This window comes from Mus musculus, chromosome 19, assembly GCF_000001635.26.
Source record: "Mus musculus strain C57BL/6J chromosome 19, GRCm38.p6 C57BL/6J".
Classification (NCBI taxonomy): domain Eukaryota; kingdom Metazoa; phylum Chordata; class Mammalia; order Rodentia; family Muridae; genus Mus; species Mus musculus.
In genome coordinates, this window is record NC_000085.6 from 3,054,016 (window position 1) to 3,126,104 (window position 72,089).

Below are 72,089 nucleotides of genomic sequence, written 5' to 3' on the forward strand. Positions count from 1 at the left end.
AAATAAAGATAGAACACTAAAAGCAGTAAGGGGAAAAGGTCAAGTAACATATAAAGGCAAGCCTATCAGAATTACACCAGATTTTTCACCAGAGACTATGAAAGCCAGAAGAGCCTGGACAGATGTGATACAGACACTAAGAGAACACAAATGCCAGCCCAGGCTACTATACCCGGCCAAACTCTCAATTACCATAGATGGAGAAACCAAAGTATTCCATGACAAAACCAAATTAACACATTATCTTTTCATGAATACAGCCCTTCAAAGAATAATAACAGGAAAAAAAATACAAGGCCGGAAACCACGCCCTAGAAAAAGCAAGAAAGTAATCACTCACCAAACCTAAAAGAAGACAGCCACAAGAACAGAATGCCAACTCTAACAACAAAAACAACAGGAAGCAACAATTACTTTTCCTTAATATCTCTTAATATCAATGGACTCAATTCCCCAATAAAAAGACATAGACTAACAGACTGGCTACACAAACAGGACCCAACATTTTGCTGCTTACAGGAAACTCATCTCAGAGAAAAAGATAGACACTACCTCAGAATGAAAGGCTAGAAAACAATTTTCCAACAAATGGTATGAAGAAACAAGCTGGAGGAGCCATTCTAATATCTAATAAAATCGACTTCCAACTTAAAGTCATCAAAAAAGACAAGGAGGGGCACTTCATACTCATCAAAGTTAAAATCCTCCAAGAGGAACTCTAAATTCTGAATATCTATGCTCCAAATACAAGGGCAGCCAGATTCATTAAAGAAACTTTAGTAAAGCTCAAAGCACAAATTGCACCTCACACAATAATAGTGGGAGACTTCAACACACCACTTTCACCAATGGACAGATCATGGAAAAAGAAACTAAACAGGGACACAGTGAAACTAACAGAAGTTATGAAACAAATGGATCTGACAGATATCTACAGAACATTTTATCCTAAAACAAAAGGATATACCTTCTTCTCAGCACCTCATGGTACCTTCTCCAAAATTGACCACATAATTGGTCACAAAACAAGCCTCAACAGATACAAAAATATTGAAATTGTCCCATGCATCCTATCAGATCACCATGGATTAAGGCTGATCTTTAATAACAAAATAAATAATAGAAAACCAACATTCAAGTGGAAAATGAACAACACACTTCTCAATGATACCTTGGTCAAGGAAGGAATAAAGAAAGAAATTAAGGACTTCTTGGAGTTTAATGAAAATGAAGCCACAACATACCCAAACTTACGGGACACAATGAAAGCATATATAGGAGGAAAACTCATAGCTCTGAGTGCCTCCAAAAAGAAACTAGAGAGAGCACACATTAGCAGCTTGACAACACACCTAAAAGCTCTACAACAAAAGGAAGCAAATTCACCCAAGTGGAGTAGACAGCAGGAAATAATGAAACTCAGGGGCAAAATTAACCCAGTGGAAACAAGAAGAACTACTCAAAGAATCAACCAAACGAGGAGCTGGTTCTTTGAGAAAATCAACAAGATAGATAAACCCTTAGCCAGACTCACTAGAGGGCACAGGGAAAGCATCCTATTTAACAAAATCAGAAATAAAAAGGGAGACATAACAGCAGATCCTGAAGAAATCCGAAACACCATCAGATCCTTCTACAAAAGGCCATACTCAACAAAACTGGAGAACCTGGATGAAATGGACAAGTTTCTAGACAGATACCAGGTACCAAAGTTAAATCAAGATCAGGTTAATGATCTAAACAGTCTGATATCCCCTAAAGAAATAGAAGCAGTCATTAAACCAAACAAAGCCCAGGACCAGATGGGTTTAGTGCAGAGTTCTATCAGACCTTCAAAGAAGATCTAATCCCAGTTATTCACAAACTATTCCACAAAATAGAAACAGAAGGTACTCTACTCAACTCATTCTATGAAGCCACTATTACTCTGATACCTAAACCACAAAAAGACCCAACAAAGATAAAGAACTTCAGAACAATTTCCATTATAAATATCAATGCAAAAATCCTCAATAAAGTTCTCTCTAACTGAATCCAAGAATACATCAAAACAATCATCCATCCTGACCAAGTATATTTCATCCCAGGGATGCAGGAATGGTTCAATATACAGCAATCCATCAAGGTAATCCAATATATAAACAAACTCAAAGACAAAAACCACATGATCATCTCGTTAGATGCTGAGAAAGCATTTGAAAAAATTCAACACCCATTCATAATAAAAGACTTGGAAAGATCAGGAATTCAAGGCCCATACCTAACCATGATAAAAGCAATCTACAGCAAACCAGTAGCCAACATCAAAGTAAATGGTGAGAAGCTGGAAGCAATCCCACTAAAATCAGGGACTAGACAAGGCTGTCCACTCTCTCCCTATCTATTCAACATTGTACTTGAAGTCCTAGCCAGAGCAATTAGACAACAAAAGGAGATAAAGAGGATACAAATTTGAAAGGAAGAAGTCAAAATATCACTTTTTGCAGATGATATGATAGTATATATAAGTGACCCTAAAAATTCCACCAGAGAACTCCTAAGCCTGATAAACAGCTTCAGTGAAGTAGCTGGATATAAAATTAACTCAAACAAGTCAATGGCCTTTCTCTACACAAAGGATAAACAGGCTGAGAAAGAAATTAGGGAAACAACACCCTTCTCAATAGTCACAAATAATATAAAATACCTTGGTATGACTCTAACTAAGGAAATGAAAGATCTGTATGATAAGAACTTCAAGTCTGTTAAGAAAGAAAGTAAAGAAAATCTCAGAAGATGGAAAGATCTCCCATGCTCATGGATTGGCAGGATCAATAGAGTAAAACTGGCCATCTTGCTAAAAGCAATCTAGAGATTCAATGCAATCCCCAACAAAATTCCAACTCAATTCTTCAACGAATTAGAAAGGGCAATCGGCAGATTCGTCTGGAATAACAAAAAACCTAGGATAGCAAAAACTCTTCTAAAGGATAAAAGAACCTCTGGTGGAATCACCATGCCTGACCTAAAGCTGTACTGCAGAGAAATTGTGATAAAAACTGCATGGTACTGGTATAGTGACAGACAAGTAGACCAATGGAACAGAATTGAAAACGCAGAGATGAACTCACACACCTATGGTCACTTGATCTTTGACAAGGGATCTGAAACAATTCAAAGGAAAAAAGACAGCATTTTCAACAAATGGTGCTGGCACAACTGGCAGTTTTCATGTAGAAGGATGCGAATTGATCCATTTCTATCTCCTTGTACTAAGGTCAAATCTAAGTGGATTAAGGAACTCCACATAAAACCAGAGACACTGAAACTTATAGAGGAGAAAGTAGGGAAAAGCCTCGAAGATATGAGTATAGGGGAAAAATTCCTGAATATAACAGCAATGGCTTGTGCTGTAAGATCAAGAATCGATAAATGGGACCTCATAAAATAGCAAAGCTTCTGCAAGGCAAAAGACACCGTCAATAAGACAAAAAGACCACCAACAGACTGGGAAAGGCTCTTTACCTATCCCAAATCGGATAGGGGGCTAATATCCAATATATATAAAGAACTCAAGAAGGTGGACTCCAGAAAATCAAATAACCCCATTAAAAAATGGGGCTCAGAGCTGAACAAATAATTCTCACCTGAGGAATACCGAATGGCAGAGAAGCACCTGAAAAAATGTTCAACATCCTTAATCATCAGGGAAATACAAATTAAAACAACCCTGAGATTCCACCTCACACCAGTCAGAATGGTTAAGATCAAAAATTCAGGTGACAGAAGATGCTGGCAAGGATGTGGAGAAAGAGGAACACTCCTCCATTGTTAGTGGGATTGCAAGCTTGTACAACAACTCTGGAAATCAGTCTGGCGGTTCCTCAGAAAATGGACATAGTACTACTGGAGGATCCCGCAATACCTCTCCTGGGCATATATCCAGAAGATGTCCCAACTGGTAAGAAGGACACATGCTCCACTATGTTCATAGCAGCCTTGTTTATAATAGATAAAAGCTGGAAAGAACCCAGATGCCCCTCAAAAGAGCAATGGATACAGAAAATTTTGTACATTTACACAATGTAGTACTACTCAGCTATTAAAAAGAATGAATTTATGTAATTCCTAGGCAAATGGATGGACCTGGAGGGCATCATCTTCAGTGAGGTAAACCAATCCCAAAGGAACTCACACAATATGTACTCACTGATAAGTGGACATTAGCCCAGAAACTTAGGATACCCAAGATATAAGATACAATTTGCTAAACACATGAAACTCAAGAAGAACGAAGACCAAGGTGTGGACACTTTGCCCCTTCTTAGAAATGGGAACAAAACACCCATGGAAGGAGTTACAGAGACAAAATTTGGAGCTGTGACGAAAGGATGGACCATCTAGTGATTGCCATATCCAGGGATCCATCCCATAATCAGCTTCCAAATGCTGACACCATTGCATACACTAGCAAGATTTTGCTGAAAGGACCCACATATAGCTGTCTCTTGTGAGACTATGCCAGGGCCTAGCAAACACAGAAGTGGATGATCACAGTCAGCTATTGGATGGATCACAGGCCCCCCAATGGAGGAGGTAGAGAAAGTACCCAAGGAGCTAAAGGGAACTGCAACCCTATAGGTGGAACAACATTATGAACTAACCAGTACAATGGAGCTCTTGTCTCTAGCTGCATATGTATTAAAAGATGGCCTAGTTGGCCATCACTGGAAAGAGAGGTCTATTGGACTTGCAAACTTTATATGCCCAAGTACAGGGGAATGCCAGGGCCAAAAAGGGGAGTGGATGGGTAGGGGAGTGGGGGTGGGTATGTGGGACTTTTTGGATAGCATTGGAAATGTAAACGAGGAAAATACCTAATTAAAAAAAAATTTTTTTAAAGCTGCACTGTCTTGCATTCATATATAAAGAACTGGCAGGCAAACTTCGTAAAGTGAAGGTGATGATTTTGGTATTGATTTTAAAGAGAATAGATTGTTTAAAATTGGGTTTTGCTTTACAAAATTATGGATATATTGTAATATTGTAAAAGAAAATTAAAAAATATGGTTAAAATTGTCACTGTTCCATTGACTGCTGTTTTCAGTTTGATGCAAGCTCAGGATTTTTAATTCACCCATATATGTAATTATGATGATTATAAGACTTTATCTTATGAGAAAACTAATGCAGCTCCCTGAAGCCATCCAGCCATACAAAGCAAAGACAGACTTATCTGGATATATTCATCTTTGTGTAGAAATTGGACTCTCATACAATCAGTTTCTCTAAGGTTGCTGCCTTGCAGTGGACTACAGTATAAGCAATGCTTCCATACTAAGCTTATAAGGAATGTTTCAAGTATAAATCTTCTTAAGAAAGACTGTCCAAAAATTAGAGGCATAGACAGACAGTCGAATTGTTACTCTGGAATCTGTTCTCACAGCAGAAGAGATAACCTTTGGGCCAGGACTCTGGCAGTATGCTCAGATTAAAACATATTTACATCTGAGTTAATGCAAAGCTCAGTGCTGCCTCAGCAAGGCTTGTGTGCAGTTTCTTTTGTTCTACAAACACTACCTAGGGAAGTTTTGGGACGTCACCTCTCCTTGCCTCCCTGGAACTATTTTAAAGCCAAAACAACATTATTACAGATCTATGTAGATGTTGATCAAAATAAAGTTTAAACTTAAGATATATAAAATGTCAATGACAACTCCCTGAGGGATCCGGGAACCAAGATGGTGAAACTCAAGAAGAATGAAGACCAAAGTGTTTACATTTTGCCCCTTCTTAGATTTGGGAACAAAACACCCATGGAAGGAGTTACAGAGACAAAGTTTGGAACTAAGAAAATAGGATGGACCATCTAGAGACTGCCATACCTGGGAATCCATCCCATAGTCAACTTCCAAACGGTGACACCATTGCATACACCAGAAAGATTTTGCTGAAATGATCCTGATATAGGTGTTTCTTGTGAGGCTATGCTGGCACCTGGCAAACACAGAAGTGGATGCTCACATTCAGCTATTGGATGGAACACAGGGTCCTCAATGGAGGAGCTAGACAAAGTACCCAAGGAGCTAAAGTGTTCTGCAACCTAATTGGTGGAACAACAATATGAACTAACCCGGAGCTTGTGTCTCTAGCTGCATATGTATCAGAAGATTGCCTCGTTGGCCATCATTGGGAAGAGAGGTACCTTGTTCTTGCAAACTTTATATGCCTCAGTAAGGGGGAAATCCAGAGCCAAGAAGTGGGAATGGGTGGGTATGGGAGTGTGGTGGGGGGGGGGCGGTTAGAGGGACATTTGGGATAGCATTTGAAATGTAAATTTAAAAAAACTAATTAAAAAAAAATAAAAAAACAAAGAAATGTCAATGAGGCTCTAGAACATCTAAAGGCATTACAATCTGGCCTGCCTACTCCATATAGAGTAGAAGACGCTTCTGTAATCAATTGTTTCGATTGTAATCAATGGTAATAAAACATTAGCTGCTTATTTTAGTTATTGTTACTCAATGTGCCCACAGCAATTCTTTGGCAAAAGAGAACATTAAAGTAGAATCATCTTTGTTCATCTCCAAGTAAAGTTTTAATATCCTATTATGAAGCAGTTGTGGTGTTAATCAAGAATTGTAAGATAAAATAATGAAGATATTTTAAAAAGTCTTTTCAAAACTTAATGAGCTGTCTATTTCTTGTCTCAAGCAGCAATTAAATTGGTTATTGCAGAAAATTGATATTTGGTCTATTGCATAGGTAAAGTTGATAATCATTATACAAAAGATAAGTGGTTAAAAATTCCTTCTATGCATGCTTTTGTATTTCCTGTAAACTTATGCATGCATCCCATAAAGACTACATCTACTGTATTTATAAATAGCCCTTCTATGGGTGAGAAATATATGTGATTGGATAACAGGTTTATTCTTTTGAGTTTTCTCCTGCTTCAGCACAGATAATTGAATTGTGTGCTGTAGCCAGTGTTTTGATATCTTGAAAAAATCATGCAGGTGGAGACATTCATAAAGGATATTATAAAATAGTAGTAAATTTGAAAGATTTTTTTCCTATTCCTTTGCATCCTCAGGATTGTGAAAGATTTGCTTTCAATGTTCTTTGTATTAATTTTAAAGAGCCGATTGAAAGGGATCAATGGAGAGTTCTTTCTTAAGGCATGGTTATCAGTCCTACCTTATGTCGACAATTTGTGGCACAAACCATTTAGCCTGATAGACAGCAAGAACCAATAATATACATTATACATGGCATGGATGATATCTTATTAGCAGGGAAAGATTCTCAGGACTTGCTTCTATGTTATAGAAATTTACAACAGGCATTATCTGATAAAGGATTACAGATAGCCTCAGAAAAAGTGCAAAATCAAGATCCTTAAAATTTATTGGGTTTTAGGCTTACAAATCAAACTGTTTTTCTCAGAATATAATTATTTATAGAGACAATTTTAAAACTTTAAATGATTTTCAAAAGCTGTTAGCTGATATTACTTTGCTTCGTTCTTATTTAAAGCTTACTACAGGAGAATTGAAACCCTGATTTTATATTCTTAGGGGGAGTGCTGATCCTACCTCTCCTTGAGCTTCAACTTCAGAAGGGTTGTTGGCCGTACAACAAATAGAAAAAGCTACTAAAAATCAATTAGTTACTTATATAGATTATTCTTTGCCTTTATATTTGTTGATTTTTAATACAATTCATATACCTACAGGATCTTTTGAGGTCAATTGCTTCAGTCTGTGGAACTTGTCACACAGATCCTACTGGAGGTGGTATGGCACAAACACCATTCTTGCTCGAAAAAATCCTATTTATATTGGTCATATAAGAGCTCATTCTGATCTTCCTGCAGGCAATGATTGTATTGACAAAGCATTGATAGGAGAAGCTTTAGTTTCAGATCCTATTGTTTTTGCTAAATGTGATCACTATAAAATTCATTTTTCTACTCTTAACTTACTGCTCCTACATAAGATCGCTAGGGACCAAGCTAGAATGATTTTAAAGCAATGTCCTGACTGTCTCACATTGTCTCAAGTGCCTCGCTTAAGAGCTAATTCACGAGGCCTCATGCTCAATCATATTTGGCAAATAGATGTAACTCAATATTCAGAATTTGGATAATAAAAAAAAGAAAAGAAAAAAAATCCAGTCAATTAATCTGTTGAATGTATTGGTGTAGCCTTTAATACGAAACAGGGGAGGAGGTAGAGGATGGCACATCTCTACAAATGCTTCCACTATCAGCCTTTGGATGAAGACATAGAACTCTCACCTCTGCCTGTGCCATACCTGCCTGGATACTGCCAGGATCCAGCCCCAATTAAATGTTGTTTTATTGTTTGTGTGTATTTTTCCTTTTTTTGTTGTTCCTTCCTTCCCTTCCTTCTCTTCCCTCTTTCCCTTTCCTTCCCTTCCCTTGCTTCCCATCCTTCCCCTCATTCACTTCCCTTTCTTCCTTTCCTTTCCTTTCCTTTCCTTACCTTTCCTTCTTTCCTCCTTCCCTTCCTTCCTTCTCTTCCCTACTTCCTTCCCTCTTTTCCTCCCTTCCCTTCCTTCCCTTCCCTCCTCCCTTCATTTCCTTCACTCCCTCTTTCTGTTCCTCCTTCCCTAAATCACTTCCATCCCTCCTCCCCTCTCTCCTTCCATTCCTCCTTCCTTCCCTCCCTCCTCCCCTCTATCCTTGCCTTTCTCCTTCCCTTCCTCCCCTCCCTTCCCCTCCCTCCTTCCATTCTTTCTTCCTTCCCTCCCTCCTTCCCTTCCCCTCTTTTGTCCCCTCCCTCCTTCCATTTTTCCTTCCCTTTCCTCCTCCCCACCTTCCTTCCCTCCATCCTTCCCTTCCCTCCTTCTCTTCCCCTCCTTCACCCCCCTTGTTCCCCCCTTTTCCTCTTTCCCTCCCTTCCCATCTTTCCTTTCCTCTTTCCTTCTTCCTTCCCTCCCTCCCTTCCCTCCCTACTTCCTTTCCCTTCCCTCCCTTCCCTTCCTTCCTTCCTTTCTTTCCTTCCTTTCTTTCCTTCTTTCTGGAGACAGAGTTTCTCTCTATAGCCCTGGCTGTCCTATAACTCATCCTCTAGACCAGGCTGGCCTCAAACTCAGAAATCTGCCTGCCTCTGCCTCCTGAGTGCTGGCATTAAAGGCGTGTGCAACCACTGAATGTGGGTTTTGTAAGTCTTCCCTTGGTCATGGTGTCTGTTCTCAGCTGTAAGACCCTAACTAAGACATATAATGAGTCCTAGGTCAGCCAGTGCTGCAGAGTGAGGCCTTATCTAAAACAAAACAAAACAAAACACAAATAGAAATAATAAAATAAATAAATTAAGCAACCAGATCATATCTTTTCTTTCTCTAGATGATACTCAGAGATTGCAGTAGTTCACCCATGAGACTTCAACTCTGGACACTGAGGCTGTTTCCCTACCAAGTGTTAGTTGTGAACCACAGGGGCTCTACAGCTGAGTTATGTCTCCTGCTTTTAAAAAAGTTGTTTTCAAAGGCTGCAGATTTTTAGCACTCTTGCTTGTTACAGTTGAGTCACAGCCCTGAACTTTCAGTGGTAGATAAAGGCACTGAGAAGTCCTTCTTATAGACATAAAAGCCCAAGTCTTCCCAATTAAAAAGTTAATCTGGACTCCCCCACCCCCTGCATCCCTAGATTTCCTAGAAAGGAAAGCAGGAACTGGGGCAGAAGGGTGCAAGGCTACTGGTGTTTGTAAGTGTTAATAGACTGCCTTCTCTGGTAACCTACCCCAAGCTACACTGTCACTTCTTTTTTCCTTGTTGTTGTTTGGTTGGTTTGTTTTCTCTACATAACCCATTTTCCTTCCTAGACTTGGCTGTCCTGAACCAGGCTGTCCTTGAACTCAGTGATTTGCCTGTCTTGCTGGGATTAAAGCTGTGAGCTACCATCCAGAGGGAAGCTCCCTGCTGAGGTCAGACTGGGGTCTCATCCAGTTTCCCCTATGAACATGCAAATGGTAGGCCTGGTCTTTCTTTTGTTTTTTTTTTTTTCTTTTTTTAAAGATTTATTTATTTATTATATGTAAGTACACTGTAGCTGTCTTCAGACACTCCAGAAGAGGGTGTCAGATTCTGGAGAATCTAAATCCCTCTTCTTGTCTGCATATGATGTATATAAACTCAGCCTCACATATACTCATAAAAAAAATTGAAAGATGGGGCTACAGAAAGGACTAAATAATTAAGAACATTGTATGCTCTTCCAGAGAACCTGGGCTCAATTACCAGCACATATATGGTGGCCCATCTCCAGTTCCAGGGGATCAAATACTCTGTTCTAGCTTCTGTGGGCACAATATACACATGCAAAACACCCTTACACTAAAAATAAGATAGATCATTGAGAGAGAGGAGAGAGAGGGGATGAGAGAGAGTGGAGGTAATCATACCTCCTGACAAGTTTGAAGACCGGAGCTTCATCACTCACACAAATAAATAAATGCAAAATATTTTTTAATTAGGTATTTTTCTCATTTACATTTTCAATGCTATCCCAAAAGTCCCCCATACACTCCCCCCCCCCCAGCCTCCCTATCCACCCACTCCCACTTTTTGGCACGGGCGTTCCCCTGACCTGGGGCATATAAAGTTTGCAAGTCCAATGGGCTTCTCTTTCCAGTGATGGCCGACTAGGCCATCTTTTGATACATATGCAGCTAGAGTCAAGAGCTCCAGGGTACTGGTTAGTTCATAATGTTGTTCCACCTCTAGGGTTGCAGATTCCTTTAGCTCCTTGAGTATTTTCTCTAGTTCCTCCATTGGGGGTCCTGTGATCCATCAAAATATTTTTTAAATAAACTCTGCCATTTACTTTTTAAAATACCAAGAAAAGTTCTATGAGCAACAGTTATATTTACTGTATCTAAAGGACAGTAATGGGCATATTCTTTAAATAGAAAAAGGTCTGTTAGTCTTAAAAATGGAAGAGACAAACTAAGTATTTCTTCATACAAAAGCATACATTGAACATTTAAAACTAGATGAGTCTATAATATGGCACGGTGGTGAAGATTGGTCCAACCTGTGTAAAATCAGACTTGAACCCCTGCATGTGTGGGTGGGGAGCAGGGAGGTGACAACCGGGTCCTTCCTATGCTGGTTCTTTTGTGCCTCTTCCTTCCACAATTGGGAATGTTTGCAATTACATAATGAGGCAGCTCAGCACAGCTGTTAGATTGGAAATAGGACTCAAGAATAGGATACACCTGAAGACCGACAGCTATTGCTGTGTGTTCTGGACACTTCAATGGAAGTGTCTGGTATTCTGTGTGCAGTGTGATAGGTCTCCTTCTGGAGGCATAGGCAAGAACCAGATTCCTGGCACTCTGACAGAAAAGGACCTAGGAGAAACCCCGAGGGTGGCTATGGATAGAACATTGGCCATGCCTGCTTTGGCGCAGATTGGTACCCCTGGCTTTGTTGGAACCCTGATCAGGATCACAAACTTAACCCTACTGTCCCACATTTTGAGCTCTAGCAGGAGTCCCTTAACTGACTTGTTTGCCCCCATGGCCACCCTAAGCCAGCTCCCAGACCCTGTGCTACCTGGGCTCAGACCTGAGAGGCTATGTCTGTTAACAACAAAGTCAGGGCACCAGAGTCACATGAGACATCTCTTACATTTAGATTAGGTTCGATTTTGGGGAAACAAAGGACAACAGAGACATCTGTTCAGGCAAACATACAGTTTAGTAAGCAAATACTGATCAGATGCACAAAGACCTGGTGCAGGTATGGACCTAGGTTGGACCATGCTCCTCCAGTGCCAGCCATGGCTGTGCCTGTCTGCATTGCATTTCTATGATATGTGAACAGAGCAAGTGGTAGCCAAGGTCTGGCTCTGGAGACGCTTACCCAGTGGTCAGGGGGCAGGGACTAGAGGTTCCACTTTCAGGTGGGAATAGGAGAAGGAGAATGAGCAGGCACTTCAGCTTTAATGTATGTATCTCAGGGTCTTGGGTGTCTGTCTGCTGTGTGGAGGTGAAACTTCTTGTTTTAGAAGCTGCCCTCAATCTGAAATGGCTTTATTTACTTTGCCAGTTCAATACCTTCAAGTCACAGTTAGTAAACTTCTAAGCTAGAGAACAGTTGCCCAGCCAGCTCAGTAGGTAGAGTATGAGACTTTTAATCTCAGGGTGGTGGGTTCGAGCCCCATGTTGGGGGAGATGTTATTTTAGTTGGGTCTCAACTGGAGACAATGCTTGCACTTCAAGTAGTGCCCCATTGTTGGGGTTCTGCATTCGGTATCTCTGACATTAGGTCAGAATTGGAGGCACTTGAGCAGTTTGTGGGTCTTTTGCTCTGCCTGAAGCAGCACTGGGTGTACTAGATTACAGTGGGTGGAAGTGTTACAGAGTCTATTCTATTTTTGACATTCTGGATAAAGTGGGACAGTGGGTAGTCTTGCATCACCCTTTTCAGGTAGATCTGAAATTCAATTCTTCCTGTGTTTATTGAATTCAACCACAGAACTCCACTATATCCCTCTTAGAAAGAATAGCTGTAGCTTCTCTTTAAGGCTTGTTGGTCTAGGGGTATGATTCTCACTTAAGGTCTGAGAAGTCCTGGGTTCAAAGCTTGGACGAGTCCTCTTCTTTTGCCGATCAAACTGTGAGAATTAGAAGTCAACCTTGGCTACTTAGAAGATAAGACTAAACAAATGAAAATGGAAATATGTAAGTACTCAAAGTGGCTTTTTTTGTTTTTTGTTTTTTGTTTTGTTTTTGTTTTTGTTTGTTTTTTGTCATTGGTTTATTTGGACCTTGTTTTCTGTTTGAGGCAGGGTCTAGCTCATTTAGCTCAGGCTGGTCCTGACAAAGTCAAGGATAGCTGCATTCCTGATCTTCATGCCTTCACTTCTTCTGTCCTGGAAATATATGCATGTGTATTAATCCAGTGTTCAGGTTGGAGCCCAGGGTTAGGCAAGCAATTAGCTGAGCTACAGCATCAGCTCATAACTCGAAATGTCCATCAAGAATGGCTGGCATTATTCAAACTAACCTGATGGATAAAAATAATGGAAAATATTGGAATTAAAAAAAAATCAATCCAGCTGCCCTGGCAAAGCAGGGAGCATTGAAGCAGGCATCTGAGATCCACCAGCTTCTAGTCAGCTTTTTAGTGTGTTTGAGATACGCTGAGCTACATGAGAAGAAACACAATTAGAGAAAACAGGGTTGTGAGACAATCTGCAAGACATCTGGCTTGCTAATAAATACCGGTTTGAAGATTGCCAGTAGCCCTTAAGTGCAAATCTGATTACAAATCACTGGCCTTTAATGATTACTAGTTTGCTTGGGTCCAACCCAACAGGAACAGAAAAGTAGTCAAGAGCCTGTGACCTCCTTGCTTTTGCTGGACTAGCATTTTTCAGGTCCCCTGGGGCACAGACCCAAGAAAGGGGAGCCGCGCCTTAAACTGGCTAGGATCTCTGGTTTATGAATCTGCATTGGAGCTTCCATTTTTTCCATGCTCTCCATAAAAATGCAAAGGATTTTTAAATTTAAAAAGTCCAGGCACTTCGGATAGGAAACATACTCCAAGAACCACAGTCAGCCCTCAGTCCCCTGTAGAGTCCTGACTGAGCCTGTGTCTCCCAGCTCAATGTATTGAAATCACAAGGTGGATTCCTGTGCAGAGAATGAATAGATAGAGGGAATGAATAGTAGGAGGAAGGAGTCCCTCTAGTGTTCCCTGAGCTGGAAGGCAGGGTGGGGACTTATCGGAAACAGCCCCAGATTCTGCCGAATTTTCACGACTGGGTAAATTGCCAGCTACCATGAACTAAGAGAGAGACTCCACTAAGGAGTTGCTTCAGACATCTCTCCAGGGTGGGAGGGTTGATTCGAGCCCTGATGCCTCTGGTGCTCTGGTGTCTACACTGGGAGGATCCAGGCTGAATCTTCAAGGTCCTGAACAGTGGCCAGTCTTCCAAGGTGGCATTCAGATCTGCGACTACATAAGTGGGAGGCAGAGAAGGCTCTGATTTCAGCTATTCAGCCTTACAAGATCAGCTGAAGTTGTTCCATTCCTTTTTCAGTATTGGTCTGCCCCAGCGTCTCTCTCCACAGCACTTTCATGTGGTTAGCTAAGAGCCAAAAGTAACTGTTAGCTAAGAAGAGGCAAAAGTAGGTGTTAGCTGAAAGAAGAGGTTATTAATAAGGGAAGAACTAAATACATTTATTTTTTTTCCACTGCCCCCACACCCGAGGCCCCCTAGCCTGTTCCCAGGCTGGCTTTGAAATCTCCTTAACCTAGCTTCCGGAGTACCACCCTTACAGGAGTGACATCCATGTCACTTCAGTTTGTTTTATTAACAACCTCACAAAGGCACATTTAGTCTACTCTGGTCTAATTGGCTTTCAAAACCTGGGAGAGGTTTTGTTTTTTTTTTTTTAATAGAACGAGCCCTGATGCAGCAGCTCCTATCTGTGTGAAAGATTCTTAATTCCCTCAACTAGAGAGGGAGGCAGAAAACAGACTACAAGGTGGACGAGCAGAAAGGCCAAAGGAAGAGAGGTTGCTCCTCTGAAAGTGACTGTGAACTGAAAGGATGGTTGGGGACCTGGGAGGGTCCAGGGAGAATGATAATTTTAATGACTTAACAAGGTAATGGGTAATCTTCTGTTTGAATTTCCATTTAAGAATAATAGCCAATTCTGTGACTTCTAACATTCTTTCAGGGTGGGAAAAAGACTGCTGTTGGTCTATGATTTGGGGTCCAGCAAACTGGTCTGTGATTTAGTGAGCACTCTAACAGCACAAAACCCAGATTCTCTGAGTCCAAGGACAGTGATTGGTGGGAGAAGCTTCCTGGAGTAGGCACACAGAAACCACTGAGAGTGAAAGAGAGATGTCACCAGTGGACCGAAGCCAGGACAGCTCCTGAAAGTCTTTGAAATTTCATTTTATACTTTAAAACCATAAGGTGGGGTGGGCAAGCTAGTGAGTAAGTGCTGGTGTCAGTCAGCAGGCTGGGAAGGGCAACTGGCCTCAGCCGGATTTTTAGGCCGCTCTGGTTCAGGTAGCAAGTAAAGCTGTGCTCTGCAAATGGAGTGCAAGCAATTCTTTTGTAAACCACTAAGGAAATCAATAAATTGACACCAAATAATTGTTTTTCTAAAGCTAGTTTTACTTTGCTATACTCTGGGAAAGGGACTGGTCACTCACTGCATCTTTGAAAAAGTATGTGTTGTTTGTGACTCTCTTTTCTTTCCTTTGTCCTTCCATCATTTTATATTTCCTTCCACCTTCTCTTTACTCCCCTGTCCTTCCTTCCCTTGCAATGAAGAGTGCATAGTGGCTATTGGTAAGGGTTGGGGAAATTACCCATAAGAGAACTTCTGCAGGTGTTTGTCCTCTGGCTACAGTATCAGCTGGCTTGAAACAACAAAGTCATCAACCTGGAGGAGGAAGGGAGAAGAGGTAAAAGGCAGCAATAGAATCTAAGCAGGAGCCAACAGCCTCTGTTCTATTTTCTTAATCTATTCTCTTTTAGTCAGCATCTTGGCACACAGCTCAAGATGGACTTAATAACTCTCCCCCTCTCCCTGTCTCCTCCCATTTTGCCAGGCAGGCTTCAAATCCAATACACAGCCAAGGATGACCTCAACCCTTCCCCCCTTTAAAAATGTGTTAATCATTTTGTTTGTTTATGTTTCAAGTGTTATCCCCCTTTCTGCTCTCCCCTCCCTGAGGCCCCCCTTTGCCCCCTCCCCACCCAGCCACTCCCACCTAATCCCTCTAGTATCCCCCTTCTCTGGGGCATAAAACCTCCACAGGACCAAGTGCCACCCCTCCCACTGACGCCAAATGAGGTAGTTCTCTGCTACATAAGTATTGGGAGCCATGATCACACCCATGAATACTGTTAATGTGCTAATGTAGGATCTCTTCAACTTCTTTCTTTCTATTTTTCTTTCTTTCTTCCTTTCTTTCTTTCTTTCTTTCGTTCGTTCTTTCTTTCCTTTTAAAACTTTATTATTTATGGAAGGACAATGTAGCTTTTTTCAGACACTCCAGAATCAGATTTCATTACAGATGTTTGTGAGGCACAATGTGGTTGCTGGGATTTGAACACAGGACACTTCCACATTGCTGTTCATCTGTGAAGGAAGTCAGGACTAGAACTCAAGCAGGTCAGAAAGTAGGAGCTGATGCAGAGGCCATAGAGAGATGTTCTTTACTGGCTTGCTTGCCCTGGCTTGCTCAGCCTGATCTTCATGACTACCAGCCCAGAGATGGTCCCACCCAGAGGGGGTCTTTCCCCCTTGATCACTTATTGAGAAAATGCCTTACAGCTTGATCTCATGGAGGCATCTCCCCAACTGAAAATCTTTTCTCTGTGATAACTCCAGTCTGTGTCAAGTTGACACCCAAAGCCAGCCAGAACGCATCCCAAGGATCTTCTAGCTTTCATAGTCTCTGGTGAAAAGTCTGATGTAATTCTGATAGGTCTGCCTTTATATGTTCCTTGACCTTTTTCACTTACTGCTTTCAATATTCTTTGTTTTATACATTTGGTGACAGGAGGAATTTCTTTTCTGGTCCAAACTATTTGGAGTTCTGTAGGCTTCTTATATGTTTATGGGCATCTCTTTCTTTAGGTTAGGGAAGTTTTCTTCTATAATTTGGTTGAAGATATTTTCTGGCACTTTACGTTAGGAATCTTCACTCTCTTCTATAACTATTATCCTTAGGTTTGGTCTTCTCATTGTGTCCAGTATTTCCTGGATGTTTTGGATTAGGTTTTTTTTTTTTGCATTTTTCATTTTCTCTCACTGTTGTGTCAATGTTTTCTATGGTATATTCTGGACCTGAGATTCTCTCTTCTATCTCTTGTATTCTGTTGGTGATGCTTGCATCTATGACTCTTGATCTCTTTCCTAGGTTTTCTATCTCCAGGGTTGTCACCTTTGTGATTTCTTTCTTGTTTCTATTTCCAATTTTTAAATCCTGGATGGTTTTGTTCAATTCCTTCACCTGTTTGATTGTTTTTTCTTTTTTTGTTTTTGTTTTTTTTTAAGTAAATCTTTAAGGGATTTTTGTGTTTCCTCTTTAAGGGCTTCTATCTGTGTGCTGGGGTATCCAGGGTTTTCTGTGGTGGCATAACTGGGTTCTGATGATTCCAAGTAGCCTTAGTCTCCTTTCCTTATGTTCTTGCCCCTGCCTCTTGGCATCTTGTTATCTCTGATGTTAGCTGGTCTTGCTGTCTCTGACTGTGGCTTCTTTCTCCTGTAAGCTATTTCCCAGTGGGATTTAAGTGTGGGGAGATGTGGCACAGGTTCATCTTCTGGTGGAGATGGGAGCCAGAAGGATCCTGTCCCAGACTGCTCCTCAGTTCCTGTGTATTGAGGGCTCTGGGTGGGTCCTTAGGGTCAGAAGTGGTGATCTTACCTGTGCTCCCAGGTGTAGAACTCCTGGGAGACCAGCTCTCCCCATTAGGATTTGAGTATAGAAAGCTGTGGCACTGGTTCAGCTCTGGGTGCAGAGGTAAACCAGAAGAATCCTGTTCCTGGCTGTTCCTTGGTTGCTGTGTCCTGATGGCTTTGGGCGGGTCCCTCTTGGGACAGGAAATTGAGTAGAAGTGGTGGTCTCACCTGTGCTCACAGGTATGTCAGCACTCTTAGAGGACCAGCTCTCTCTGATGGAATTTGGGTATAGAGAGCTGAAGTGCAGGTTCAACTCTAGGCACGGGTAGAATCCAGAAGAATCCTCTCAGGCTGCTCCTTGGTTCCTGTGTGCTTCTTACCTTTCATTTCTCTTTACTTTATTCCATGCTTGAATAATCGGATAGGCTTTCCCCTGCATCTAACCTCCCACCAGAATACCTTCCTGCACTCTAACCACAGACCAGTCCAAGGACTCTCAATCATTTGGGGACCACCCAGCTCCCCCTCTCTCCCTGCCCTCTCATCCCTTCAGCCCCAGAGCTGACCAAGCCACCCTCAAGGACCCCATTTTGTTCTCAGCTCTTCCATGGTGTCCAGTGGTGTCTGGGATGCCCAAGATTGAGAACCTGTTACCTAGGCCTGCCCCTTGTCCACTCACAGAAAGCTTGGATTCTGTGGCTTCCCACAAACAAATACCCACCTCGGGCCAAGTAAAAAGTGTGAGGCAGTCTCCCTCTTCTGCCCACCCAGAGCACCAGAATGCTGGGGGAACGTGGGTTTTCTCCCTTTCCCTTTATTCCCCCCATGCCCCGTGCCCAAAAGGTCACCATAGCAATGTGCTAAGATGGCCAAAAATAACTTCACATAAACAGTTTCTATTCAACATCATTCTGTACTTTCCTCTTGCCATATAACATAGATCTGTACAGCTCTAAAATTGTACCCTCCCAGGCTAACAGTGACAGCACATGTACATATTTTCTCTATCATGATGGTATGTTAACCAAGGTAAGGCATCCATCTTCCCCATTTTGGGCTCATGCAAAAACTTGAACCAAGCATTCTGGATGAGAGAGTAGGATACTGTGGCTATCCTGGGTTGTGTACCAAATGGATCCAAGGATCAAATTACAGTTTTTATCTTATGACTCTTCATCTCAATTGTGAATTTGATGAAATCTAGTATCATTTTGGAGATAAACATGCCTGAAAGAAATGATTTTTTTTTTCTATCAAAGACAGTTAACCCCAAAATTACCATAATTCCTGAATGTCCTTGTGGTGGTTTGAAGAAATTTGGCCCAGAGAGTAGCAACATTAGCAGGTATGCGGTCTTGTTGGAGTAGATGGACCCTTGTTTGAGGAAGTGTGTCAACATTGGTGGGATTTGAAACTCTCCTCCTAGCTACCGGTCTTCTTCTAGCAGCCTTCAGGTCAATAAGAATTCTCAGCTCCTCCAGCACTGTTGTGTCTGGCCAGTGGCTCACATGTCTGGGTTCTAGTCTGGAAAGGCATCTTGGAAACCTGGAAGAGAAGGGAGAGCTAGGCAGATGAGAGAAAGATGTAGCTAAGACAAAATTCTGATCAAAGCTCAATTTTACTATTTTCAACAATCAGTTATGAAACAGGGAAAGGGACCTGATTCCCACCAAATAATCCTGGGGTCCAGTTGCAGGGTGACCACGTGTATGGCTCCAGAACAGCAAGGCAGCAGGCTCCAGCAGTGGGCATGGCAGAATGATAGAGTGGCAGGCTCCACCCCGATGCAAACAGTGAAACCTGAGCAAACAGGTTTCAGGCTGAGGGTGTGGGGGAGGTTACATCTCCTCCCTGTTGTAAATAAAAAAATGAATGAATGAAAGGGCTGGCCTGAGGCATAATATTTATTTATGCCCTATAGTTCTTCCTAAATTTTAGGGCCTAACAAAGAAACCTGTCTCAGTGGGATTTCTTAACTTTTGTTATGGTAAACCATATCTGGATAAGAGTGTCCTTTCTGTCCTAGTAAACAACTAGCAGATTAGCCCTGAGCTGTAGGCTCTGACTTTATAATGCTAATTAATACTGAATAGGTAACTTCCTAGTTGAATTTTAAGTAGTCAGCTACAGGGTGTTGGAACCCTGGAGAAGGCTGACTGTACGAATTTGAAAGGCACTATATTATGAATAACACTGAAGGAGAGTAAGTGGATATTCCTCCTCATTCTTTGGTGACAGGAAGGGAACAGGGAGGAGAGGATGATGACCGGCTCCTTAGTACAAGGCCAATTGACTTTTTAGGGTGGGAGGCTGTGAAGGGCTTGCCCTTCTAACAGTACAGTCTCCAACCTCTCCCCCCCCTATTAATTAAGTTTAATAAGGCCACGCTTAACTGAGGTGATCAAATGATTTTTTTCATCCATAGATGAGTGGGCTTTAACCTTGGCTTGGGGGGAATTGACCTGATTCCTCCCATGGGTGCTGTCACGACCCACACTTGTGGCTCTTGGTATCATTTGGGGAGGGGAGGCAGAGCCTTAGAAAGATATTTTTGGTTGTAACTGTAACAAGATACGAACCTCCATCCAAACCTCGTATATCTCACAGGGAATCCAGAAATGGTCAAGCTGGACCTTCCCCTGCAGTAAATTTCTGCACCCAAGCAGTACCCATACTGTATTCGTATGATCACAAATCAGTATGCACAGTTCTGAGTTCACTAGAAGCAAACCCTTTATCATGCAAGAAAAAAAAAACGAACCTTTAAACCTATAATAACTTTACATGAAGTAGGAGAGTCAGATTGAAGTTCTACAGTCTGACTGACTCTTCAATAAACTTTGAATTAGAACTTTATTTAGAACAACATCTGGATAGATCTGCAAGACTGTTTGTTTAGCTAAAACAAAATTTCCCTGGAGGCAGGGAGAGGCAAGTTTCAAGAGCTTCCTCGGGAACTGTTGGTAAGACAAAAGAAAATCACACAAGTCCTGCTGAGGCTGCTCTGAGTTTGTATGGCTGTATGGCCACAGAGAGCTGTATTAGTGCTCTCATAAGATGATTACTCTTGTAATAATCTTAATTAACAATATATGGGTGAGTAGAAAATCTTAAATTTGTGATCAAACTGTAAGCTGCAGTCAATGGAACACTGGCAGTTTTAACCATAATTTTCGACTTTCTTTTGCAACGTTAGGATAATATCTACAACCTTGGGAAAGCAAAACCCAAGTTTAAAACAATTTATCATCTTTAAAATCAATATTAGAAGCATTACTATCATGTTATGAAGTTTGGCTGCCAATTTATACCTATGAATGCATGACAGTGCAACTTTTAATGTTTTATTAAAGGAACATTGTTTTAAAATCTTAACTTTAATTTTACTTTTTAGGATAGAAACCACATTAATTATTATCTTAACTAGAAATATCTTTAGAGACCCAGCCTCTTGGCCTGCCGTTTGCCACATGTTGGGAAGACATTAAACTTGAGTTATCAATTTTAAGACTAACCATCTATAGCAATGTAACAATTATTAATTTTAACCTATAACTTATGAGCTGATAGTGAAAACACGCAGAGCACATTGCCAATAAAAAAAGAACCAAATGAAGCAGTTACATTTAGACCAATCAGAAAATATTAATTTTTCTAGCTACAATCATGGAATAAAAAGCACTTTATCAATTGCCAAACAAATTAATCACGATTGTAGAGAACCCTCCAGGAAAAAAACATTTATCAGCTCTTTTACCCCGAAACTAAGAGGCTGTAGACTCTCCCATTTTTTTCTTATAATGAACCGTTTTTCCAGCAGGGGCCCTCCTGCCATGTGTCTGTTTCCTGGTTGAAGCACGTGGCAGCTCTCAGCTTTGCAGATAAATTTTTTTTTTGCCATCTTTATTATCCAACATAAAACATAGAACATTCATACAGATGGGACATGAACATAAATGAATTGAACACATGAACAGATTGGTGCACCAGACATTAGACAAGACACAAAAGGGGCAGAGTACTTCTGCTGTAAAGCCCAGAGAGAACAAAGCATAGCACTCCTGACATTTCTCTCTGCTTTTTGGGACATTTTCCTCCCGCATGATGCAGTTTTTTAACTGCGGCCATCCACCTGATAATTAATTTCCTTTTAATAAACCTTTTCTTTTCTCACGCCTAAAAATGTAGCTTCTGGGAGCTATGGCTAACCACATGTTATGTTCCTAGCTCCTGATATGCCTCACTGCTAAACCTAAGTGAATTAGCACTCAGGTTAAACGCTGTTTCAACTTAGCCCATACCGACCTTCTCTGCTATGAACTTCCTTTAATTATTCTCTTCTTCTATGGAACTCCAAAACAGCAGTGTTTTTTCCAAATGTCCTCTGCCATTTCTCAGTCCCATGTGGGTGCCAGATGTTGTGTCTGGCCAGTGGCTCACATGTCTGGGTTCTACTCTGGAAAGGCATCTTGGAAACCTGGAAGAGAAGGGAGAGCTAGGCAGATGAGAGAAAGATGTAGCTAAGACAAAATTCTGATCAAAGCTCAATTTTATTATTTCTGACACTCAGTTATGAAACAGGGGAAGGGACCCGATTCCTGCCAAATAATCCTGGGGTCCAGTTGCAGGGTGACAACATGTATGGTTCCAGAACAGCAAGGCGGCAGGCTCCAGCAGTGGGCATGGCAGAACGATAGAACGGCAGGCTCCACCCCGATGCAAACAGTGAAACCTGAGCAAAGAGGTTTCAGGCTGAGGGGGTGGGGTAGGTTACAAAGCATCATACCTGCCTGCATGATACCATGCTCCCACTGTGATGATAATGGACTGAACCTCTGAACCTCTGAACCTGGAAGCCAGCCCCAATTAAGAGTTGCCTTGGTCATGGAATCTCTTTACAACATCAGAAACCGTAACTAGACAGTCCCTCTTCTACTTTGTCCCAATCAGCTAACTGTATTAGAAAGTAAAGTTGAGCTTTAATTAATGGGAGAAGACACAATCACCAGCTACATCAGGCATAGAAGACAAAAGCTATCTTGGCTGAGTAAGCTGAATAGCTCTCTTAGAGTTTCATCATTGTAAAGAGACAATATGACCAAGGCAACTCTTATAAAGGACAGCATTTTGTCGGGGTTGGCTTTCAGTTTAAGAGGTTTAGTCTATTATCATTATAGTGGGAAGTATGGCAGTTTCCAGGCAAACATGGTGCAGGAAGAGCTGAGAATTCTACATCTTGATCCAAAGGCAGCAGCAGGAGAAGATTGGCATGTGATGATGAGGGTCTCTCTTCTGTCCTAGGAGGAGCTTAATCATAAGACAAAAAAAAAAAAGCCCCTGCCCATCATAACATACTTCCTTCAACAAGTCCACATGTACACCAACAATAATACACTTCCTAATAGAGACACTTGCCATGGGCCAAGCATGTTCAAACCACCACAGTAGCTCTATTTGTTAACTAGTGCACCCTTATTCCAAAAGAAAGAAAGAAAGAAAGAGAGAGAGAGAGAGAGAGAGAGAGAGAGAGAGAGAGAGAGAGAGAGAGAGAGAAAGGGAAGAAAGATAAGGAAAGAAAATAAAATTTGCTTTGCCAAGTTACTTTCTCTTTGTATTCCTTTATACAACATCAAGATTTATTGTTCCAATAGGCTTGCCACTCACACCTCAATTAACAATTGAGCACAAACATACTCATCTACATGCATGTTAGCTCACACACAGTGGTCAAGGCAAATATAATTTCTAGCAACTTAGCACCTAAAAATATATACATTTACACACATCCAGAGACAGACAGAGATACAGAGAGAGACAGAGAGACCAACAAACACATAATACATACAGGTTTGATGGCTTAAGCCAAACTCTTACATCAGGTTCAAAGCATTTCACATAAATACATATGTACAAATATTCACAGATGCACATCTATACATATACACATACTAATGACATAATGTAACAAAGTTCAAACAGACAGGTTCCAACTATTTCTCACAAAACACACACATACATATATACACCCAATTGTTGGAAGGAACAAGCTTCAGAATACAGCCAGACATCCTTACTCATATATATATACAGATGATGAATGGAACAACTCTCCAACACAAACTTACACGCAGTTTGCTTAGACAAACACACACATACATACATATTTATATATGTGTGTATATATATATATATATATATATATATATATATATATATATATATATCACAACAGGTTGGAAGGCACAAAGTTCCAACATGATACTACATGAAGTTTATACACATACATATAACACATAGTTGATGGGAGGAAAGTACATGTTCTAACCATTTAATTCTTTCTCCCATCACTTATGTCATCCAGAAAAACCTTACAGGAACTAAAATAATTTGTTTCAATTCTCTTCTCATGAATTACTATGAAAACAACAATATGTTTCCAATTACTTCACAAGAAAATATTACATAGTACTATCTCCAATTTTCTGAGGAGCCACCAAACTGATTTCCAGAAAGGTTGTACCAGATTGCAATCCCACATCTTTCTCCACATCCTCACCAGCATCTTCTGTCAGCTTAGTTTTTGATCTAAGCCATTCTAACTGGTGTGAGGTGGAATCTCAGGGTTGTTTTGATTTGCATTTCCCTGATGACTAAGGATGTTGAACATTTCTTTAGGTGTTTCTCAGCCATTCGAGTTTCCTCAGTATAGAATTCTCTAGCTCTGTTCCCCATTTTTTTAATAGGATTATTTGGTTCTCTGGAGTCTAACTTCTTGAGTTCTTTGTATATATTGGATATTATTCTTCTATTGGATGTAGAATTGGTAAAGAACTTTTCCCAGTCTGTTGGTCACCATTTTCTCCTATTGAGAGTATCATCTGCCTTATTGAAGCTTTGCAATTTTATGAGGTTTCATTTCTCGATACTTGATCATAGAGCATACGGCATTGGTGTCCTGTTCTTGATCATAGAGCATAAGCCACTGGTGTTCTGTGCCTATGTGTTACAGGCATTTCTCCACTTTTGAGCTACTTGGACTTAAGCTTTGTACAAGGAGATAAGAACGGATCAATTTGTATTCTCCTATATGTTTGTCGCCAGTTGAAACAGCACCATTTTTTGAAAATGTTATCTTTTTACTACTGGATGGATTTAGCTCCTGTGTCAAAGATCAAGTGATCATTGGTGTGTGGGTTCATTTGTTGGTCTTCACTTCTAACCATTGATCTACCTGTCTGTCACTCTACCAATACCATGGAGTTTTTATCACTATTGCTCTGAAGAATAGCTTGAGGTCAGGGATGGTGATTCCCCCTAGAAGTCCTTTTTGTTGAAAATAATTTTTGCTATCATGGGTTTTTTGCTCTTCCAAATGAACTTGGAAATTGCTCTTTCTAACTCTATGAAGAATTGAGTTGGAATTTTGATGGAGATTGCATTGAATCTGTAGATTGCTTTCAGCAAGATGGCCATTTTTACAATATTAATCTTGCAAACACAAGAGCAAGGGAGATCTTTCCATTTTCTGAGATCTTCTTCGATTGCTTTCTTCAGAGACGTGAAGTTCTTCTCATACAGATCTTTCACTTGATTGGTCAGAGTCACACCAAGATACTTTATATTATTTGTGACTATTGTGAGGGGTGTTGTTTCCTAAGTTTCTTTCTTTCTCAGTCCATTTATTCTTTGTGTAGAGAAAGACTACTGATTTGTTTGAGTTAATTTTATATCCAGTCACTTTGCAAAAGTTGTTTATCAGCTTTAGTTCTCTGGTGTGTTGGAAGCCAAAACTAAATTCTTTATAATAATCCAAGTGAACTACCATGTCTTAAGACATAAAGTTGGACCTCCTCCCCAAGCTAAGTCCAGACAAATGTCACCAACGGACTGTTTCAGAATTACCACAAGATGACTCCAGACCTGAGTGATGCAAACAGCAGATGTCATAACCACAAGATGTACTTTTAGATATCATACCTCTACTTGTAGTTACCAAAGAAATTTACCACTGCCCCCTCCCCTGCCTTTCTGGGTAAGGGTTGTTTCCCCTTTAATCTTTTTGTATAAAAACTGTAAGTTTTGCTGAACACAATGAGACCTTGACAAGATTCAGATTTGGCTCTGTGTGTTTCTGTGCTTGGTCTCCATTTCTCTCTCACCCCCCATTTGGTTTCAGGCGGAGTCCCCTCGAAACCCACAAATAACTGGACCTGCAGGATGGGTCATAGTGGCGCCCACACGTGGAGCTCAAGGTAGGAACACCCTCCGGACGACGATAAGATTAAGGTACTGCCAGCCAGGGTAGAGACTTCTGTAAACCGCATCACTATTGCAACTCAGGGAGTCTTGAGATAAGTCTAGATGCTACAAGGTCATCCCATTCGCCATGGGGAAAGTGCTTTCAAAGGAAACAATGTTTATAAAAGAGATAAAGAGTTTACTTAGGGAGAGAGGAGTAAGAGTTAAGAAAAAAGATTTGATTAAATTTTTTTTGCTGAGCCGGCCACCGTCCGGACCAGAGGACAGGTGTCCGCCTGGCTTGGGAGGCGGCCTCAGCCTCAGCAGCAGCGGTCGCCATCCTGGTTCCGGGACTCAGCAGAACTTAGGAAATTATTCTGAACAGGTGAGAGGGTGCACCAGAGAAACAGACAGCTTCTGGGACAGGTGGAAGCACAGAGCCGCTGAGGCAGCACCCTTGGCCGGCCGCAGACAGCCGGCCACCGTCCGGACCAGAGGACAGGTGTCCACCTGGCTTGGGAGGCGGCCTCAGCCTCAGCAGCAGCGGTCGCCATCTTGGTTCCGGGACTCCCTGGAACTTAGGAATTTAGTCTGCACAGATGAGTCTGCACCACAGAAGCTGACAGCTTCTGGGAACTGCCAAAGCAACACAGCTTCTGAGAAAGGCCCTGTTTTGGGCATTCTTCTTCGGCACACCTTCCCTGTAAGAGAGCTTGCCAGCAGAGAGTGCTCTGAGCACTGAAACTCAGAGGAGAGAATCTGTCTCCCAGGTCTGCTGATAGACGGTAACAGAATCACCAGAAGAACAATCTCTAAACAGAGTCAACTATAACTACTAACTCCAGAGATTACCAGATGGCGAAAGGTAAACATAGGAATCTTACTAACAGGAACCAAGACCACTCACCATCATCAGAACCCAGCACTCCCACTTCGTCCAGTCCAGGACACCCCAACACACCCAAAAACCTAGACCTAGATTTAAAAGCATATCTCATGATGATGGTAGAGGACATCAAGAAGGACTTTAATAAATCACTTAAAGAAATACAGGAGAACACTGCTAAAGAGTTACAAATCCTTAAAGAAAAACAGGAAAACACAATCAAACAGGTAGAAGTCCTTACAGAAAAAGAGGAAAAAACGTACAAACAGGTGATGGAAATGAACAAAACCATACTAGACCTAAAAAGAGAAGTAGACACAATAAAGAAAACTCAAAGTGAGGCAACACTGGAGATAGAAACCCTAGGAAAGAAATCTGGAACCATAGATTTGAGCATCAGCAACAGAATACAAGAGATGGAAGAGAGAATCTCAGGTGCAGAAGATTCCATAGAGAACATCGGCACAACAATCAAAGAAAATGGAAAATGCAAAAAGATCCTAACTCAAAATATCCAGGAAATCCAGGACACAATGAGAAGACCAAACCTACGGATAATAGGAGTGGATGAGAATGAAGATTTTCAACTCAAAGGACCAGCAAACATCTTCAACAAAATTATTGAAGAAAACTTCCCAAATCTAAAGAAAGAGATGCCTATGAACATACAAGAAGCCTACAGAACTCCAAATAGACTGGATAAGAAAAGAAATTCCTCCCGACACATAATAATCAGAACAACAAATGCACTAAATAAAGATAGAATAATAAAAGCAGTAAGGGAAAAAGGTCAAGTAACATATAAAGGCAAGCCTATCAGAGTTACACCAGATTTTTCACCAGAGACTATGAAAGCCAGAAGAGCCTAGACAGATGTTATACAGACACTAAGAGAACACAAATTCCAGCCCAGGCTATTATACCCAGCCAAACTCTCAATTACCATAGATGGAGAAACCAAAGTATTCCACGACAAAAACAAATTCACCCATTATCTCTCCACGAATCCAGCCCTTCAAAGGATAATAACAGAAAAAAACCAATACAAGAATGGGAACAACGCCCTAGAAAAAACAGGAAGGTAATCCCTCAACAAACCTAAAAGAAGACAGCCACAAGAACAGAATGCCAACTTTAACAACAAAAATAACAGGAAGCAACAATTACTTTTCCTTAATATCTCTTAACATCAATGGACTCAACTCCCCAATAAAAAGACATAGACTAACAAACTGGCTACACAAACAAGACCCAACATTTTGCTGCTTACAGGAAACACATCTCAAAGAAAAAAAATAGACACTACCTCAGAATGAAAGGCTGGAAAACAATTTTCCAAGCAAATGGTCTGAAGAAACAAGCTGGAGTAGCCATCCTAATATCTGATAAGATTGACTTCCAGCCCAAAGTCATCAAAAAAGACAAGGAGGGGCACTTCGTTCTCATCAAAGGTAAAATCCTCCAAGAGGAACTCTCAATTCTGAATATCTATGCTCCAAATACAAGGGCAGCCACATTCATTAAATAAACTTTAGTAAAGCACACATTGCACCTCACACAATAATAGTGGGAGACTTAAACACACCACTTTCACCAATGGACAGATCAAGGAAACAGAAACTAAACAGAAACACACTGAAACTAACAGAAGTGATGAAACAAATGGATCTGACAGATTTCTACAGAACATTTTATCCTAAAACAAAAGGATATACCTTCTTCTCAGCACCTCATGGTACCTTCTCCAAAATTGACCACATAATAGGTCACAAAACAGGCCTCAACAGATTCAAAAATATTGAAATTGTCCCATGTATCCTATCAGATCACCATGCACTAAGGCTGATCTTCAACAACAAAAAAAATAATAGAAAGCCAACACTCACGTGGAAACTGAACAACACTCTTCTCAATGATACCTTGGTCAAGGAAAGAATAAAGAAAGAAATTAAAGACTTTTTAGAGTTTAATGAAAATGAAGCCACAAAGTACCCAAACCTTTGGGACACAATGAAAGCATTTCTAAGAGGGAAACTCATAGCTCTGAGTGCCTCCAAGAAGAAACGGGAGAGAGCACATACTAGCAGCTTGACAATACATCTAAAAGCTCTAGAAAAAATGGAAGCAAATTCAGCCAAGAGGAGTAGAAGGCAGGAAATAATCAAACTCAGGGGTGAAATCAACCAAGTGGAAACAAGAAGAACTATTCAAAGAATTAACCAAACGAGGAGTTGGTTCTTTGAGAAAATCAACAAGATAGATAAACCCTTAGCTAGACTCACTAGAGGGCACAGGGACAAAATCCTAATTAACAAAATCAGAACTGAAAAGGGAGACATAACAACAGATCCTGAAGAAATCCAAAACACCATCAGATCCTTCTACAAAAGGCTATACTCAACAAAACTGGAAAACCTGGATGAAATGGACAAATTTCTGGACAGATACCAGGTACCAAAGTTGAATCAGGATCAAGTTGACCTTCTAAACAGTCCCATATCCCCTAAAGAAATAGTGAAGAATGGAAAATTACTGGCCTCTTGTGAGAACATGAACTTTTTACCTCGGAGCCCACCCCCTCCCATCTGGAAAACATACTTGAGAAAAACATTTTCTGGAACAACCACAGAATGTTTCAACAGGCCAGATGTATTGCCAAACACAGGATATGACTCTTTGGTTGAGTAAACTTGTGGTTGTTAAACTTCCCCTATTCCCTCCCCATTCCCCCTCCCAGTTTGTGGTTTTTGCCTTTAAAAGCTTGTGAAAAATTTGAGTCTTCGTCGAGACTCCTCTACCCTATGCAGAGGTGTACGAGTCTCGGCCCCAGTGCGCTGGCTTCCCCCTCCCCCCCCCCCCCCCCCGCTTTATTAAATAGCTTTGTGTGCACGCCATTTCGGTCTCCGCGTCTCTCTTGGGTCCGCGCCACATCCAGAGGCTTGAGTGAGGGTCTCCCTTTGGGGATCTTTCATTTGGGGGCTCGTCCCGGGATTGACGCGACCACCCAAGAGACCGAGACCATCCTATCGGGTAAGTTCTGTCGCTTGGTAATTTTGTTTGTTTATACTCTCATTCTGTCACAATCGGGTTGAAGTGATCGCACTTTCGGTTTTTAGCGGATGCTCGAGGAGGCCGCTCTCCGAGATGGAGAGAAGGGCGTAGATAAGGATAGACGTATCCAGGTGTCTACCGTCCGCTCTCCCTAGGAGACGTCCTAGGAAGACCGGGGGAGGATCAGGGACGCCTGGTGGACCCCCAAGGTCACGAGGAGATCAATCTCCTAGACCATCTGGGCTCGCGGACAGCTCCGCGGCCATCTGATTCTTTCGGTTTTTGTCTATCTACCCCAACTCGGTGCTGGTTTGGGTTTCTTTTTGGCTTAGCATTTGTGTTTGCGTCTATTGTCCTTATCGTTGAACCTGTCTCTCATTTTCGGTTTCTGTGTGTGTCTTGTGTGTCTCTTTGTGTTCAGACTTGGACTAATGACTGACGACTGTTTTTGAGTTATGCCTTCTGAAATAAGCCTAAGAATCCTGTCAGATCCCTATGCTGACCACTTCCTTTCAGATCCTCAGCTGCCCTGCCTCCCACTCCAACTCCAGGGAGCAGCCAGCGGGTCACAGTGGTCCTGCCCATGGACCTAGAGCCTAGGGGGAAATGAGCTTGAAAAATCTGGAGCAAATGAGGAGTGGTCCCTGAAACGTCAGTGGCCCTGGATGTCGTGACTGCTAAAGAGAAAAAGAGGAAGAGGCTGTGAGAATAGCCAGCCAAGAGCTCCGCAGGTTTCCCTGATTGCTTCTCATTCCCCTGTCCCTTGCATCCCGTCTCTTGTTAACAGAAAAACTGCTTTCACTTTAAGATAAGTGCCGGTTGCAGCCAGCTGTGAGAGCTGCACTCCCTTCTCTGCTCTAAAGTTCCCTCTTCTCAGAAGGTGGCACCACCCTGAGTTGCTGGCAGTGAGTCTGTTCCAAGTTCCAGTTAGGGAGGCATCTGCCCACTTGGGGCTTCTGTCCAAGGTAAGGAGCACCTGTGAGTCTAACTGCCAGGCTCTGATGGGGGTCTCATCTCTGCGGGACTAGAAAGTCCCAACAATCTGACCAAGGTAACAGGAAGTTACAAAAGCAAAGAGAAGGACAGGGTAAGTTGGTAAGAAAGTTAGTGTAAGTAGATAAGAAAGTGCAGAGGAGGAGAAACAAAAGAAGGATAGAGGTCTGCAAAGAAGTGAGCTAAAAGCAAATCTTCAGCAGACTCAGGAGAAATAGATGACAGTGGCAAATAGAGAGGTTAACAGTAAAGAGAAGTGAAAATAGAGATGAAGGAGATTAGAGAGGTCTGAAATGAGAGAGATACTCTGAATGAGAAATATTTAGAGGAAGAACCAGTAAATAAGAGTCAGACAAGAAAAAGAGTTAAGAAAACATGAGGCTGACAAAGACAGAGACCAGAGTCAGAATCAGAGCTGTGCTGTGAGACAAAAAGAGATAAGAAAAATGAAATGTTGGCCACAAAAGTCAGGAAAATTAGAAAACTTAGATAGTACCTGGCAACAAAAAAAAAAGCTTTTGGCTAAAGATCAATGTGTTTAAGAGATAACAAAAGGGGTGCTAATACAGAAGCTGAGTCCTTAGAAGAGTCCGGTGGCCTACCTGTTGAAGCAGCTAGAAAAAGAGACTGTGTTTCATACTCCTCCACCGACCAGTGCAAAACAAGCTAAAAAGTTCCTGGGCACTGCGGGCTTTTGCAGATTGTGGATTCCAGGTTTGCTTAATTAAAGAGATAAACAGCCCTTCGTATAGAGAAATAAAAAACAACCTTGGATGGCCTTGGATGCCATTAAGACTGCCCTGATGTTATCCCCAGCTATGGGACTCCTAGATGTGACTGAGAACAAAGGTATTGTCAAAGAAGTTCTTACTCAGAGATTGGGACCCTAGAAAAGACCTGTGGCATACTTGTAAAAAATTAGACCTGGTGGCTGTAGGATGGCCTGCTTGTCTGCACATAGTGGCTTCTGGTCAAGGACGCAGATAAATTGACTCTGAGACAAAACTTGGCACATGTCCTAAAAAGTGTGGTTCAGCCCCCATGACCGATGGCTGACTAATGCTCTTGAAAACATTATCCAACCGTCCCCCTGACCGATGGACACATTATCAGAGCTTTTTGTTGACTGAACGAGTGACCTTCGCTCCCCCTGCTGTCCTCAATCTCACTACTGCCTGAGACTTCGCCTACTCATCATTGTGCTGACATTCTGGCAGAAGGAACTCATACTCGAAATGATCTGAAAGATCAGATCAGCCTTGGCCTGAGAGTTTGAGCTGGTACACGGATGGCAGTAGCCTGGAGGTTGAGGGTAAGCGGAAGGCGGGGACAGCAGTGCAGTGGTGGACAGAAAGCAAGTGATCTAGGCCAGCAGCCTCCCTAAAGGGACTTCAGCCCTGAAAGCTAAACTTGTGGCTTTAATACAAGCTCTATATATACAGACAAAGAGAGCTGTTGACATCTGCAGAAAAAGACCTAAGATGCTGTGGCTAAAAAAAATCAGATGGCAAATCTAACCGCCCAGGCATCCTAAAGAGCAATGATCCTGACAGTCTAAAGACTATCAAGTTATAGACAAATTAAGACTGGTAAAAGAAACCCTGTATGACATAGTAGAAACTGAAGAAAGAAAACTAGTCCTCTCATGAGAAGACAGACCTGACATCTACTGAAAAATAGACTTTACTGGAAAAAATATGTGTATGAATACCTTCTGGTTTTTGTGAACGTTCTCAAGATGGATAAAAGCTTTTCCTTGTAAAACTGAGACTGCTCAGATAGTCATCAAGAAGATTATTAAAAATTTTCCAAGGTTCGGAGTGCCAAAAGCAATAGTGTCAGATAATGGTCCTGTCTTTGTTGCCCAGGTAAGTCAGGGTGTGGCCAAGTATTTAGAGGTCAAATAAAAATTGTACAGACCTCAGAACTCAGGACAGATAGAAATAATAAATAAAACTCTAAACAGACCTTGACAAAATTAATCCTAGAGACTGGCACAGACTTACTTGGTGCCCCTTCCCCTTGCCCTATTTAAAACTGAGAATACTCCCTCTTGATAGGGTTTTACTCTTTTTAAGATCCTTTATGGGGCTCCTATGCCCATCACTGTCTTAAATAATGTGTTTAAACCTATGTTGTTATAATAATGATCTGTATACTAAGTTATAAGGCTTACAGGTGGTGCAGAAAGAAGTCTGGTCACAACTGGCTACAGTGAACGAGCTGGGTACCCCAAGGACATCTTACCAGTTCCAGCCAGAGATCTGATCTGCGTACACCTGCGTCATGCTGAGACCCTCAAGCCTCACTAGAAGGGTCCCTGCCTAGTTCTGTTTACTAATCCGCCTTATTCTGGTTTTGTTCCCATGTTAAAAATAGAGTAAATGCAGTATTCTCCACATAGAGATATAGACTTCTGAAATTCTAAGATTAGAATTACTTACAAGAAGAAGTGGGGAATGAAGAATAGAAAATTACTGGCCTCTTGTGAGAACATGAACTTTTTACCTCGGAGCCCACCCCCTCCCATCTGGAAAACATACTTGAGAAAAACATTTTCTGGAACAACCACAGAATGTTTCAACAGGCCAGATGTATTGCCAAACACAGGATATGACTCTTTGGTTGAGTAAACTTGTGGTTGTTAAACTTCCCCTATTCCCTCCCCATTCCCCCTCCCAGTTTGTGGTTTTTGCCTTTAAAAGCTTGTGAAAAATTTGAGTCTTCGTCGAGACTCCTCTACCCTATGCAGAGGTGTACGAGTCTCGGCCCCAGCGCGCTGGCTTCCCCGCCCCCCCCCCGCTTTATTAAATAGCTTTGTGTGCACGCCATTTCGGTCTCCACGTCTCTCTTGGGTCCGCGCCACATCCCGAGGCTTGAGTGAGGGTCTCCCTTTGGGGATCTTTCATTAGAAGCAGTTATAGTCTCCCAGCCAAAAAAAGCCCAGGACCAGACGGGTTTAGTGCAGAGTTCTATCAGACCTTCAAAGAAGATCTAATTCCAGTTCTGCACAAACTTTTTCACAAGATAGAAGTAGAAGGTACTCTATCCAACTCATTTTATGAAGCCACTATTACTCTGATACCTAAACCACAGAAAGATCCAACAAAGATAGAGAACTACAGACCAATTTCTCTTATGAATATCGATGCAAAAATCCTCAATAAAATTCTCGCTAACCGAATCCAAGAACACATTAAAGCAATCATCCATCCTGACCAAGTAGGTTTTATTCCAGGGATGCAGGGATGGTTTAATATACGAAAATCCATCAATGTAATCCATTATATAAACAAACTCAAAGACAAAAACCACATGATCATCTCGTTAGATGCAGAAAAAGCATTTGACAAGATCTAACACCCATTCATGATAAAAGTTCTGGAAAGATCAGGAATTCAAGGCCCATACCTAAACATGATAAAAGCAATCTACAGCAAACCAGTAGCCAACATCAAAGTAAATGGAGAGAAGCTGGAAGCAATCCCACTAAAATCAGGGACTAGACAAGGCTGCCCACTTTCTCCCTACCTTTTCAACATAGTACTTGAAGTATTAGCCAGAGCAATTCGACAACAAAAGGAGATCAAGGGGATACAAATTGGAAAAGAGGAAGTCAAAATATCACTTTTTGCAGATGATATGATAGTATATATAAGTGACCCCAAAAATTCCACCAGAGAACTCCTAAACCTGATAAACAGCTTCGGTGAAGTAGCTGGATATAAAATAAACTCAAACAAGTCAATGGCCTTTCTCTATACAAAGAATAAACAGGCTGAGAAAGAAATTAGGGAAACAACACCCTTCTCAATAGTCACAAATAATATAAAATATTTCGGCGTGACTCTAACTAAGGAAGTGAAAGATCTGTATGATAAAAACTTCAAGTCTCTGAAGAAAGAAATTAAAGAAGATCTCAGAAGATGGAAGGATCTCCCATGCTCATGGATTGGCAGGATCAACATTGTAAAAATGGCTATTTTGCCAAAAGCAATCTACAGATTCAATGCAATCCCCATCAAAATTCCAACTCAATTCTTCAACGAATTAGAAGGAGCAATTTGCAAATTCATATGGAATAACAAAAAACTGAGGATAGCAAAAACTCTTCTCAAGGATAAAAGAACCTCTGGTGGAATCACCATGCCTGATCTAAAGCTTTACTACAGAGCAATTGTGATAAAAAACTGCATGGTACTGGTATAGAGACAGACAAGTAGACCAATGGAATAGAATTGAAGACCCAGAAATGAACCCACACACCTATGGTCACTTGATCTTCGACAAGGGAGCTAAAACCATCCAGTGGAAGAAAGACAGCATTTTCAACAATTGGTGCTGGCACAACTGGTTGTTATCATGTAGAAGAATGCAAATCGATCCATACTTATCTCCTTGTACTAAGGTCAAATCTAAGTGGATCAAGGAACTTCACATAAAACCAGAGACATTGAAACTTATAGAGGAGAAAGTGGGGGAAAGCCTTGAAGATATGGGCACAGGGGAAAAATTCCTGAACAGAACAGCAATGGCTTGTGCTGTAAGATCGAGAATTGACAAATGGGACCTAATGAAACTCCAAAGTTTCTGCAAGGCAAAAGACACCGTCAATAAGACAAAAAGACCACCAACAGATTGGGAAAGTATCTTTACCTATCCTAAATCAGATAGGGGACTAATATCCAACATATATAAAGAACTCAAGAAGGTGGACTTCAGAAAATCAAATAACCCCATTAAAAAATGGGGCTCAGAACTGAACAAAGAATTCTCACCTGAGGAATACCTGAATGGCAGAGAAGCACCTGAAAAAATGTTCAACATCCTTAATCATCAGGGAAATGCAAATCAAAACAACCCTGAGATTCCACCTCACACCAGTCAGAATGGCTAAGATCAAAAATTCAGGTGACAGCAGATGCTGGCGTGGATGTGGAGAAAGAGGAACACTCCTCCATTGTTGGTGGGATTGCAGGCTTGTACAGCCACTCTGGAAATCAGTCTGGCGGTTCCTCAGAAAATTGGACATAGTACTACCGGAGGATCCAGCAATACCTCTCCTGGGCATATATCCAGAAGATGCCCCAACTGGTAAGAAGGACACATGCTCCACTATGTTCATAGCAGCCTTATTTATAATAGCCAGAAGCTGGAAAGAACCCAGATGCCCCTCAACAGAGGAATGGATACAGAAAATGTGGTACATCTACACAATGGAGTACTACTCAGCTATTAAAAAGAATGAATTTATGAAATTCCTAGCCAAATGGATGGACCTGGAGGGCATCATCCTGAGTGAGGTAACACATTCACAAAGGAACTCACACAATATGTACTCACTGATAAGTGGATATTAGCCCAAAACCTAGGATACCCAAGATATAAGATACAATTTCCTAAACACATGAAACTCAAGAAAAATGAAGACTGAAGTGTGGACACTATGCCCCTCCTTAGAAGTGGGAACAAAACACCCTTGGAAGGAGTTACAGAGACAAAGTTTGGAGCTGAGATGAAAGGATGGACCATGTAGAGACTGCCATATCCAGGGATCCACCCCATAATCAGCATCCAAACGCTGACACCATTGCATACACTAGCAAGATTTTATCGAAAGGACCCAGATGTAGCTGTCTCTTGTGAGACTATGCCGGGGCCTAGCAAACACAGAAGTGGATGCTCACAGTCAGCTAATGGATGGATCACAGGGCTCCCAATGGAGGAGCTAGAGAAAGTACCCAAGGAGCTAAAGGGATCTGCAACCCTATAGGTGGAACAACATTATGAACTAACCAGTACCCCGGAGCTCTTGACTCTAGCTGCATATGTATCAAAAGATGGCCTAGTCGGCCATCACTGGAAAGAGAGGCCCATTGGACACGCAAACTTTATATGCCCCAGTACAGGGGAACGCCAGGGCCAAAAAGGGGGAGTGGGTGGGTAGGGGAGTGGGGGTGGGTGGGTATGGGGGACTTTTGGTATAGCATTGGAAATGTAAATGAGCTAAATACCTAATAAAAAATAAATAAATAAATTACTATTGTCAAGTATATTTTAGGACAATTTTCTTGATTAGCTTTTCACAACAATCATTTTGATAACAGGAATCAGGAGAACTAACTTAATTTGGGATGTTTTGGCTTCTTGTTTCAAATCACTTTCCTACCTCTTTCTTGCACGTAGGATTGGGACTACATATCCCCTGATGAGTTGACACTTTCTGCTTTGATGACTCACTTACCACAAGTGACCCAGTCAACACAAATAAATAAATAACAACAGATGATTAAAAGTTTAAAAATAAATAATTACCTACAAAAAAAATTTTTTTTGCTTTGTGTACACTAAATGTCCATGGTTAGTTTTGAGTGGACCTGAGATTCATCCACTTACATGGAATAAGGTTGGTAACAATATTAATTATTTAATAAAGAAGGGTGAAAATATCCCTGAACTTTTTTCAGTTATTATGGGATCATTAGATTATGGGGATCATAATATAATATTAGGATATTGTGTTGTGATATAATATAATATTGGTATAATATAATGTTGTAATATTATATGTTATAACGTAATATATGGATCCCATATCAGTTAGTATGGGATCTTAAAAAAAAAAAAAGCAGAACAAGGATGAGAGGGAGCCAGACTGCTGGCACTCACTGAGGATTTTCTTGTGGTTTCTAGCTCACCATCAGGTAAAAGTAAAATTAAAAAGGACTTAAATAATCCTTCAAGCTCTTCTTCAATCGTCATAAACATGCCAGATCCTACAAGTAGTTTGCCGGCTCCTATCTCCCCACAAAGCCTGAAGGGCCCCTGGATGAATCAGAGAAAATTGTTAGACCAAAGAATATTTATACAGTCTTGCATAGAGTCTAAAAGACTGTAATGCTCCCCTTGACCCGTCCTCTGAGGCAGAACTAAAGGAGAAAGCTGCAAAATATGAGGAAGAGAGTATGGTCCTGGCTCCCGGGTGTTTCTAACAACAAAATCCGGCCCTAGTTACCCTCCTCCACACCCCCTCCCTTTCCCTCTCTTCACCTCTATCCTTCCCTCAGCCTGCCACCTCCTGCTCCCTTACCAGAGATGACTGTTCACCATCTGCTCCACACAAAGGATGCTCTGGTGGCTCACATTTCTGGTCAAAAAGAGGTTTTATACTTGCAAAAAGAATTGGGAGACCTCACTTTAGAAATTCAAAACTTACAGGCTCTCTGGAGCCCCAATTGTCAAAAAACAGTCGGAGCACCCTAAAGTCATAAAGGAGGTTTCTCCTCCAGTCTTTGCTCAGAAGATTAAACATAAACATTTAGCCAAGGACAAGGCACATAAAAAATTGGCCTTCCCAGTCCTGACTTGGGCACGCTCCAAACAGATAAGTTATGACCCTGAGCCAACTAATGATGAACGAGTCCAGATACCTCAGGACAGATACCTCAGGACAGGGAAAGGAGGAAAATGAAAGTAATTACAAACTTGAACAATTAGCCTCTGACTCCGAGGAAGAAGAGGCGATAAAAGATGAAAGTGATTATGAGGCTTCACAGCCTGTTTTTAAGAAATTACAGATCAAACATATTAAAGAATTGCATTCAGCTGTTAAAAATTATGGGGTTAATGCCCCTTTTACTGTATCAATCTTGGAGGGACTAGCAAGAGATGGCAAACAATTTCAGGGACTTCTAGATACTGGAGCAGATGCAACAGTAATTTCTTCATCGCACTGGTCCACTGCTTGGCCTTGAGAACCTACTGCTACCCATTTAAAGGGGATAGGCCAAACTCAGGATACTTTACAAAGTTCAAAATTGTTAACATGGTCAGATAAGGAAAATAATACTGGAACTGCCTGGCCCTTTGTAGTCAGGAGTCCTTCCTGTTAATTTATAGGGAAGAGATATACTCTCTCAAATGGGAGTTATAATGTGCAGTCCCAATGAGACTGTCACAAATTCAATGCTAAAAACAGGGTATCTCCCTGGAAAAGGCCTAGGGAAAAATGAACAAGGGATTGTTCATCCCTTTGTGCCATATTGCTGTCCATCTACCAAGGGACTTTTGATACCCATCTCCCCGGTAACAGGTTGTTACAATTTTTACAGGTGACTCCTTTTGTGTTTCCCAAAGTTACTCATTCAGACCCTATTTCAGAGGCATTAACAGTGTTTATAAATGGGTCAAAAAATGGAAAAGTCACTGTGGTCATTCATGGACAAATTCAAGTCATTGATACTATCTATACCTCTGCACAATTAGTTGAACTTTGTGGAGAGTTAAAGATGTTTGAGCTTGTAGCATTACCATTTAATCTTTATTCAGATAGCCACTATGTGGTTAGGGCCCTTCAAGTTTTGGAGGTGGTCCCTAGTATCCAACCCTTAACTGCCACCTTTCAGATGTTTTTTAAGATTCAGATGCTTATTAGGGCTCGTGCTCATCCCTTTTTTGTAGGTCATATTCGAGCACACTCCAGTCTACCTAGCCCATTAACAGAAGGAAATTATTTAGCTGATCAAGCTACTCGGCTGATGTGCCTTGCTTCCCTCTCTGATCCCCTCACAGAAGCACAGACAACCCAGGCCCTCCATCACCTTAATGCTCAACATTAAGACTCAAATATAACATAACTAGAGAGCAAGCCAGACAAATTGTAAAACAATGTAAGAACTGCCTTACACTTCTTCCAGAGCCTCATCTGGGTGTCAACCCCAGGGGACTTATACCTGGTGAATTGTGGCAGGTGGATGTTACACATGCCCCATCCTTTGGAAAGTTAAGATTTGTACACATTACTGTTGATACCTTCAGTGGTTTTATTTGCGCCTCTGCCCATATGGGAGAAGCCACTAAAGATGTCATCAATCATTTATTGTATGTATTTTCAGTAATGGGAAAGCCAAAGATGATTAAAACTGACAATGGTCCTGGACATACTAGCCAAAAGTTTAGACAATTTTGCTCACAATTACAGATCAAGCATATTACAGGCATCCCTTTTAATCCTCAAGGACAAGGACTTGTCAAAAGAGCACATCAGACTTTAAAAAATACCTTAATCAAGCTGGCTACTCAGGAAACTATCTATTCCTTTAAAGGAAATTCAAAATTGTTATTGTCTCATACACTCTTTGTGCTAAATTTCCTGACCCTTGATATGTCAGGGCACTCTGCAGCTGATTGCTTGTAGCACTCTAAGACAAGTTCAAGCTATGCTCAAGTTTTGTGGAAAGATCCCTTTACAGGAATGTGGAATGGACCGGATCCAGTTATTATCTGGACTAAGGGCTCAGCTTGTATCTATAATACAAAAGAAGGGGGAGCAAGATGGCCCCCTGAAAGGTTAATAAAACCTTATAATAAATTCCAGGGTAATGCCTGATAAAGAATTATTTTCTCTTGCAGGAGGAAGTATCGGACCATGACCATGATGAACCTGATGATTCTGGCCTGTATACTATTCCTGTTCCCCATCGTGAAGACCACCAATAATCAGGCCTATCAAGTTTTTAATTACACCTGGGTTATTCAAAATCATGCTGGAGATATAGTTAATTCCAGCTCCAAAATTGATGCCAAACCCCATTGGCCCGATCTAGAAGTAGCTGTCTGTGTCCTTGCACTTGGTGCAGACACTGCCTGGGGCATACCCTCATATTTTTTCCCTCAACCTAAGCCTATTAATAGCCCTGATCCTGACTATATTGGACATAATGAGGCTTGTAATTCATATATTAAACAAGCCTCTATGGCTGACCATGCCAGTGGATTTTATGTGTGTCCAGGAAAACATCATGATAAATCCCTTCAGTATAAATGTGGCTATCGTGATTCATATTTTTGTAAGTCGTGGAGCTGTGAAACTACAGGAGATGCATATTGGAAACCCACCTCCTCTTGGGACCTAATCACTGTCAGAAGTACCTTCCCATGTATTTACAACAGAGGCTAGGAATAACCACCGGTCGACCTCTTAAGACCCTGTGCAAAGATGACTGGTGTGTCCCACTCCTTATTAAATTTACGGAGGTGGGAAAACGATACACCCATTGGAATATAGGAGGAGAATGGGGGCTCTTACATCGGGAATGTAATGTTTTGGAAATTGGATGTAAAGATCCTGGCCTTATTTTTCAGATAAAATTATTAAAAGAAGTTCCTAATAAACTTAAGGCATCCATAGGACCCAACCCCCAATTACATCACCCCCCAGCCAAGCCACAAACAACAGCTAGGTTGCCCCCCTCCACAGTAGAATCAATTACCCCACATGTTCAGATGAGCACTCCTTATCAGCCTACCATGCTTCCTGGCCCTAAGATGTCTACTGAATTATTGCTTTCCATTTTAAATGCCTCAGCCCTTGCCTTAATAGATAAAAAACAGGAGAATGGTTCCCCTGATTTTGAGGAGTGTTGGATGTTTATCTCCGCCACCCCTCCCTTCTATGAGGGAATAGCCCTGTTCAATAATTTTACCCTTCTTAATGATGCAGAGCAATTACTCTTTAAGGCCGTACAAATTACCCTGACTAAAGTTTCTGGAATTGGAAATTGTGTTGTGGGGCCTCATATGATCCCGCCCCTCCAACTTCAAAATATATGCAATGATACCATTGTGGTAAATAATACCTATAAATATCTATTGGCACCTAATAATACCTTTTTAGCATGTACCTCGGGCCTAACCCGATATTTAGTCAATGAATATTTTATAAAGAGAAAAGATTATTGTGTTTTGGTCCAATTGTTTCCCAATCTTCGGATTCATGATTCAGATGATTTGTTAGGATTTTGGGAAAGGGGCACAGAATCGCCCCACAGGAGCAAAAGAGAGCCTGTCACTACAGTGACCGTCTCGGTCCTCTTGGGATAGGGGGCTACAGGGACAGGCACTGGCATTGCTTCCTTGGTTACTTCCCAGCAAAATGTGCAGTGCTATCATGAGCTTAATGCAGCTATTAGTCAAGATGTAGAAGATTTAAGAGAAGGTATAGATCAGTTAACAGATTCTTTGGCATCCCTTTCTGAAGTAGTTTACAAAATAGAAGGGGATTAGATTTACTCTTTTTACAGCAGGGAGGATTGTGCGCAGCTCAGAGAAGAGTGTTGGGTATATGTGGACAAGACAGGATTAGTGAAAGATAGCCTTGCCAAGGTAAAGGCTATCCTTGAAAAAAGAAAATGAGAACGAAAACAACAAGAGTCCACCTCACTCTGGCTGTCCACCTTATTGCCTTCCATTTTGGGACTCCTTGTGGGATTCCTACTATTAATTTCTTTTGGTCCTTGGGCTTTTCAATGATTAACTCGTCTTGTAAAATCACAGACAGATTCTGCTCTTTCTGATAAATCTGTTTCAGTTCATTATCATCATCTGGACACCGAGACCAACAAAGAAGAACCTCCAGCCATGATCATATCATGTGAGCCCTCACCTTGGGGAGAGAGGCTCAACTTTCATAACCTCTTAAAATAATTCGAGCTGACCTTAAGACACCCCTCCCCTTGATTTGGCTTTTAGCATTTTTACCTCCAGGCCTAGCAAAACTCTAGGGTTGATGAGGACCCCCTTTAGGGACTGCACAGAACTCAGAACTGTGCATGCTGGTTCATAATGACATGAACACATCATAGGCACCAGCTGGGTGTGAGGCTAAGCACCGCAAGGGAAAGTCCAATTTGACCACTTCTGAGTTCCCTGAGAGTCATACCTGATTAAAAAGGGGTTGGTATCTAAACTTGGTTGTGGTCTGGTCCTCTGTGCTGATGCAGCTGGAGTTCTAAATTCCCATGGCTCTGCCCTGCCTCCTCAAAAGGTACCAAAAGCCACAAGTGTGGGTCATGACAGCACCCACGGGAGGAATCAGGTCAATGCTCCCCCAGCCAAATGGTCAAAGCCCATTCATCACAAGATGAACAAACTATTCCATCACCCTGAGTGGGCTTGGCCTTACTATATTAATACAGACGGGGGAGATGTTGGGAGCCAAAACTAAATTCTTTATAATAATCCAAGTGAACTACCAAGTCTTAAGACATAAAGTTGGACCTCCTCCCCAAGCTGGCTAAGTCCAGATGAAAGTCACCAACGGAATGTTTCAGAATTACCACAAGATGACTCCAGACCTGATTGACGCAAACAGCAGAGGCCATAACCAGAAGATGTACTTTTGGATATCATACCTCTCCTTGTAGTCACCAAGGAAAATTACCACTGCCTCCTCCCCTGCCCTTCTGGGTAAGAGTTCTTTCCCCTTTAATCTTTTTGTATAAAAACTTTAAGTTTTGCTGAACACAATGAGACCTTGACAAGATTCAGATTTGGCTCCATGTCGTTTCTGTGCTTGGTCTCCGTTTCTCTTTAACCCCCCATTTGTTTTCAGGAGGAGATCCCACGAAACACATGACTAACTGGACCTGCTGGATGGGTCACTGGTGGAATTTTTGAGGTCACTTTTATATACTCTCATCTCATCTGCAAATAATGATACCTTAACTTCTTATTTTCCAGTTTGGGTCCCTTTGACCTCCTTTTCTCGTCTAATTGCTCTGGCTAGGACTTTGAATACTATATTGAATACATAGGGAGAGAGTGGACATCCATGTCTAGATCCAGATTTTAGTGGGATTTCTTCAAGTTTCTTTCCACTTAGTTTGATGTTGGCTATTGTTTTGCTGTATATAGCTTTTATTATGTTTAGTAATGGGCCTTGAATTCCTGATCTTTCCAAGACTTTTATCATGAAAGGGTGTTAGATATTGCCAAATGCTTTCTCTGAATCTAATGAAATGCTGATGTGGGGGTTTTTCTTTGAATTTCTTTATATAGTGGATCACATTGATGGATATTGAACTATCCCTGCATCCCTGGAAAGAAGTCTACTTGATCGTAATGGATGATTGCTTTGATGTATTCTTGGATTTGGTTTGTGAGAATTTTATTGAGTATTATTGCATTGATATTAATAAGGGAAATTGGTCTAAAGTTCCCTTTCTTTGTTGGGTATTTGTGTGGTTTAGGTATAAGTGTAATTGTGGCTTCATAGAACGAATTGGGTATTGTTACTAATGTTTCTATTTTGTGGAATAGTTTGAATAGTATTAGAAAGAGGTCTTCTTTGAAGGTATGCTAGAACGCTGCACTAAACCCATCTGGTTCTGGGATTTTTTTTGATTGGGAGACCATTAATTACTGCTTCTGTTTCTTTAGGAGTTATGGGACTGTGTAGATCATTTATCTAATCCTAATTTAACTTTGGTATGGGACATCTGTCTAGAAAATTGTCCAATTCATCAAGATTTTCCAGTTTTGTTGAGTATAGGTTTTTGTAAGAGGATCTGATAAAACATGCTCCCACCTTGATGATAATGGATTAAACCTCTGAATCTTCAAGCCAATCCCAATTAAATGCTGTCCTTTATAAGAGTTGCATTTGTCATGGTGTCTTTTCACAACAATGAAATCCCTGACTAATATAACACCTCTGAAAAAGTAACCCTAGAAATTGTTTAGGAACAATCTCAGATAGCACATCCTCCAACACCCCTCACCCAATACTTTTGGCCAAGGCAGAGGTGCCAGGAGCCATGGCTTCAGCCATGGCCTTGTGGATATTTTCTAGGTTACATAAACAATCCTGAGAGAACATTATTGGTCATAACAGTAAGAATGTTTGTGGGTAAAGAGGACATTGTGACCATTGGTTCCAGGAGTTGAAGATTGCCACCTGTCCTTCAGAGAGCCCCCGGGCTCTTCCCCCTCCCTTGGAGCCTCCTCTTGCTTATGCTTATATTGCCACTCCTGAAGAAAGTTTTTCAGAGCTTGATCACTGTGATTGACTTGCTCTCATTCATTCTTGTCTCTTGTCCCTCCCGCTCCCTCTCTCTCTCTCTCCTGCCCTGGGTCCCCAGTGATTATCCCTGCAGGTTGGGACAAACTGGCGCACTGCGTGTTTGGGGTCTGAGAGAGATCACTCTTCGAATTGGGCCACTGCTTTATCAAAAATGAGTAAAGGTTTGCACTGGACCTTCACTAGTCAGGTGGTGAGTGAAGGTACACACAGGGTTGCTGCTTCATTAGGAAGTGAGTAAAGACCCACACAGAGACTGCCACAGTGTCACCCACACTGTGAGACTGATTCCAGAAAGGTACAAAGAGGGGCTAGACTATGGGACAAGCATTAAGTAAGCATGAATGGTTTTTAAAGGGATCTCAAGGAATCCTTCAAGACAAGAGGAATAGGGTTAAGAAAATTTCTTCATAGCCAAGAGCTGCTCCAGATGAGAGGAATAGGGTTTAAAATAAAATAAAATTTAATAAAATAAAATAAATAAAAAGGGTAAAAAAAACTACAAAAACAAAATAACAGATGTTAGAAAAATTCTTAACTCAAGTACATGTATGTTGTTCTTAATTCCCAGAAGTAGGAATGGTAAATATATAAATGAAATAATTTGACAAGTTGAGGAGTAATTAAGAAAGTTAGAAAAGCAGGGCACTGGAGGACAATTATCGGGAGCTACCGCTGTGCCTCCTCTCCCTTCTCTGTCAGAATTCCCACAAGGAGATAAAGACTTTGAACATGAGAGAGAGAAAGATAGAGAGAATAGGTTTCAGAAAAGCAGTTATCCCCTGTTTGGGACCTTTTAGCAAAAGAGAAAGAAAATAGAAATAAGCTATTTCAGAGCTCTCCTAGGGACAGGAGGAAATTGGGAGATGCCCTGCTTCCTCTGGCTCCTATGGAGATATTCTCAGTACTGGTTAGGATATCTGGGTCCTTTTGAGATATCAAGTTTTATTCTCTCTCTGTCTATTGTCTGTCCTTGGTGCACCAATTTGTCCATATGTCTGTCAATTTATGTTTGTTTTTGTTTTGTTGTTTGAATGATTGTTGTTTTGTATTTCATGTTGAAAAAAGTGGTTAAAACTTTATCTGCTGGCTGTTCATCCTTTGATTTAGTTTAACTTATTTAAAAGGCTGTCTCAATCTGCACAGCAGAAACTGATTAGTTACACTGCACCATGGCTGGGAGTCAGGTACAGCTGGGAAAAGCCATGCTGGAAGCTGATTGTCTACACAAGCAGCTCTTAAAGGAGCCAACAGCCTTTTGCTTTTAAGAGAACATTAGCTTAAAATTGGTAACTAAGGGTTAGAGTCATTCTAAACAACATATAGCATGAGCCAACCCAGGAAAACAGGTCTTTACAATACTTCTAAATTGGGATAATATTTTTTGTAATTATTATTCCAGAAACTAGACTTATAAAGAATAAGAGTTAAAACACGCACGGAAACCACTGAGAGTGGAAGAGAGATGTCACCAGTGGACCGAAGCCAGGACAGCTCCTGCAAGTCTTTGTAATTTCATTTTATACTTTAAAACCATAAGTTGGGGTGGGCAAGCTAGTGAGTAAGTGCTGGCGTCAGTCAGAAGGCCAGGAAGGGCAATGGGCCACTGCCTCAGCCAGCTTTTTAGGCCACCCTGTTTCAGGTAGCATGTGAAGCTGTCCTCTGCAAACGGAGTGCAAGCAATGCTTTAATAAACCACTAAGTAAATCAATAAATTGACAACAAATAATTGTTTTTTTAAGCTAATTTTAATTCTCTATACTCTGGGAAAGGGACTGGTCACTCACTGCGTCTTTGATAACGTATGTGTTGTGAGTGACTCTCTTTCCTTCCCTTTGTCCTTCCATCTTTTACTATTTCCTTCCACTTTCTCCTCCTTACACCCTTCCTCCTTCCTTCCCTTGGACTTAAGAGTGCAGAGTGGCTATTGGTATGGTTTCGGGAGAATTACCCATAAGAGAACTGATGCAGGTTTTTGTGCTCTGGCTAGGCTAACAGCTGGCTTTAAACCACAGACCCATCAACCTGGAGGAGGAACGGAGAGGAGATAAAAGGCAGCAGTAGAGTCTAAACAGGAGCCAACAGCCTCTGTTCTATTTTCTTAAACTATTCTGTTCTAGACAGAATCTAGGCACACAGCTCAAGATGGAATTGATGTCTCTCCCCTTTGCTCTTTCTCTCCCTCTCTGCATCTCTTCCCATTTTCCCAGGCAGGCTTCAAATCCAATACACAGCCAAGGATGACCTGAACCCCTCCCCCTTTAAAAATATATTAATCATTTTATTTGTTTACATTTCAAATGGTATCACCCTTCCTGCTCTCCCCTCCTTGAGGCCTCCCCTATGCCCCCCCACCCAGCCACTCCCACCATATCCCTCTAGTATCCCCCTTCTCTGGATATCAAGCCTCCACAGGACCAAGTGCCACCCCTTCCACTGTCACCAGACGAGTTAGTTCTCTGCTACATAAGTATTGGGAGCCATGAACCAGCCCCTGTATACTCTTTGGCTGGTAGCTTAGCTCCTGGGAGCTCTGAGTGGTCTGGTTAATTGATACTGTTGTTCTTCCTGTGGGGTAGCCATGCCCTTCAGGTCCTTCAGCCCTTCCCCTAACTCTTCCATTGGGGTCCCCACACTCAGTCCAATGGTTGCTGTGAGTTTCTCCATCTGTCTTAGTCAGTTGCTGGCAGAGGCTCTCAGAGGACAGCCATACAAGTCCCCTGTCTCTAAGTACTTCTTGGCATCAGCAGTATTGTTGGGGTTTGGTGTCTGTGGATAGAATACAGTGGGATAGTCTCTGGATGGCCTTTCCTTCAACCTCTGCTCCATTTTTGTTCCTAAATTTCCTTTAGACAGAGACAATTCTCAGTAATTTTTTTTAGATGGGTGGGTGGCCCCATCCATCAACTGAGTGCCATGTTAGTCTCTTCAGGTTCCATCTCCCCTGTATTTCAGCTATTGTTATCCCCATTGAGTCCTGGGAACTATTTGAATTCCTGGCATCTGGGACTTTCTAGTGGTTCTCCAAGTTCCCCAACTCCCACTGCTACTTATTTCTACACATTCTCCTGTACCTCTAGACGTCTCTCCTGTCTCATCCCATACCTGATCCTGTCCTTTCTTTCTTCCCCTCCCTTTCCCCCTCCCACCGAGATCCCCCCTTCCTCTGCCTGCCATAATTATTTTGTTCCCCCTTCTAAGTAGGTTTGAAGCACCCACACTTTGGTCTTCCTTCTTGTTAAACTTCATATGATTTTTGAGTTGTATCATGGGTATTCTGAGCTTTTGGGTAAAATCCACTTATCAGTGAGTACATACCATGCATGTCCTTTTGGGTTTGTGTTACCTCACTCAAGATGATATTTTCTAGTTCCATCCATTTGCCTACAAAGTTCATGAAGTCATCATTTTAATAGCTGAGTAGTATTCCATTATGTAAATGTGCCACAATCTGTATCCATTCTTCTATTGAGGGACATCTGGGGTGTTTTCAGCTTCTGGTATTATAAATTAGGCTTCACTGAACACAGTGAATCATGTGTCTTTATTATGTGTTGGAGCATCTTTTGAGTATAAGTTCAGGAGTGGTATACCTGGATCTTTAGTTAGAGCTTGTCCCAATTTTATGAGTAATCTCCAGATTGATTTCCAAAGTGGTTGTACTAGCTTGCAATCCCACTAGCAATGGAGGAGTGTTCCTCTTTCTCCACATCTTCACCAGTATCTGCTGTCACCTTAGTTTTTGATCTTAGCTATTCTGACAGGTATAAGGTGGAATCCCAGGGTCATTTTGATTTGCATTTTGCTTATGACTAAGGAAGTTGAACATTTCTGTAGGTGTTTCTCAGCCACTCAGTATTCCTCAGACAGCCATCAGTGGAAAGAGAGGCCCATTGGTCCTGCAAACTTTATATGTCTCAGTACATGGGAACGCCAGGGCCAAGAAGTAGGAGTGGGAGGGTGGGGGAGCAAATGGGGGAGCGCGTGGGGGACATTTGGGATAGCATTGGAAATGTAAATGAAATAAATGCCTAATAAATAAAAGGAAAAAAACGATTTATTTTTCCAATAGGCTTGCCACTCACACCTCAATTAACAATTGATCACAAACATACTCATCAACATGCACATTTGCTTACACACAGAGGTCGACCAAATATAAGTTCTAGCAACTTAGCACATACAAATATATACATTAACACACATTGAGAGACAGACAGAGAGACAGATAAACACATAATACGTACAGGTTGGATGGCTTAAGCCAAATTCTTACATCAGGTTCAAAGCATTTCCCATAAACACATATGTACAAATATTCACAGATGCACATCTACACATATACACATACTAATGGCATAATGTAACTAAGTTCAAAGAGACAGGTTCCAACTATTTCTCACATAACTCATACATATATACATATACATATATACATATATACAAACAATTGTTGGAAGGAACAAGCTTCAGAACACAGCCAGACATCCTTACTCATATACATATGTTGAGAGATGATGAATGGAACAAGTAAGTCTCCAACACAAACTTACACACAGTTTGCATAGACAAACACACACACACACACACACACACACACACACACACACACACACACTTACACGTTGGAAGGCACAAAGTTCCAACATGGCCCTACATAAAGCTTATACACAAAAATACATACACATAGTTGATGGGTGGAAAGTGCATGTTCTAAACACTTAATTATTTCTCCCATCACATATGTAGTCCAGAAAAACCTTTCAGGAACCAAAATAATTTGTTTTAGTTCTCTTCTTGTGAATTACTATGAAAACAACAATATGTTTCCAATTACTTAACAAGAAAATATTACATAGTACAGGTACAGAAAACAAAAACCTAATTATAGATTAACCAATTGTAAGGTAGCAAGGTAACCTTTCAGCACATTTCTCTTATTGGCAGGCAGATTTCTGTAGTTACAAAAATAGACACAATTATATTATTATAATGTTTTCCCTTTTTTATTAAATTATTTATTTATTTATTTACATTACAAATGCTGCCTCACTTCCTGAGCCTCAGTCCAAAATTCTTCATCTCATCTCCCTCTCATTTACATATGAAATGATGCTTCCCATTCCCAGCCACTCAGTATCCCCCCCTTCCTGGGACAGCAAACCTATACAGGAGTAGATGCACCCTCTCCCATTGAAGTCTGTCAGTCCAGGAAGTCCCCTGCTACATATGTGTACTATTATTGTGAGTGCCAAGATACTGCATAGTGAGGAGTGGCAAGACCATTTGCAATTTTCATATATTTCTTAGATTAAGAGGGAAGTGCTGACGGCAAGCAGAGAAGAAACAGATAACAGCATGACATCTTTAGGACACAGTCCATGGGACCTTAACTTAAACAAGGTACAACCATAGTGGTTTTGCTAATCAGTGGGCCATCTTCCATGAGTTCTAAAGCCATTTGTCATTCCTCCTGCATGAACCTGTGCAATTATGGCCATCAAAACTCTTGGCATTTGTCACATTGTCTTTCCTGTGGTCCTTTGATGAAAGGACCCAGATATAGCTGTCTCTTGAGAGACTATGCCAGGGCCTAGCAAACACAGAAGTGGATGCTCACAGTCAGATATTGGATGGATAACAGGGCCCCAATGGAGGAGCTAGAGAAAGTAACCAAGGAGCTAAAGGTATCTGCAAAACTATACATGGAACAACAATATGAACTAACCATTACCCCCCAGAGCTCGTGTCTCTAGCTGCATATATATCAGAAGATGGCCTAGTGAGCCATCAGTGGAAAGAGAGGCCCATTGGTCATGCAAACTTTATATGTGTCAGTACAGGGGAACACCAGGGCTAAGAAGTGGGAGTGGGAGGGTGGGAGAGTGGGTGGGGGGCTGAAGTCCTAGCCAGAGCAATTAGACAACAAAAAGAGGTCAAAGGGATACAAATTGGAAAGGAAGAGGTCAAGGTATCACTATTTGCAGATGATATGAGAGTATACATAAGTGATCCCAAAATTTTACCAGAGAACTCCTACACCTGATAAACAACTTCAGTAAAGTGTCTGGATATAAAATTAACTCAAAAAAATCAGTAGACTTTCTCTACACAAAGGATAAATGGACTAAGAAATAAAGAAACGTAGGAAACAACACCCCTCATAATAGTCACAACAAATATAAAGTATCTTGACATAACTCTAATCAAGCAAGTGAAAGATCTCTATGACAATCACTTCAAATCTCTGAAGAAAGAAATCAAAGAAGCCCTCAGGAGATGAAAAAATCTCCCAAGCTCATGGATCGGTAGAATTAATATAGTAAAAATGGCCATCTTGCTAAAAGCAATCTGGAGATTCCATGCAATACCCATCAAAATTCAAACTCAACTCTTCACAGAGAGAGAAAGAGCAATTCTCAAATTCATCTGGAATGTAAAAATCAAAACAAAACAAAACAAAAAAGAATATAGCAAGAAAAATTCTCAATTTACTGTCAGAACTTCTGGGGGAATCACCATCACTGACCACAAGCTATACTACAGAGCAATAGTGATTTAAAAAAGAAAAGGAAAAGGAAAAAGAACGCATGGTATTGGTACAGAGACAGACAGGTAGACCAATGGAATAGAATTGAAGACCCAGAAATCAACTCACATACGTATGGTCACTTGACCTTTGACAAAGAAGCCAAATCATACAGTGGAAAAAAGACAGAATTTTAAACAAATTCTAACTGGCAGTCTAAATGTAGAAGAATTCAAATTGATCCAATTTTATTTCCTTGTACAAAGTTCAAGTCCAAGTGGACAGGTAGGGAGGAAGGGAAGGAGAGGAGGAAGGGAGGGAAGGAGGAAAAGGGAGGGAAGAAAAATGATGGAAGGGGAGGTAGGGGAGGGATGAGGAACAGAAGCAGGGAGGGGAGGAAGGGGAAGAAAGGGAGTAAGGGGAGGGAGGAAGGGAGGGAGGGATTAGAAGGGTGAGGAGGGGAAGTAAAGGAGGCAAATGGAAGGAATGAGGAAAGGAAAGGAAGGAGGGGAAAGGAAGGGAGGAAGGGGAGGGAAGGGAGGAAGGGAAGGAGGGGAAGGGAACGAGGGAGGGAAGGAAGGGAAGGAGGGAAGGGAAGGGAGGAAAGAAGGAAGGGAGGGAGGGGATGAAGGAAGGAGGAGGGCAATATAGGAGGGAGGGATGAGGGAGGGGAGGAAGAGAAGTTAGGGAAGAGAAGGAAGGAAGGGAAGGGAAGGAGGAAAGAAGGAAAGGGAGGGAAGGGAGGTAAGTGAATGAGGGGCAGGATGAGAAGGGAGGGAAGTTAAGGAGAGGGAAATAGGGAAGAGAAGGAAGGGAAGGAAGGAACAACAAAAAAAGGAAAAATACACGCAAACAATGAAACAATATTTAATTGTGGCTGGATCCTGGCAATATCCAGGCAGGTATGGCACAGGCAGAGCTGAGAGTTCTATGTCTTCATCCAAAGGCTGATAGTGGAAGAATTTGTAGAGATGTGCCATCCTCTACCTCCTCCCCTGTTTCGTATTAAAGGCTACACCAATACATTCAACTGATTAATTGACTGGATTTTTTTCTTTTCTTTTCTTTTTTATTATCCAAATTCTGAATAATGAGTTACATCTATTTGCCAAGTATGATTGGGCATGAGGCCTCATGAATTAGCCCCTAAGCGATGCACTTGAGACAATGTAAGACAGTCAGGACATTGCTTTATAATGATTCTAGCTTGCTCCCTAGCGATCTTATATTGTAGCATTAAGTTATGACTAGAAAAATGAATTTTATCATGACCACATTTAGCCAAACAATAGGATCTGAAACTAAAGCTTCTCCTATCAATGCTTTGTCAATGCAATCATTGCCTGGAGCTAAAGGTCCTGGAAGATCAGAATGAGCTCTTATATGACCAATATAAATAGGATTTTTTTGAGCAAGAATGGTGTTTGTGCCATGCCACCTCCAGTAGGATCTGTGTGACAAGTTCCACAGACTGAAGCAATTGACCTCAAAAGATCCTGTAGGTATATGAGTTGTATTAAAAATCAAAAATGTAAAGGCAAAGAATAATCTATATAAGTAACAAATTGTTTTTTAGTAGCTCTATTTGTTGTAAGGCCTACAACCCTTCTGAAGTTGAAGCTCAAGTAGAGGTAGGATCAGCACTCCCCCTAAGAATATAAAATAAGGGTTTCAATTCTCCTGTAGTAAGCTTTAAATAAGAACTAAGCAAAGTAATATCAGCTAACAGGTTTGAAAATCATTTAAAGTTTTAAAATTGTCCCTACAAATAATTATATTCTGAGGAAAAACAGGTTGATTTGTAAGCCTAAAACCTAAATAATTATAAGGATCTTGAGTTTGCACTTTTTCTGGAGCGATTTTTAATCCTTTATCAGATAATGCCTGTTGTAAATTTCTATAACATAGAAGCAAGTCCTGATGATCTTTCCCTGTTAATAAAATATCATCCATGCTATGTATAAAATATACTATTGGTTATTGCTGTCTATTAGGCTGAATGGCTTTTGCCACATATTTTTGACATAAGGTAGGGCTGTTAGCCATGCCTTAAGAAAGAACTATCCATTGATACCTTTTCATTGGCTCTTTAAAATGAATAGAAAGAACACTGAAAGCAAATCTTTCACAATCCTGAGGATGCAAAGGGATAGGAAAAAAACAATCTTTCAAATCTACTACTATTTTATAATATCCTTTATGAATGTCTCCACCTGCTTGATTTTTTCAAGATATCAAAACACTAGCTACAGCACACAATTCAAATATCTGTGCCAAAGCAGGAGAAAACTCAAAAGAATAAAAATTTGATCCAATCACTTACTTCTCTCCCATAGAAGGGCTGTTTATAAATACAGTAGTAGTCGTTATGGGATGCATGCATAAATTTACAGGAAATACAAAAGCATGCATAGAAGAAATTTTTAAATGCTCATCTTTTGTATAATGTTTATCAATTTTTCCTATGCAATAGACCAAATATCAATATTCTGCAATAACCAATTTAATTGCTGCTTGAGACAAGAAATAGACATCTCATCAAGTTTTTAAGACTATTTTTAATATCTTCACTATTTTATGTTACAATTCTTGATTAACACCACAACTGCTTCATAATAGGATATTAAAACTTCACTTGGATGTGAAAAAAGATGATTCTACATTAATGTTCTCTTTGCCAAAGAATCTGTGGGCACATTGAGTAACAATAACTAAAATAAGCAGCTAATGTTTTTATACCATTGATTACAATTGAAACAATTGATTACAGAAGCTTTCTCTACTCTATATGGAGTAGGCAGGCTAGATTGTAATGCCTTTAGATGTTCCACAGCCTCATTGACATTTCTTTTTTTTAATTTAGTTTTTTAATTAGGTATTTTTTTATTTTACATTTCAAATGCTATCCCAAATGTCCCTCACACCCTCCCCAACACTCCCATACCCACCCACTCCCACTTCTTGGCCCTGGTGTTCCCCCTTACTGAGGCACATAAAATTTGCAAGAACAAGGTGCCTCTCTTTCCAATGATGGCCAACTAGGCCATCTTCTGATACATATGCAGCTAGAGACACGAACTCCGGGGTTACTGGTTAGTTGATATTGTTGTTCCACCAATTAGTTTGAAGACCCCTTTAGCTCCTTGGGTACTTTCTCTAGCTCCTCCATTGAGGGCCCTGTGTTCTATCCAATAGCAGACTGTGATCATCCACTTCTGTGTTTGCCAGGCACCAGCATACCCTCACAAGAAACAGCTATATCAGGATCCTTTCAGCAAAATCTTGCCGGTGTATGCAATGCTGTCAGTGTTTGGAGGCTGATTATGGGATGGATCCCTGGGTATGGCAGTCTCTTAATGGTCCATCCTTTTGTATCAGCTCCAAACTTTGTCTCTGTAACTCCTTCCATGGGTGTTTTGTTTCCAAATCTAAGAAGGGGCAAAATGTCCACACTTTGGTCTTTGATCTTCTTGAGTTTCACCATCTTGGTTCCCAGATCCCTCAGAGACTAGTCATTGACATTTCATATATCTTAAGTTTAAACTTTATTTTGAGCAACACCTAGATAGTTTTTTTTTTTTTTTTTTTTTTTTGGCTTTAAAATAGTTCCAGGGAGGCAAGGAGAGGTGAAGTCCCAAAACTTCCCTAGGCAGGATTTGCAGAATAAAAGAAACTTCACACAAGCCTTGCTGAGGCTGCACTGAGCTTTGCATTAACTCAGATGTAAATATGTTTTAATCTGAGCATACTGCCAGATTCCTGGCCCAAAGATTATCTCTTCTGCTGTGAAGAGAGATTCTGGAGGAACAATTCGATTGTCTGTCGATGCCTCTAATTTTTGGACAGTCTTTCTTAAGATTTATACTTGAAACATTCCTTATAACCATAGTGCTGGAAGCATTGCTTGTACTGTAGTACCCTGCAAGGCAGCAACCATAGCCAAACTGATTGCATGAGGGTCCAATTTCTTCACAAAGATGAATATATCCAGGTAAGTCTGTCTTTGCTTTGTATGCCTGGATGGCTTCATGGAGCTGCATTAGTGTTCTCATAAGATAAAGTCTTGTAATCATCCTAATTACAATATATTGGTGAATTAAAAATCCTGAGCTTGCAATCAAACTGCAAACAGCAGTCAATGGAACACTGGCAATTTTAAACATATTTTTTAAGTTTCTTTTGCAATATTAGAATATATCCATAACTTTTGTAAAGCAAAACCCAATTTTAAAGAATCTATTCTCTTTAAAATCAATACCAAAATCATGACTTTCATGTTATGAAGTTTGCCTGCCAGTTCTTATATATGAATGCATGACAGTGCAGCTTTTAATACCTCATTAATAAAATAGTGTTTTAAGCAGGGTGGTGGTTGTGCACACCTTTAATCCCAGCACTTGGGAGGCAGAGGCAGGCAGATTTCTGAGTTCGAGGCCAGCCTGGTCTAGAGAGTGAGTTCCAGGACAGTCAGGGCTATACAGAGAAACCCTGTCTGTAAAAAAAAAAAAAAAAAAATATATATATATATATATATATATATATATATATATATATATGTGTGTGTGTGTGTGTGTGTGTGTGTGTGTGTGTGTGTGTAAGTATATGTATATATAGTTTTATCTCTTATACTTTATAAGTCTAGTTTCTGGAATAATGATTGCACAAAATATTATCCCAAATTAGAAGTATCATTAAAGACCTGTTTTCCTGGATTGGCTCATGCTATATGTTGTTTAGAATGACTCTAACCCTTAGTTACCAATTTTAAGCTAATGTTCTGTTAAAAACAAAAACCTGTTGGCCCCTTTAAGAGAAGCTTGTGTAGATAATCAGCCTCTAGCAGGGCTTTTCCAGCTGTACTTGACTCCCAGCCATGGTGCAGTATAACTTATCAGTTTCTGCTGTACAAATTGAGACTGCCTTTTAAGCAACTTAAACTACATCAGAGGATGGACTGCCAGCAGATAAAGTTTTAACCATTTATTCAACATGAAAAACAGAACAACAATCATTCAAACAACAAAACAAAAAGAAACAAATTCACAGACATATGGACAAATTGGTGCACCAAGGACAGACAATAGACAGAGAGAGAATAGAACTTGATATCTCAAAGGGACCCAGATATCCTAACCAGTACTGAGAATATCTCCATAGGAGCCAGAGAGGAAGCATGGCATCTCCCAATTTCCTCCTGTCCCTAGGAGACCTCTGAAATATCTTATTTCCATTTTCCTTCTCTTTGCTAAAAGGTCCCAAATAGCGGATAACTGCTTTTCTGAAACCTATTCTCTCTATCTTTCTCTCTCTCCTATTCAAAGTCTTTATCTCCTCAGAATTCTGACAGAGAAGGGAGAGTAGGCATAATGGTAACTCATTAACAGTTGTACCCCAGTGTCCAGATTTTCTAACTTTCCTAATTACTCCTCAACTTGTCAAATTGTTTCATTTATATATTTACCATTCCAACTTCTGGGATAAGAACAACATAAATGTCCTTGAGCTAATAATTTTTCTAACATCTGTTATTTTGTTTTTGTAGTTTTTTATTACTCTAATTTATTTTATATTATTTTATTTTAAACCCTATTCCTCCCATCTGGAGCAGCTCTTGGCTATGAAGAAATTTTCTTAACCCTATTCCTCTTGTCTTGAATGATTCCTTGAGATCCCTTTAAAAACAATTCATGCTTACTTAATGCTTGTCCCATAGTCTAGTCACTCTTTCTACCTTTCTCATACCAGTCTTACAGTGTGGGTGACGGGTGGCACTGTGGTAGTCTCTGTGCAGGTCTTCATTCACTTCTTAATGAAGCAGCAAACCTGTGCGGACCCTCACTCACCACTGATGAGTGAAGGTCCAGTGCAAACCTTCACCCAATTTTTAACAAAGCGGTTGCCCAATGCAAAGAGTGTTCTCTCCCAGACCCCAAACACAGAGGCACACGCTGGGTGTCAGTTTGTCTGGATTTGCAGGAATAATCAGTGGGGACCCAGGGTGAGACAGGAAGAATGAGAGCAAGTCAAGCATACTGATCAAGCTCTGAAAAACGTTCTTCAGGCTGGCAATATAAGCATAAGCAAGAGGAGGCTCCAAGGGAGGGGGGAAGACCCCGGGAACCAATGGTCACAGTGTCCTCTTTACCCACAAACATTCTTAAAGTTATAACCAATAATGTTCACTCAGGATTATTTATGTAAGCTAGAAGATATCCACAAGGCCATGGCTGAGGTCATGGCTCCTGGCACTCCTGTCTAGGCAAAAAGTATTGGGGGAGGAGGGTTGGAGGGTGTGCTCTCTGAAATTGTTCCTAAACAATGTCTAGGGTTACTTTTTCAGAGGGTTTGTATTAGTCAGTGATTTCATTGTTGTGAAGAGACACCATGACAAAGGCAACCCTTATAAAGTACAGTATTTAATTGGGATAGGCTTGTAGATTCAGAGGTTTAATCCATTATCACCAATGTGGGAGCATGGCAGCACCCAGGCAGACATGGTATGGGAAAGCTGAGAGTTCTACATTTTCATTCAAAGGAAGCCAGGATCAGACTGTGTCTTCCGCACTGGTGGAGCTTCAAAGCCCTGACAATGACACACTTCATCCAACAAGGATACACCTACTCAATAAGTAGTAATGCTACCCCCTGGGCAAGCATATTCAAACACCAAAGAGGGAGAACAATAAAATATCACTAAGGACCTGTTACAGAAAAAATTTTCTAGTCAAGGGAGTAGATTCTCAAACCAGAATGGAAACCTACCATTATTGTTGGACCAGGTCAGTTGCTTGGTTGAGGGACCAACCATAGAATGAACTCACTTTAAACCATGCTTTTGTTGTCACTTATCATAACAATAATTCATTGTCACTAGAGACTTCAAATGCTCAACCTATGGCATCTAATGTTGAAAAAAAGTATAATAAAGGGGATTGTGAGAAACAGGTTTTTCTCTTGAAGGTCTCTAACCTGACAAGGCCTGTATACCCTGAGCCTTTCCTACCTGCCCCCACCCTGTATTCCTCTAGCCAATTGTATCAGATTCTGAAGTCAAGAATTCACCAATAGATGAGATGCCACCATCATCACCTTGATCAGAAAAGAGACAGGCCAACTCAGCTGACCATGCTGGTTAGCCCAGGCAGGGTTCTGACTACACCCCTTTTTATAACTGCCTCACAGATCTACTTTCATCTTGTTCATGTTCCCTTGGTCTACACTATGATTATTCCTTTCCCAACACAACAGTGGCGGATTAGGATCTTGATTAGGATAACAGAGAAAGGAAAACTCACCTACTATGGGTGTTTCCATTTTCTTGTTGTTTTGTTTTGTTTTGTTTTGTTTTGTTTTGTTTTGTTTTATGTTAGTCGAAGAAACTGCCTAAGTTATGGTATCTATTGCAGTGATAAAACATCACATAGGGTATTCCAAGCTAGCCATTGCTATGAAGTGATACTGTGTCTCAAAAAGAAAAAAGTTTTGTTAGCTGCTATATTCCTAGTGATATGTATTGATGAGTGATATGTATTGGTTTTCTCCTCAGACCCTGCTCAGTTTACTTTCTTAGAGCAGGACCACCTATTCAGGAGTGGCACTGCCTACAATAAGCTGGGCCCTCCCACATAAATCATAAAATGCTCCCACACACTTTCACACAGGCCATCTGGTGGGGACATTTTCTCAGCTGACATTGCCTCTTCCAAAATCACTCCAGGTTGTGTCAAGGTGACAAAACTAGCCAACACATTGAATGAGTCAAATTATACTCTAACACAGTCTGCCAATGTGTAATCTAGAAAAACTGTCTACTGAGTTCATCCTGGCAAGCATGTAATTCACTGGCACAAGAGGAAATAACTAAAGACCTTTGAACTGAAGCCAATGGGACACTTGGAAGAAGCCAACAGTTTAAAATGTTTGGAGTTGAGGTTTGCACTAGAGATATAGCAGCTAACAAATCTTTTTTTCTTTTTGAGACACAGTCTCACTTCATAGCCATGGCTAGCTTGGAATACACTTGGTAGATGAAACTAGCTTGAAACTGAGAGATCAGCCTGCTTCTACCTCCCAAATGCTGGAATTACATCACATCCAGCTAACAAAAAAAGATATTTAAAACATCAGAGAAAAGCCAGGTGTTGTTCACATTTGCAATTTACAATCAGAATCAGAGGCTAAGGCAGAGGGGGTCAGAGAGTGAGGCAAATTGGGAGTGGGGTACAGGGCTTGTTATGCAGTTGACAAAGTAAGAGTAAGAGTTTGAGGTCATCAACTCTGTCCAGGGCAGAGACACACTCCAGACCCCTTCCCACCCCCAGAGATAACTTAATTCCCAGGTTCTTCAATACAACCATGCTCATAGGTGAGACACCCTGCCACCTCAATACCTGACGCACTAGGCCCCCACAGATCCCAGCAGAGGTAAACCCTATCCACCCTGCCCTGCCAGAGACATATCTTTCTAGCCCACAACTCTGCCTGAGGCAGAAGCAGTGCCCCAGACTGACTCCCACACACAGAGACAGCTTGACTCCCAGGAGCTCCATGACAACCAGGATCACAAGCTCACAGGATGGACAAGATCCACTCAGAGACAGCAAAGGCAGTTAACACCTGAGATAGCCAGATGGTGAGAGGCAATCATAAGAACATAAGAGAAGCCAATGCCACTTGGCACCATCATAACGCATTTCTCCTACCACAGCAAGCCCTTGATATTCTAACAAGCCCTAAAAGCAAGATTCTGACCTAAAATTCCATCTAATGAAGAGGAGGATCTTAAGGAGGACACAAATACAGGAGAACACAGGTAAACACGTAGAAGCATAAATCCCTTAAAGAAATACAGGAATACACAATCAAACAGGTGAAGATATTAAACAAAACAGTCCAGAATTCAAAAATTGAAATAGAAACAATAAATAAATCACAAAGGGAGGCAACCTTGGACATGGAAAACCTAAAAAAGAGATCAGGAGTTACAGAATACAAGAATACAGGATATAGAAGAGAATCTCTGGTGTAAGAAAATACCATAGAAGATATCGAAGTGACAGTCAAAGAAAATACAAAGTGCAAAAAAAGATCCTAACACGAAACATCCAGGAAATTCAGGACACAATGAAAAGACCAAACCCAAGAAGAAGAAGAAGAGAGAGCGAAGTTTCCCAATGTAAAGGGCCAGGAAACATCTACAACAGAGTCATAGAAGAAAACTTCCCTAATCTAAAGTAAGAGGTGGCCGTAAACATACAAGAAGCCTACAGAACACCAAATAGATTTGACCAGAAAAGAAATTCCTCCTATTGCATGATAAACCAAACACTAAATGCACAGAACAAAGAAAGAATATTAAAATTGGTAAGAGAAAAAGGCCCAAATAATATATAAAGGCAGACAAACCAGAATTACAACAGACTTTTCAACAGAGACTATAAAAGCCATAAGAAGATCTTGGACTGACAACATACAGACCCTAAGAGAACACAAATGACAGCCCAGTCAACTATACCAAGCAAAACTCTCAATCACCATAAGTGGAGAACCCAAGCTATTCTATGACAAAACCAAATTTAAACAATATCTTTCCACTAATCCAGCCCTACAGAAGATAATGGAAGGAAAACTTCAACACAAGGAAGTAAACTACACCCACAAAATAAAAAACAAGAAACCAATCAGCTCACAACAAACACAGAAGAGGAGAACCAAAGATAAATTCACCACTAACAACAAAAATAGCAGGTTCCAACAATCATTGGTCTTTAATATCTCTCAACATCAATGGACTCAGTTCCCCAATATAAAGACATAGGCTAAGAGACTGATATGAAATAGGACCCAGCACTTTGTTGCATAAGGGAAACACACATAAGTGACAAAGACAGACAACACATCAGACTAAAAGGCTGGGAAAATGTTTCCAAGAAAACAAAAAACTGAGGAATTTTTTAAAAATTATCAGATCCTCGTACAAAACCCTATACTCAACAAATCTGGAAAATCTAGATGACTTGGAGAATTTCCTAGACAGATGCCAGGTACCAAAGTTAAATTAAGGTTAGATAAATGATCTAAACTGTCCCATAACTCCTAAAGAAATAGGAGCAGTCATTAATGATCTCCCAACCAAAAAAAAAAAAAAAAAAATCCCAGAACCAGATGGGTTTAATGCAGAGTTCTATCAGACCTTCAAAAAGACCTAATTCCAAAACTCTTTAAACTATTCCACAAAATAGAAACAGAAGGAACACTACCCAATTCATTCTATGAAGGCACACTTGCACTTATACCTAAACCACACAAAGACCCAACAAAAAAAGTGAACTTTAGACCAACCAATTTCCTTTATTAATATCAATACTCAATAAAAATTTCACCAACCAAATCCAAGAATACATCAAAACAATCATCCATTTTGATCAAGTAGACTTCATACCAGGGATTCAGGGATAGTTCAATATCCATCAATGTGATCCACTATATAAAAAAATTCAAAGAAACAAAAACACATCATCATTTCATTAGATTCGGAGAAAGCATTATACAATATCTAACACCCCTTCATGATAAAAGTCTTGGAAAGATCAGGAATTCAAGGCCCATTCTTAAACATAATAAAAGTAATATACAGAAAAACAGTACCCAACATCAAACTAGTGGAAAGAAACTTGAAGAAATCCCACTAAAATCAGGAACTAGACAATGCTGCCCACCCTCTCCCTATGTATTCAATATAGTATTCAAAGTCCTATCCAGAGCAATTAGACGAGAAAAAGAGGTCAAAGGGACCCAAATTGGAAAATAAGATGTCAAGGTATCACTATTTGCAGATGAGATGAGTGTATATAAAAGTGACCTCAAATATTCCACCAGAGAACTTCTAAAGCTGATAAACAACTTTAGCAAAGTGTCTGGATATAAAATTAACTCAAACAAATCAGTAGTCTTTCTCTACGCAAAGGATAAATGGACAGAGAAAGACAGAAACTTAGGAAACAACACCCCTCACAATAGTCACAAATAATATGAAGTATCTTGGTGTGAATCTGACCAATAAAGTGAATGGTCTGTATGAGAAGAACTTCACGTCTCTGAAGAAAGCAATCGAAGAAGATCTCAGAAAATGGAAAGATCTCCCTTGCTCTTGGATTGGCAAGATTAATATAGTAAAAATGGTCATCTTGCTGAAAGCAATCTACAGATTCAATGCAATCTCCATCAAAATTCCAATTCAATTCATCATAGAGTTAGAAAGAGAAATTTCCATATTCATTTGGAATAGCAAAAAACCCATGATAGCAAAAACTATTTTCAACAATAAAAGCATTTCTGGGGGAATCACCATCCCTAATCTCAAGCTATTCTTCAGAGCAATAGTGATAAAAACTTCATGGTATTTGTTAGAGTGACGGACAGGTAGGTCAATGGTTAGAACTAAAGACCAACACATATATGATCACTTGATCTTTGACAAAGGAGCTAAATCCATCCAATGGAAAAAAGACATTTTCAAAAAAATTGTGCTGTTTCAACTGGTGGTAAACATGTAGGAGAATACAAATTGACCCATTCTTATCTCCTTGTACAAAGCACAAGTCCAAGTGGCTCAAGGACCTCCACCTGAAACCAGATACACTGAATCTAATAGAAGAGAAAGTGGGGGAAAGTCTGAAACACATAGGCACAGAACACCAATGGCTTATGCTCTATGATCAAGAACAGAACACCAATGGCTTATGCTCTATGATCAAGAATCAACAAATGAAACCTCATAAAAAGCTTCAATAAGGTAAAGGACACTATCAATAAGAGAAAATGGTGACCAACAGACTGGGAAAAGTTCTTTACCAATTCTACATCCGATAGAAGAATAATATCCAATATATAAAAAAGAACTCAAAAAGTTAGACTCCAGAGAACCAAATAACCCTATTAAAAATTAGGAACAGAGCTAGAGAATTCTATACTGAGGAAACTCAAATGGCTGAGAAACACCTAAAGAAATGTTCAACATCCTTAGTCATCAGGGAAATGCAAATTGAAACAACCCTGAGATTCCACCTCACACCAGTCAGAATGGCTAAGATCAAACACTAAGCTGACAGCAGATGCTGGTGAGGATGTGGAGAAAGATGTGGGATTGCAATCTGGTACAACTACTCTGGAAATCAGTTTGGTGGTTCCTCAGAAAATTGGAGATAGTACTACCTGAGGACCCAGCTATACCACTCCTGAGCATGTATCCAGAAGATTCTCCAACATGTAATAAGGACGCATGTTCCACTGTGTTCATAGCAGCCATATTTATAATAGCCAGAAGCTGCAAGTAACCCAGATGTCCTTCAACAGAGGAATGGATACAGAAAATGTGGTACTACTTAGCTATTAAAAACACTGACTACATGAAATTTGTGGACAAATGGATGGATCTAGAAAATATCATCCTGAGTGAGGTAACTCAGTCACAAAAGAACACACTTGATATGTACTCACTGATAAGTGGATATTAGGCAAAGGACATGAACTATCCATGATTCAACTCATGGACCACATGAAGCTGAAGAGGAAAGAACACCAAAGAGTGGATACTTTAGCACTACTTAGACTTTGATAAATGATTTAATTCAAGAGTAATGTGAAAAATGCCAAGAGTTTTGATGGCCAAAATTACACAGGTCCATGCAGGAGGAATGACAAATGGCTTTAGAACTCATGGAAGATGGCCCACTGGTTAGCAAAGCCACTATGGGTTCACCTTGTTTAAGTTAAGGTCCCATGGACTGTATCCTGAAGATGTCATGCTGTTATCTGTTTCTACTCTGCTTACTGTCACCACTTCCCTCTTAATCTAAGAAACCTATGAAAATCGCAAATGGTCTTGCCAGTCCTCACTATGCAGTGTCTTGGCACTCACAATAATAATATACATATGTAGCAGGGGACTTCCTTGACTGACAGACTTCTCTGAGAGAGGGTGCATCTACTCCTGGTGAGGTTTGCTGTCCCAGGTAGGGGGGATACTGAGTGGCTGGTAATGGGAAGCACCATTTCATATGTAAATGAGCGGGGGATGAGATGAAGATTTCTGGACTGAGGCCCAGGAAGTGAGGCAGTATTTGTAATGTAAATAAATAAAATAATTTAATTTTAAAAAAGAAAAACTGTATAATAAAATAATTGTGTCTATTTTTGTAACTACAGATTTCTGCCTGCCAATAAGAAAAAAATTGCTGAAAGGTTACCTTGCTACCTTACAATTGTTTAATCTATAACTAGTGTTTTGTTTTCTGTACCTGTACTATGTAATATTTTCTTGTGAAGTAATTGGAAATATATTGTTTTCATAGCAATTCACGAGAAGAGAACCAAAACAAATTATTTTAGTTCCTGAAAGTTTTTTCTAGACTACATAAGTGATGGGAGAAAGAATTAAGTGGTTAGAACATGTACTTTCCACCCATCAACTATGTGTATGTATATATGTATGTATGTATGTATGTATGTATGTGTATAAACTTCATGTAGGATTATGTTGGAACTTTCTGCCTTCCAACACACACACACACACACACACACACACACATGCCTGTCTCTCGATGTGTGTAAATGTATGTATGTGTATATGCTAATTTGCTAGAACTTATATTTGCCTCAATCACTGTGTGTAAGCTAATGTGCATGTGGATGTTTGTGCTCAATTGTTAATTGAGGTGTGAGTGGCAAGCCTACTGAAAAATAAATCTTGATGTTGTACAAAGGAGTACAAAGAGAAATTAACTTGGCAAAGCCAATTTTCTTTTCTTTCCTTACTTTCTTCCTTTTCTTTCTTCCTTCATTTCTTCCTTCCTTCCTTCCTTCTTTCTCTTTCACTCTTTTTTCACCCTTCCTTCCTTCCTTCCTTCCTTCCTTCCTTCCTTCCTTCCTTTCTTTCTTTCTTTCTTTCTTTCTTTCTTTCTTTCTTTCTTTCTTTTGGAAAAAGGGTGCACTAGTTACCAAATAGGGCTACTGTGGTGATTTGAACATGCTTGGACCATGGCAAGTGTCCCTTTTTCCCATTTTCTTTGATTGTTGTGCCGATGTTCTCTATGGAATCTTCTGCACCTGAGATTCTCTCTTCCATCTCTTGTATTCTGTTGCTGATGCTTGCATCTATGTTTCCAGATTTTTCCTAGGATTTCTATCTCCAGTGTTGCCTCACTTTGGGTTTTCTTTATTGTGTCTACTTCCCTCTTTAGGTCTAGTACGGTTTTGTTCATTTCCATCACCTGTTTGGATGTGCTTTTCTGTTTTTCTTTAAGGACTTCTACCTGTTTGGTTGTGTTTTCATGTTTTTCTTTAAGGACTTGTAACTCTTTAGCAGTGTTCTCCTGTACTTCCTTAAGTGAGTTATTAAAGTCCTTCTTGATGTCCTCTACCATCATCATGAGACATGCTTTTAAATCCGGATCTAGTTTTTTGAGTGTGTTGGTGTGCCCAGGACTGGGTGGGGTGGGAGTGCTGCGTTCTGATGATGGTGAGTGGTCTTGGTTTCTGTTAGTAAGATTCTTACATTTGCCTTTCGCCATCTGGTAATCTCTGGAGATAGTTGTTATAGTTGTTTCTGGTTAGAGCTTGTTCCTCTGATGATTATGTTAGCCTCTATCAGCAGACCTGGGAGACTAGCTCTCTCCTGAGTTTCAGTGGTCAGAGTACTCTCTGCTGGCAAGCTCTCCTCTTTTAGGGAAGGTGCCAAGATATCTGGCGTTCGAACCTGCCTCCTGGCAGAAGTTGTGTTCCACTCACCAGAGGTCCTAAGATCACATGAAGAGTCCTCTGGGGACCTTGGGGGTGTACTCAGACTCCGCTCTCAAGGTGCCCCAGTGCTGGCGCTGGCTGGAAGGGCTGAACTGGGGTTCTTCAATACCAAGAACTTCTGCTTGTAGGCAAAGAAAAGCTAATTCTTTATGCACACAGCTTGGAAATACAAAGAGTAAAATAAGCCAAAAGCAAATTGTACATATTGTGTGAAAATTTTTCTGTAGTGCTTGCTATGAGTTTGGGGAGGGGTGATAACACCAGTGAGTTTTGTGGTAACAGTTCAGGTGAATACATGATTATGGTTCTGAAAACACAGATTATTTGCATGATCAGTATACTTAGAGAAACTGCACGTACACACACAATATCCACCAAGGCAAATAAATGTAAATGAGTTCATTAGTAATATCAAAATTCTTCAATTTCCTCACTTATTATAAAAGATATCAACCAAATATAAGGTTGTGTGCAAAGTGCACAAGTTACTACCTATAAATTTTTGACAACTTCCTATGAGTGTTCAACTAATTGAACATAGAAAAATGTGAAGGTCTTTTGGAAACAGTGACTTGATATGCAATCTCTCTCATAAAACAACAAGAGTTATATCTCCCTCTACTGGAAGAAATTCAAGCTGACATTTTAGCACATTTTGAAGAAATCAGGAATGGGATGATTATAAAGCAGTTTGTGCTTATTAAAGAGTCATACTGACTTTTATCATGAACGGGTGTTGGATTTTGTCAAATGCTTTCTCAGCATCTAATGAGATGATCATGTAGTTTTTATCTTTGAGTTTGTTTATATAGATGATTAAGTTGATGGATTTCCATATGTTGAACCATCACTGTATAACTGGGATGAAGCGTACTTGATTATGATAGATGATCATTTTGCTGTGTTCTTGGAGTCGGTTTGCAAGGATTTTATTGAGTATTTTTGCGTTGATATTCATGAGGGAAATTGCTCGGATGTTCTCTTTCTTTGTTGGGTGTTTGCGTGGTTTAGGTATCAGATTGTGACTTCACAGAACAATTGGGTAGAGTACCTTCTGTTTCTATTTTGTAGAATAGTTTGAGGAGACCTGTAATTAGGTCTTCCTTGAAGGTCTGATAGAAGTCTGAATTAAACAAATCTGGTCCTGGGCTTTGTTTGGTTGGAAGACTATTAATGACGGCTTCTACTTCTTTAGGGATATGAGACTGTTTAGATCATTAGTCTGATCCTGATTTAACTTTGGTATCTGGTATCTGTCTAGAAAATTGTTCATTTCATCCAGATTTTCGAGTTTTGTTGAGTATAGGCTTTTGTAGTACGATCTGATGATTTTTTTTCGGGGGGGGGGGGATTTCCTCAGATTCTGTTCTTATGTCTTCCATTTCATTTCTGATTGTGTTAATTGTGCTCTCTAGTTAGTCTGGCTAAGGGTTTATCTATCTTGTGGATTTTCTCAAAGAACCAGCACCTGGTTTGGTTAATTCTTTGTATAGTTCTTTTTGTTTCCACTTGGCTGATTTCAGCCATGAGTTTTATTATTTCCTGCTGTCTATTCCTCTTGGGTATATTTGCTTCTTTTTGTTTTGGAACTTTAAGGTGTTCTGTCAAACTGCTAATGTATGCTTTCTCCAGTTTCTTTTTGGAGGCATTCACAGCTATGTATTTTCCTCTTATATTGTGTCCCATAGGTTTGGGTATGTTGTAGCTTCATTTTCATTAAACTCTAAAAAGTCTTTAACTTTTTTCTGTATTTCATCCTTGACCAAATTATCATTGAATAGAGTGTTGGTCAGCTTCCACATGGATGGGGGCTTTCTATTGTTTTTGTCATTATTGAACACCAGTCCATGGTGATCTGATAGGACACATGGGATTATTTCAATCTTCTTATATTTCTGAGGCCTGTTTTGTGACCAATTACATGGTCAATTTTGGAGGAGGTACCATGAGGTGCTGAGAAGAAGGTATATCCTTTTGTTTTACGATAAAATGTTCTATAGATATATGTTAAATTCATTTGGTTCAGAACTTCTTTTAGTTTCACTATGTCTCTGTTTAGTTTCTGTTTCCATGATCGGTTCATTCATGTGAGTGGGGTGTTGAAGTCTCCCAATATTATTGTGTGGGGTGCAATGTGTGCTGTGAACTTTAGTAAAGTTTCTTTTATGAATGTGGATGCCCTTGCATTAGGAGCATAGATGTTCAGAATCGAGAGTTCATTTAGGTAAATTCTTCCTTTGATGAATATGAAGTGTCCTTCCTTATCTTTTTTGATAACTCATGGTTGAAAGTCAATTTTATTCCATATTAGAATGGTTCCTCCAGCTCATTTTTGGGACCATTTGTTTGGAGAATTGATTTCCAGCCTTTTACTCTGAGGTAGTGTCTGTCTTTGTCACTGAAATATGTTTCTTATATGCAGCAAAATCTTGAGTCCTGTTTATGTACCCAGTCTGTTAGTCTATGCTTTTTGTATTAAGGAATTGACTCCATTGATATTAATAGATATTAGGGAAAAATGATTGTTGCTTAGTGTTATTTTTGTTATTAGAGTTGGAATTATGTTTGTGTAGCTATCTTCTTTTTGGTTTGTTAAAAGATGATTACTTGCTTTACCTAGGGTGTAGTTTCCCTCCTTGTTTTGGAGTTTTCCATTTGTTATCCTTTGAAAAGCTGAGTTTGTGGAAAGATATTGTGAAAATATACTACTGTCATGAAATATCTTGTTTTTTAGTTGAGAGTTTTGCTGGGTACAGTAGCCTAGGCTGGCATTTGTGTTCTCTTAGGGTCTTTACGATGTCTTCCTAGGATCTTCTGGCTTTCATCATCTCTGGCGAGAAGGGTACTGTTATTCTGATAGGTCTGCCTTTATATGTTACTTGATCTTTTCTCTTACTGCGTTGAATACTCTTTCTATGTTTTGCACATTTGGTGTTTTGATTATTGTGTGACAGGAAGAATTTCTTCTCTGCTCCAGTCTATTTGGAGTTCTGTAGGGTTCCTGTTTGTTCATGGGCATCTCTATTTTTAGGTTTGAATGTATTCTTCTATAATTTTGTTGAAGATATCGACTGGCCCTTTAAAAAGATTTTGGGAAACTTTGCTCTCTTCTATACCTACTATCCTTAGGTTTGGTCTTCTCATTGTGTCCTGGATTTCCTGGATGATTTGGGTAAGGAGCTTTTTGTATTTTGAATTTTCATTGACTGTTGTGTCAATGTTTCTATGGTATCTTCTGCACCTGAGATTATCTCTTGTATCTCTTGTATTCTGTTGGGGATGCTTGCATCTATGACTCTTGAACTCTTTCCTACGTTTTCTATCTCCAGGGTTGTTTCCCATTGTGATTTCTTTATTGTTTTTATTTCCATTTTTAGATTTTGGATGTTTTTTTCTTCACTTCCTTCACCTATTTGATTGTGCTTTTCTGTAATTTTTAAAGATATTTTTGTTATTCCTCTTTAAGGGCTTCTAGCTGTTTACCGGAGTTCTCCTATAATTCTTTAAAGGAGTTAGTTATATCCTTCTTAAAGTCCTCTATCATCATCACAAGGAATAATTTTAAGTCTGAATCTTGCTTTTCTGGTGTGTTGTGTTATTGAGGGCATGCTGTGGCAGGTGAACTGGGTTCTGGTGGTGCAAAGTAGCCTTGGTTTCAGTTGTTTAGGTTCTTGCCCTTCACTCTTGACATATGGTCATCTGTGTTGTTAGTTGGTCTTGCTGTCTCTGACTGAAGCTTATCCCTCCTGTGGACCTGTGATCCTGTGACCTTAGGTGTGTCAACACTACTGGTAAACCAGCTCTCTCCTGAGAAGTATTTGGGTGCAGAAGGCTGTGGAACAGCCTTAGCTCCAGAGTACAGATGGAAACCTCAAGGATCCCTTCCCCAGCTGCTCTGCTATTCCTATGCCCTGGGAGCTCCTACTGTGTCCCTCTTTGTGCAGTTATTGGAGCAAGAGTCACTCATTTCTGGACTTAGGAGTGAGAGCACTCCTGGGAGAACAGCTCTCTCCTGCTGAGACTTGTGTGAGAAGGACTGTGGAACAATATTTTTCAGTGTTTGTCCCCCATGTTCATTATGTTTTCGAGGAACTGTTGCTCATTGAATTAAGAAAGCATTAATTGAGCATCTGAATATTTGACACTTATTAACTATTAATAATGAACACAAACACACATTTCACCAGAAATCTTTAAGAGTGGTGGATAACTACTTTTTAAAGTCAGTGATAGTGAAGAGAGAGGGAGGGCTGTATGGATAGGATATAGCAAGGGCTGGATAGTAAAAATAAAAAGAAGGATATGTTGAGAATGAAAGGAAGGACAGAGGCAGAGAAATTCTTTTCAATAAATGACAGGGCAGTTTTATTTAAAGAAATAACTTACTAAAGGAGAATGTCTAGACTTGCATTGCTGCAATGAATATAAGTATCTGTGGCTCTCTGCAACAAAAGGCATGAACATAGAAGGAAGACCAATTGGGAAGATGAGGTCATCAGGAGTAGGAAGAGGTTAGAAATAGTAAAATTGTATACACATATGTAATTATTGAAAAAGAGACAGACAGTGAAATTGAGAAAGAGAAAAATAAACAATAGACAGATAGATAGGTAGATAAATAGATGATAGATAGATAGATAGATAGATAGATAGATGTTAAGTGAGAAGGTAGATGAATAATGGATAGGCAGATATTAGACAGGTTAATACACAGACAGAGAGATTAATTGATTCATGATACATTCACAAAGACATCCAGAACAATAACTGATGAGGAGGGCCTGAAAAGCTTGCAGAGTTAGGGTGAGGAATGAATACTGTTCAGTTGGAGTGTAGAGAAAACCCACTGGAGTGAAATGAAACATCATGAAGATACTAAGGCACTTAAATCACATGGCATTGCAAGAAGAATATGAAGTGCTCTGAGTCTGTACATAGATTTACTGAATGAGAACAACTTGCATGCAAAAACAACTGCTGTACATATCAGAGTATAGAAGCAAGTTCCTATCATTCCTATAGATGTCCCAGAAGTCTTGTTGCTGGTGAATTTTTCCTCACAGGCACTGAGGGGAGCTGTTGCAAAGTTCTCACTCTTTCACTTTTTCATAAAGGACATCAGTCTATATTGTGTTCTCATTCATCATCATGTCTCTCTGTAGTTTTACAGTCACTCTAGAAAACAGAGGAATGTGGATCATCCACAGATTGAGAAACAGTAGAGAAACCTGCTAAGGCTGTGGATACTCTGATGCCCTGCCCCAAGCCTTCCTTTGAATTAAGGTAACAAACAAACTGAGAAGAACTACATATCAGTAGATAGGCTAACCCTAGAATACAAAGGATCGACCACTGCTACACTTGCAGAATTTGTTCTTGATGGTTACAGTTGAAGGATTCCACTGCTATACCTGTACTTACTACAAAAGCATACACACTGAAAACTAAGTACAGCCTTCAGTTGCCAGGCTATTTCCCTCCCATATTTCCATGGGAACATCTTTCAGTATGAAAACCATCAATAAAACTTGTACAACCAACAAATATGTGGCACAGCTCTTTCCTAGGCAAACAGTGTAAGTTATGAACCCAGCATAGCTGTTGTGACAAGATGCCAGCAAAGCTGAGATGCCCTTTACTATCAATTTGAGTTTTTACATGTTAAACTCTACCGAGCTATTAACATAATGATTCAACAATGTGTTCTCTGACAAAATTATCTCTGTATTCCCCTAAGAAAATACTAAATGTACTACTCCTGCTCTCAAGGACGTAACCTTACTCGACCTTACTTGGAAGACTTCTCTGTGCCTTGGAGATTGTTATCAGCTCATAAGGAAGTTCAAGAAACAAAATAATTAAAATAGTTTCAACACAGCAGAGTCTGTAAAGGTTCAGCAGGAGAGAACAAATAACAGATCATAGACACAACTTTTTTTAAAGTATATGTAGAATTTCTTAGAATTATAACCTACAAGATAAAAGACCATACATACTAAGCCCCTAGTAAGAACTCACCAACAAAAGCTAGAATGACTGAGGCAATATGATACCATGTATAGATGAGTCAAGAATGATATAAAAGGGTCCGCCTGGCCCGGGAGGGCTTTGCCTGAGCATCTGTGGGAGACATCTTGGATCAGGGACTCCACCAAGACTACTTTGCACAGGTGAAAGTGTGGACTACAGAAGCTAACAGCTTCTAGGATAGGCGGGAGCCACAGAGCATCTGAGGCAGCCCCCTTTTCTGGCTCCAGAAAATTGGGCAACTTCCCTGCCAGAGGATAGGTGTCCCCCCAGCCCGGGATGGCTTTGCCTGAGCATCTACAGGAGACATCTAGG

At 40.4% G+C, this 72,089-nt stretch overlaps 1 long non-coding RNA gene across 1 annotated transcript; it reads right to left on the reverse strand.

The window, feature by feature from the left end:
- Positions 1-10,913: 10,913 nt before the first annotated feature.
- Gm38527 lies at positions 10,914-21,810 on the reverse strand. The gene is made up of 4 exons (XR_388274.3): positions 21,699-21,810; positions 18,673-18,938; positions 15,352-15,425; positions 10,914-14,110 (listed from the first exon to the last, which is right to left on the reverse strand). It is a non-coding gene; the product is annotated as a predicted gene, 38527 (long non-coding RNA).
- Between the last annotated feature and the right edge of the window lie 50,279 nt (positions 21,811-72,089).